This window comes from Papaver somniferum, chromosome 5 (genome assembly GCF_003573695.1).
Source record: "Papaver somniferum cultivar HN1 chromosome 5, ASM357369v1, whole genome shotgun sequence".
NCBI classification, from domain to species: domain Eukaryota; kingdom Viridiplantae; phylum Streptophyta; class Magnoliopsida; order Ranunculales; family Papaveraceae; genus Papaver; species Papaver somniferum.
Window position 1 is genome coordinate 182,518,312 of NC_039362.1, and position 72,089 is coordinate 182,590,400.

The 72,089-nt window shown below is 36.8% G+C and overlaps 2 protein-coding genes, 2 long non-coding RNA genes and 1 pseudogene across 8 annotated transcripts; 4 read left to right on the forward strand and 1 right to left on the reverse strand.

The window, feature by feature from the left end:
• Nucleotides 1-22,364: 22,364 nt before the first annotated feature.
• Nucleotides 22,365-27,347, forward strand: LOC113283868. 3 transcript variants are annotated; one of them, XR_003327784.1, is made up of 8 exons: nucleotides 22,365-22,631; nucleotides 23,429-23,587; nucleotides 23,974-24,085; nucleotides 24,217-24,336; nucleotides 24,872-25,029; nucleotides 26,102-26,578; nucleotides 26,727-26,810; nucleotides 26,918-27,347. It is a non-coding gene; the product is annotated as an uncharacterized LOC113283868 (long non-coding RNA). The 3 variants fall into 3 exon arrangements; XR_003327785.1 differs by having other exon boundaries at nucleotides 26,102-26,176; XR_003327783.1 differs by having other exon boundaries at nucleotides 26,102-26,810.
• Nucleotides 27,348-28,205: 858 nt separating this feature from the next.
• On the forward strand, nucleotides 28,206-31,922 carry LOC113283867. 3 transcript variants are annotated; one of them, XR_003327782.1, is made up of 6 exons: nucleotides 28,206-28,350; nucleotides 29,046-29,204; nucleotides 29,568-29,671; nucleotides 29,802-29,924; nucleotides 30,857-31,060; nucleotides 31,428-31,922. It is a non-coding gene; the product is annotated as an uncharacterized LOC113283867 (long non-coding RNA). The 3 variants fall into 3 exon arrangements; XR_003327780.1 differs by lacking the exon at nucleotides 30,857-31,060; XR_003327781.1 differs by lacking the exons at nucleotides 30,857-31,060; nucleotides 31,428-31,922 and adding an exon at nucleotides 30,333-30,850.
• Nucleotides 31,923-32,247: 325 nt separating this feature from the next.
• LOC113283866 (signal peptide peptidase-like 2) lies at nucleotides 32,248-33,574 on the forward strand. Its single transcript, XM_026533242.1, has 3 exons — nucleotides 32,248-32,378; nucleotides 32,477-32,632; nucleotides 33,196-33,574. The coding sequence occupies exons 1-3, from the start codon at nucleotides 32,323-32,325 to the stop codon at nucleotides 33,317-33,319; spliced, it is 336 nt and encodes a 111-aa protein (XP_026389027.1). The 5' UTR covers nucleotides 32,248-32,322; the 3' UTR covers nucleotides 33,320-33,574.
• A 167-nt stretch (nucleotides 33,575-33,741) lies between these two features.
• On the reverse strand, nucleotides 33,742-35,114 carry LOC113283869 (E3 ubiquitin-protein ligase RGLG5-like). Its single transcript, XM_026533243.1, has one exon. The coding sequence runs from the start codon at nucleotides 34,989-34,991 to the stop codon at nucleotides 34,041-34,043; it is 951 nt and encodes a 316-aa protein (XP_026389028.1). The 5' UTR covers nucleotides 34,992-35,114; the 3' UTR covers nucleotides 33,742-34,040.
• Nucleotides 35,115-36,097: 983 nt separating this feature from the next.
• LOC113278292 lies at nucleotides 36,098-38,325 on the forward strand (annotated as a pseudogene).
• The last annotated feature ends 33,764 nt before the right edge of the window (nucleotides 38,326-72,089 follow it).

The window sequence follows — 72,089 nt, forward strand, 5'->3', positions numbered from 1 at the left end:
AATTCCACATTCGCACTCCGCATAAATATATTACCATTAAACATAAGTTTAAAAGAACTCTCCTCCATTTATGTGATTCCCGAAATAACAACAATACGACCTTTACTTTAATCCCAAGAGAAAGATTTTCTTGGATTTTAAATTTATTCACCAGTTACGGACAAAATAAATTTGTACCCAATATTTTTCTCTCTTCTCGTTAGTCACGAAAAAATAAGTTAAAAATAACAATCTTAATGTTAGAGGCACTAAGGTACAACATTTTTGTGGGAAAAATCATTAACACAAACTATTCTCTACGTCAGTTACGAACAAGAGAATAATTAGTGCGATATGACTCAACAAAAGAATTACAACTTCTCTATCCATGTACGAACATAGTGATTAATGTTCAACACTTATTCTCTGGTGGCGACACAATCAAGGAAGTAAGTCGATCCGTAAAGAACATCTTACGTAATCCTATAGCAGTTTATTCACAAAAAGTGTAATTGTGGAGAGATTAAAAACTGTCATTCTCAAAATAGTTTACTCCTATTTTGCAAGAGTGAAAGAGCTTAACCTATGAGAAAATATGAGAAATATGTTCTAATCACCAAAGAATGATAGCAAAGAACGAATCTCACAAAATAAGCAAGACATATATATAACCATGAAGATCAGGTATTGCAAGTCATCTTCCAAAATAAAACTTAATCAATAAACTTTAACTATGCAAGATGATAATATTTGTATTAGCTAATGTAACACATAAAAACTACTACAAAAACTAGTGTTCCTCCTTAAACAATAAGAACAAAATTCCTACAAGGAGTTTACTAGTAAAAAGAAAAGAACTTAAGGAGAATAAGAAGTGTAGTCTTCAACTTCTCTATAAGATTCCAACTTAGAGTCAACCTTGACTCAATGATTTCAATCTTGTCTCCGATTATTTTGGAGGATGAATGTACATCTTCGCTCAAAGTTTGAAATTTGCTAAGCATCACATTCTTCTTTAAAGTAAACTCATTAAGTTGAGAGCTTAACAAATCAGACTTAGGTGTAGAAACACCTTTATTTTGACAAGAATCACTATCAGAAGATTCAAAATGAACTCTCTTAGAAGGAAACAGAACAGTCCAAATATCATCTTCTTTGTTGGAGGTAGGGGCAGAGCCAACCCCATGTAAGGGTATGCAATTGCACCCCCTTAATTTTTCAAATCTCCATTCATTGTTGTGTTTCAAATCCAAAAAAACTGAAAAGACCTTGTTTGCACCCCCTCAAAAGCCCAGACGGAAAGCAAATTTTGTTATTGTTAGATAACTTGGATTAGTAGAGATGTGTTCGTCTTCTTTCATAGTAGTCATTTTTATCTCTATCGATATTGTTCTTTCTTCTATTACATATATCATCATAGAATCAGTATAGTAATTTTTCGCTCGATCTATACAACATCTAAACTCTAACAAAGATTTTCACCCAGTCTTTGTACATCTGCTCTTCTGATTCGTTGTACTTCTAACTCAAAATTAAGGAATTTACTGATGTAAGAAGTGCAATTCTGAACTTATTTCAAAAATTTTAGTCTTTGCACACTAATACAACATACTTTATCAATCGCAATTATGAAAATCAATTACATTTGATTGTTATTTGCAATTATTTGTTTGATGGATGTTGAGAATGAAGTTGAAATTCACAAATTTACAAAGATGATGTTTGAAGAAATGACTTAATGAAGTTAGACATTTTAGTTATTTGGAAATTAATTATAGGCAGTGTTAGAGCACTGCTCGGTCGAACTCGCATACGTTGCTATCTCAAGCATGTTTGTCAATGTTAGTGATCAAAACTATAAGTCTTGATTTCTAGTCTACTTATAGCTAAGTCTCGGATTAGGATAAAAAATGTAGTTGAGCTCAAGACTCCATGGAGATCATCATACAAAGACGAAGAAATACTCAAGGAACTTGTGGAAATTCATCGACTAAAAGGTATGTGGAGACTTGAACTTATCTATCACTCAAAAGTCTATCTACTCTATCTCCTATCTTGAGAGGAAAGTCGTTTTGCTATATAGACTTTGAATTATACACATTTGCTATTTCGAGCCGAGTTTATCTCGCTTATCTATTTCTCGAAATATGTGTTGGCAAGCTTTCTCTTTGTCTAAGTTCATCTTTACTATTGACGAAAGTCATATTAAGTTTCAATTACTTGAAAATTGCTTTGACGAAAAATAGTGTGTGAACAACAACTATATAACGTCCTCTAAGAATGTTTCAATTATTGAAATGAGAGTTTATATTATATAACTATGGTTGGATATAAACATTATGTGGTAACTCATACGTGTATAAGTCCTTATTCCTTGAACCAAAGTATGCGTACTTTGCTGCTCAGGAAACCGGAACTAGAGTCCGCGTACTTTCGGAAGTTCACATCCCGTGAATTTCTGCTGGAGTTTGTGAACTGAAAAATAACTTATTCCGGGTACTTAAGTCCGCGTACCAGTGTGTGTACTTAAGTTGGTTATTTTCTAAAAACGATTATTCATGAACTTAAACTTATATAAACTAAGGAATGCAAGTTTTCAAACCGTGGCTATAAAGTTCATGAATCGATTCAAGTGAATCAAATCATTTTTTTTTGATTGTGTCTTATATACTTCTATAAGATCTAAGCAATTGAACAACTCTCTAACTAGTTCATTTGAGTCATTTGAACTAGTTATGGTAAAGAAGAATATGGTTGATATGAAAGTGCTCATATGGCTAACCATTTGGTTAACTAATGTTGAACCAACTAGATGTACATGTTTGGGTACGGTTACACAAACCTAAATAAACATGCATTCCATTTGTGTATAACAAGCTAAGTTTCGATCTAACGGTTGAAAGATATTAGCTTAAATCTAATCAGGTTTTCATCTAACGTTGAATATTGAATGCTTTGTTACTAAGCTAACATTGATTGCAAACCCTGATTTGAAAGACTATATAAAGGAGAACTCTAGCAACTGGGAAACCTAATCCCCACACCTCCTGTGTGATACTAGTTGTATTACCTAGAGTGGATTCTCCTTTAACCTTAGGTTTCTAACGAGACCCTGTAGGTTAACGACTTGAAGACTTCATTGGGATTGTGAAGCCAGTCCGATACTACTTTCTTGTAGTTGTGTGATCTGATCTTGTTGTTTCTATCGTACTAAGTACAATCGTAAGATTGGCTTGAGATTGATTTCTCTGATAGGCAAGATATAAAAGAAGACACAAACATCTTCGTCATCGTTTGGGATTCCAAAATATCTTCTTTCTCTAGTCGATTAAGATTATTGTAAGGTGATTGATAATACTGAGATGTTCTTTGGGAATATAAGTCTGGTTTATCAATTGGTTCCTATTCACCTTGATTTATCAAAAGACGGTACAAAAACTCGGAGGTATTTCTGTAGGAAACAGATTTATCTATTACCGTAGTCTTTTCTGTGTGATACAGATTTGTTTATTAAAGTCTTCGACTTTGGGTTGTAGCAACTCTTAGTTGTGGGTGAGATCAGCCAAGGGAATTAAGTGTGTAGTATCCTGCTGGGATCAGAGACGTAAGGAGCGCAACTGTACCTTGGATCAGTGTGAGATTGATTAGGGTTCAACTACAGTCCAGACCTAAGTTAGTTTATAGTAGGCCAGTGTCTGTAGCGGCTTAATACAATGTGTGTTCAATCTGGACTAGGTCCCGGGGTTTTTCTGCATTTGCGGTTTCCTCGTTAACAAAACTTCTGGTGTCTGTGTTATTTCTTTTCCGCTTTATATTTTTTTATATAATTGAAATATCAGAGGTTGTGCGTTGAATAGATCAATTGGGAAATTCAACCTTTGGTTGTTGTTTGAAATTGATTGATCCTTGAACATTGGTCTTTGGTACCGTTCAAGTGATTTCTATTGTATTCAATTAGACTCGCAGATTTTTATTTGCTTGAGTAAGTATTGAATCGAGAAAGTGAGATATAACTCTTTGATATACTTCTATTAAGATTGAGTTTGACTGTCTAGTTGATTCTCTTAAACGTATATTGGATTTAGTCCATACAGATTGTTAATCGAAGTATTGGGTGTGGTTGTTAGACCCCACGCTTTTTCAATTGGTATCAGAGCATGAAACATTTTTAAAGACCTTACAAGTCTGTGTTTATGGCAATCTGAGTCTGTTGAAAGAATCTCATCTCTGGCGTGTACGCATACCAAAATGTCTTCCAAAGCTTTTAACTATGCCAAGAGTCTTGGGATTACCTCAAAGGATTAATCCTTAGCTGATTCTTCCGAATCCCTAGGTAGAAAAGTTGTTCTATCAAATGTTGATATCATTCCCTCTAATGATACATTTGGCACTATCGCAAAAGGTGAAATGGAGCTCACCATAATCTCAAAAAATTCAACTGAGGCTATTGATTTTCATAATCATGGTCAGCTCATTGATGAATTTGAAAAGTCTCTTGGTCGAGAACGTGAACTCTATAATATCATTGAGTCCTTCTCTAACAATATCGAAAAACTTCTTCAAGAAACTACTCTACAGCGTGAAAAGATTAGTGTTCTTGAGGATATTGTCAAGGAAGATTCAATTAGATAAAAACGTTTGATCGAGACGCATTCATCAGATGTAAGCAACTATCGTGTTGAAAAAGAGAAACTTGTTGCATCTCTGCAACTTGCCCGAGAACATTGTAACGCCATGAAAAAGGAAAACTTTGTTTTGATGATTAATTCATCCTCTACACCTTCTCTTGATACTCACAAGGTTTTACCCCGTGTAAAGAAAAATTCCTACAAGGAAGTACCTACTAAGAATCACTTGCAAAATGTGCATGTGAAGATTGAAGGTTTGAATCAAGGCAATCATGTCTCAATTCCACGATGTTGTTCCTTATGTAGGAAAAAGAATCACTATGCTCTTCATTGTTTTATCAGAAGGAAACAGATTTCTAATCTTCATAATTTGCTTCTTTCTATTGTTAATGGAGTAAACCGTCTGACGACGTCTACACTGAGTTTCTTACCTACAGAAAACCAGAAATATTATAAGTCTGGTAGGTCTAGATCAAGAAAATGGAAATCTTCCAAATTCTCTTTTCTGGAACCGATTTTTAGAGGTCCTAGACTCAGTCCTCAGAAAAATCCTTCGGATGGACAATTAAAAAGGTTTACGAAAAATTCTTCTGGAATACGTTATGATCGATGGAAGGGAGATAACACACAAGTAAAAAAATCAAAAAAATTGTACAAACCTTCTCCCATGCTTTGTAGTGAGATCACTTCTCACTCCTTTATCTAACTCTAGGTAACACTATTCTTGAATTTATCTTGAGGGATACAAGGATGATGATTATTGGAGTCTCAAGAATTGTTGTATATTTTTATGTTGTTTTTGTCAATCAATCTGAGATATGAGACTGTCATAACTCAAGCTCTAATTTAAATATTATTGAGCTACATTGACAAACTTTGTTTTTTTTATTGGATTTCTTTTCCATCTCTCTCTTGTAAACGGTCCGTGAACATCCGTGTCCTACTCCTGTGAGTTCATAGGGTTTTGTTAATGAGAAGTGTCTTCTCTTAATACATATATATATATATATATATTATTATATTAATCCATCCCAAAAAATAATTATATGGAGAACTCTGCAAAATCTCAAGAGATTGTGCATCTTGATATGGAGGAAGACACTCAAGGACGTGAGTCAATTCAAGAGCTGGTTCTAAAGAAGATGTTTGCAAGAAAGGATCACAACTCCTGGATTGATGATTCTGTCAAGGATTTAACTCGTTTTCAAAACGATTCAAAGGTCGAGTTTGCAAATCTTCAACTGCAAATAAATCAACTCTTAGATGGTCAGGCCAGAATCCTTGCTAATTAGAATACTCTGATATGGAATCAAAAGAATCTCATCATGGACTGTGTCAAGGATAGACAGCTTGCTCGGGTTGTTGATCGTAAAGTTAGTGTTCTAACTCAGGAACATGGAGTGTCTACGGTCAAGAGAGTAAAGGAAATAAGTGGTACCTTCTTTGATGGATTCATTTAAAGGTAAGACTTTCTCAATGAACTTTGATTTTATTTTGCCTAGTAAATCTTCTGATGAGACTTTTAATTCTTGTTTTGTTTATAAGAATAACTAGAGTTTGGAATAGCCATTATTGTGATTACACATAGCTATGTCCAACGTTTTCATCTTCATTGTTTTTAGGTTTATTTTCTTAAATTATAAAATTTGTTTGGAAGATGATTTTTGCAGTATTAATCTTTATGGTTTCATATATTGCAATCTGTTATGGGATTTGTGTCTTTGCGTCTGTGAACTATGATTGTCCCATACCTTGTCAAAAGTTAAGTCCTTCATATATCGATATGCATGTATTGATAAAAGAATGAATGAATTTTTGACATTACAAAAGTTTTAAGCCTATTATATGTCATTATGCAAATATCGATGGAAGATAGGATGAGATTTTTTTCATGAGGATTATGTTTATTGTATGTCATTGTGAAAATAGTGATGGAAAATAGAATGAATCCTTGTCTATTCCGCAGTATTGATCTTCCCTGATCCATATTTTATGTATATATTGTGTGGCTCCGTAAGTTCTCTTATGTTGAGCATTTCCAATTAAATTAATCATGGGTTTTCTTGTGGTTAATTTATTCGAGTATTTTTGGATTCAAATTCATATTCGTATGTGATTTGTTATGTCCAAAGAAATCCTTCTTTTCTTATGAAAGTAAGGTCGCTCTTGTTGTACTTTCGGGATTGACGTTTTATGGGGGAGAGTTTTTAATTGAACTTGTGCTTAATTGCGAAATCTTTGTGGGGAGTGCGGCTGTGGAATATTATAGGGGTTATCTTGTATCTTTATAAACTCCTTGATGAAAGCATTTAGCTTCGGATATATGATTGCATCTAAAAATTTGATATGTGCTTTCTTTTGATCATGAAATGTCTATATGGAAATTTCATTAGGATCCCACTAGTTTTCGTACCTTTGCCAATTTTATTGACAAAAAGGGGGAGAATTAATGTGTAGTTCACACTACAAATACATATGGTTTTCGGATCATTATGTAAGGGGGAGTGGTCTCCATGTGAGATGGAGTATTGACTAAGAGGGAGTGATACATATCACCATAGTATTGTTGTCGAAGTTGTGATACAATTGAACTTTGATGCTGTGTAATAATACTATAACACTGTGTAACAATGATTGAGAATTCTTGTTTTCTCATTGTTATGGCTACGGATTTTCAACAACGATGATGCTAAACTTACAACCTTTGGGATCATTGGAGTACTTGGAAGTGACGAAGATTTCGAGTAATGTTGAAGAATCAAGAAGATCAGGCATGTGGAAGAGAAGCTACAAAGGTTTATTTATTTATTTTGTATTCCATATGTATTGATAGTTTTTTCACTAAAATTGACAAAGGGGGAAATTGTTAGAGCACTGCTCGGTCTAAATCGCATGCGTTGCTATCTCAAGCATGTTTGTCAATGATAGTGATCAAAACTACAAGTCTTGATTTCTAGTCTACTTATAGCTAAGACTCGGACTAGGATAGAAAGTGTAGTTGAGCTCAAGACTCCATGGAGATCATCATACAAATACGAAGAACTACTCAAGGAAATGGTGGAACTTCATGGACTAAAAGGTATGTGGATACTTGAACTTATCTATCACTCAAAAGTCTATCTAATATATCTCCTATCTTGAGACAAAAGTCGTTTTGCTATATAGACTGTCATTATACACATTTGCTATTTCGAGCCGAGTTTATCTCACTTATCTATTTCTCGAAATATGTGTTGGTAAGATTTCTCTTGGCCAAGTTCATCTTTACTAGTGACAAAAGTCATATTAAGTTTCAATTACTTGAAAATTGCTTTGACGAAAAATAGTGTGTGAAAAACAACTATATAACGTTCTCTAAGAATGTTTCAATTATTGAAATGAGAGTTTAGATTATATAACCATGGTTGGATATAAACATTGTGTGGTAACTCATACGTGTATAAGTCCTTATTTCTTGAACCAAAGTATGCGTACTTTGCTGCTCAGGAAAACCGGAACTAGAGTCCGCATACCAAGTCCGCATACTGTCGGAAGTTCACATCCCGTGAATTTCTGCTGGAATTTGTGAACTGAAAACTAACTTATTCCGGGTCCTTAAGTCCGCGTAACAGTATGCGTACTTAAGTTGGTTATTTTCTAAAAACGATTATTCGTCAACTTAAACTTATATAAACTTAAGGAATGCAAGTTGCAAACCGTGGCTATAAAGTTCATGAATCAATTCGAGTGAATCAAATCATTTTTTCTTCTATTGTGTCATATATACTTCTATAAGATCTAAGCAATTGAACAACTCTCTAACTAGTTCATTTGAGTCATTTGTACTAGTTTTGGTAAAGAAGAATATGGTTGATATGAAAGTGCTCTATGGCTAACCATTTGGTTAACTACTGTTGAACCAACTATATGTACATGTTTGGGTACGGTTACACAAACCTAAATAAACGTGCATTTCATTTTTGTATAACAAGCTAAGTTTCGATCTAACAGTTGAAAGATATGAGCTTGAATCTAATCAGGTTTTCATCTAACGGTGAATATTGAATGCTTTGTTACTAAGATAACATTGATTGCGAACCCTGATTCGAAAGACTATATAAAGGGGAACTCTAACAACTGGGAAACCTAATCCCCACACCTCATATGTGATACTAGTTGTATTAGCTAGAGTCGATTCTCCTTTAACCTTAGGTTTCTGCCGAGACCCTGTAGGTTAACGACTTGAAGACTTCATTGGGATTGTGAAGCCAAACCGATACTACTTTCTTGTAGTTGTGTGATTTGATCTTGTTGTTTCTATCGTACTAAGTACAATCGTAAGGTTATCTTGAGATTGATTTCTCCGATATGGAAGATATAAAAGAAGTCACAAACATCGTCGTCTCATCGTTTGTGATTCCGCAATATCTTATTTCGCTAGTCGATTAAGATTATTGTGAGGTGATTGATAATACTGAGCTGTTCTTCGGGAATATAAGTTTGGTTTATCAATTGGTTCCTATTCAGCTTGATTTATCAAAAGACGGAATAAAAACTCGGAGGTATTAAAGTCTTCGACTTTGGGGTCATAGCAACTCTTAGTTGTGGATGAGATCAGCTAAGGGAATCAAGTGTGTACTATCCTGTTGGGATCAGAGACGTAAGGAGCGCAACTGTAACTTGGATCAGTGTGAGATTGATTGGGGTTCAACTACAGTCCAGAACGAAGTTAGTTTGTAGTATGCTAGTGTCTGTAGCGGCTTAATACGGTGTGTATTCAATCTGGACTAGGTCCCGGGGTTTTTCTGCATTTGCGGTTTCCTCGTTAACAAAACTTCTGGTGTATGTGTTATTTCTTTTCCACATTATATTTTGTTATATAATTGAAATATCACAGGTTGTGCGTTGAATCGATCAATTGGTAAATCCAATCTTTGGTTGTTGATTCAAATTGATTGATCCTTGAACATTGGTCTTTGGTACTGTTCAAGTGATTTCTCTTGTATTCAATTAGACTCGCAGAAGTCTATTTGCTTGAGTAAGTATTGAATCGAGAAAGTGAGATATAACTCTTTGATATACTTTTATTAAGATTGAGTCTGACTGTCTAGTTGATTCTCTTAAAAGTATATTAGAGTTAGTCCATACAGATTGCTAATCAAAATATTGGGTGTGGTTGTTAGACCCCGCTTTTTCAGGCAGGCTTGGTCCCATTTCCTCCATTGACTTTGGCATTTGCCATTGAAGAAATTCTCTTCATCTTCCTTTATTTCCCTACTTTTCTAGATCTTCCTGTTTTAAAACATGAAGCCAAAGTTGAGAATCTTTTCATTTTTTGTAAGAAAGAACCTGAAGTATGTCCATTTTAGGTGACTGTAACATAATTTTTGATGTGCGTCGGAAAAAAATATTCTTGCACCCCCTCTCTAAAAAACCTGGCTCCGCCCCTGGTTGGAGGTTCAACTAGACGAAGAAGACTTAGTTCAAAATTTCTGTCATAAATTCTATGAAGGTGTGAGAAGTGATTTTCTCTATTTAAATACCTTCACGAGTTCGCGAATTTCTTTTCCTCTAAGATACATAACTGTGTAGCTTTAAAACATATGAAACCCACATTTGTCCTTAATTAATTGACCTTTCCCTAAACAAAAGTATAAACTGGTAGAAATATTGTCTTTTAAACTCATAAAAAAACCTTTTAATGAAATATATTTGCAATAGACACATAATTACTAAACCTATCCAGGAGCAAGGCTCAACCTTGTAGAGAAATTCTGAATTTTCAAGAATATTCTTTCACGAAAAGAAAACAGAGAGTTCTTTAAACAATCTTACCCTCTATATGTTATAGTTCTCACCCAAGGGACATATGAGAACAACCCAACAGATCAATGTGGTGAGAAATTCCTCCCATTTTATAACAAATTTGTGTGTTATTATAAGTAAGGTTATTTGAGAAATTATTGCCAGAAAATTGACACTTTTAAAATATCAAAAAAACTAATAAGATTTGACATACCTGAAGATTTTGATATCCTCTTTCTTAGTATGTTCCTCAATCCTTTGATAGATTGTCAAAGTTCAATAATAACCATTTCCTTTGACATAAATGGCTCTTTCAATTTCTGAGCTTTCTTCCTCTTCCAAGATTACAGAGTCTGAGAACAATGATATAAGAATTCCAACTCTAAAAACATATTTGTCATCTAAATGACCGCATTCTCTACAGAAGGAACACTGAGACAATGGTTTCATATCTTTGCAGATAATCTGGTATTCTTCACGACTTTTGATGAATGAATTTGGCCAGTGAATGTGTTTAGAGGAGATATATTGATTTTTCTTGTTAGAATTTCTCGATCTGCATCGATTCTTCTTTTTATGAACATTAACATCATGAATAAGCTTATTAGTTCTTATTTTTTCCTTTATCATTTGTTCAATCTCATATTCCATACTATCAATCCTTTTTTAACATGAGCTCTTTCAATTAAGAGACTAACTTGTTTTTCTGAAGGAAGAAAATTGCTTTGTATTAAACAATCAAAGTTATTGAAGTTTGGAACATGATCATCAACAATACAAGTATGAACCTCATCCTAAAGAGACATGTCATCATATTCTATATGATAGTCTAGAGTGGACATAAAGGCTTTGTCTTTCTTACAGTACTCCTTGTTAGGACACAAAAAACAGTGATGTTTGTGCCTAAGACATTTAACACAGACGTTGATGTTTCAAACATTATAGTGAATGAAACTTCTTGTTAGGAAGAAGCATCACGAGATCTTCTTTTTCTCCGTCTAAGAGTTTTCTTAATCTGTTGAACAAACAGTTACAGAGTTGAGTTTAAGATATTCACATCTTCTTTAACAAGTTGTTCAAGACGTAGAATAACAGAGTCTTCATCAACAGTGAGAGCAGAATTGCTTGTACTGTGAATGTTAACTTGGATTTTCTGTTCGAAATCAAAGATCTTCAACTTTCCAACAAGCATACTTCTGGTAAGTGTAGTAAGATCGTTTCCTTCCATGATGGCATGCTTCTTAGACTCGTATCGAGCTGGAAAAGATCTCAAAATTTTCATCATAATATCCCGTCGGGAATAGTCTTTCTTACGGAATAACAGACGTTCATAATTTTCGACAATTTGTAATTAAATTCTTCAAACGAATCTTCATCAGTCATATGAAGATTTTCCCAGTCAGAATTTAAGTTTGGAAGCATGGCTTCTTTCTCTACAAAATTCCCTTCAAATACGGTTTCCAAGATATCCAAAGCATATTTTGATCTAGTGCAAGTAGACACATGATTTTGAAGATCTTGTCTTATGGCGTGGATAATGGCGTTCAATCCATCAGATTTTCATTTAACATCTTTGATTTCTTCATCGTCATATGTTTTTATGCCTTTATGAATAATAACATCTCCTTCTCCAACTAGCGGAGCATTGGATCCTCTTACAATAAAAACCCGTGTCCGAAAGTTACGAGCTTGTAAGAAGGAATGCATAACAGTTTTCCACGACAAGTAATTTGTGACATCAAAAGCTTACGTTAATCGAGATTGCACTCTTGTCCATAATACAGATCGCTTCAAACACAGACTTATTAGGTCAACAGTGTTTGCTGACTCAGATACCAATTGAAAACGCAGGGGTTACCAAATACACCCACTTTTTAGTTCGGAAACCTATATAGACAAAACTTAATACAATATAAAGTAGACAAACTTAATGATCCTTGAAAATATGTATATAGAGTTATATCTCAAACTCTTCTCCATCAGTATGTATATAGACACAAGATCCGTGAACCTGATTGTTAGGCAGAGTACTTGGACGATCTCAAGAATCGATATCCAAGATCAATCTAGTCGTATCCAAATAATTTGATCGGAATTCTGCCAAGTGATTAAACTTTTTATCTATCTTTCAAGATACAAATTCTATAAGAAACTAGTTTCGTAATCAATTAAAATTAAACGGACGTATCTACTTAGATTGAATACGTACTAATCTGTGTAAATCCAATTATAAAGATAAACACAGTAATGCGGAAAAGGAAATACACTAGACACCAGAAATTTTGTTAACAAGGAAACTGCAATAACAGAAAAATCCCAGGACCTCGTTCAGATTGAACACCACACCGTATTAATCCATTATAGTCACTAGCCTACTATCAGACTTCGGACTGGAATGTAGTTGAGAACGAATCCACCCTCCAAGCGATTCAGTTACAGTGGCGCTCCTTACGTCTCATGAACCTCGCAAGGTTCTACGCAATTGATTTCCTTAGCTGACGTCCTTTACATCTCAGGAGTTGCTCCAGCCGAAGTGAAGATTTCTGATACCAATCTGCCTGTAACAGATAAGCCTATTTGATTTCCATTTAGATCAAAGATCAAGGTGTAAAAATATGTATGCAATTAACAAATCTAGTAAACCTCACAAATCCGGAACTTACGACTCCCGAAGAGCAGGCTAGATTCTTAAATACCTCTCAAGAACAATGCAACACCCAGTGTTTTTAGCATGGTGCGTGCTAAATGATGCACCATGGCCTGATATGAAGCTTCATTTAAAGATTCCAATGCTCGGTAAGAGGTATATTGGCTTAAGGCCAATATCGCGCCAAAATGGCGCATTATGCTTGGCATTTGACTAAGAACCAAATCTCGCATCATCATGATGCATTAGGCCAGTTCTGTAACACCCCGTATTTTTAGCACTTCGCATGCTAAAATATGCGCCATTTGCTTGTGATGAAGTATCATCCAAAGATTTCATTGCGTAGGAAAAGGAACATTGTCCCTTGGCCAAAGCGTTGAAAGTGTACAACCAACATGGCTGGACATCGAGTTGGATATGTAGAACCAACATGGCTGGACATCGGGTTGGCAGCGGACGACCAACATGGCTGGAGATCGGGTTGGTAATGTACAACCATCACGACTGGACATTGGTGTGTCCTATGGGCCAAAGTCGGAAAATGTTCAGCCATCCTGGCCGGACATAGGAACTGGGATGTGATCCAGAAATGAATGTACAACCATCTTGGCCGGTCATTCAGGAAAATATATGGCAACGACCATGGATAGTAAAACGAAGAGTGGATGAATGATTTTTGGTCCCCCAATTTGAGTTCTAAAAATGTCAAATTAACTTATATAGGGAGGGGTACTTGGTTGAAGGTGTATATGCGGACTATGCACCAAGTAAGATTCACGGCTTAGACGGAACGAAATGAATGATGCAAAAGCCTCATTCTTAGTTGTGTAGCCTTATGAATGGAGTATATGATGCTAAGGCATCACTATGTCATTCCACGGACTCGATGATGCATCACTTGGATGTATTTGACGGAACGACCTATACGTACTAGGCCATCGACACTGTTTCTTGGCCACGGCTTGGCAAACGAGTTGGTTTAAGTTGCTTGTCCCTTCGATGATTAACTACGGTATGTGCTTGATCCCTTTAGAGTAGGGAAGGGTGCGTAGGCATCCACAATGAGTTGCAACATTGTCGGTCCAGTACTTTGGCCCTTTATATCATCTAAGCTCGGTATCTCGATGCAAGAGATGATTGTGTCCAGACTTGATAAGGCTAGTTGCATGCCATAAATTGGATGCTCATACTTCCTATCAAGTTATACGGAGTTGGTAAGTGTGGTAAGGTAGGGAATTGGCAAATGCCTTAGAGCAGCCTACACCAAAGTCCAATGACTATGCCTGGACAAGACACGACAATATGACGGTTTCTCAGCTAGATAGGAAATTCAGTGATGAATTCCCTATGTAGTGACAAATCTAGTGATGCATGTAAAATGCATTGGCATTGGCTTTATGTCCGTAAACCCTTTTGCAGAACAAGGGTAGGTTGGAACGGTGAGGAAGCTTATTTAGATGCATCATGCTCTACGAGCATGCTTGCAAGGGCAATGAACGTGCATTTGCATATCTTGAATGTCCCGGATCGTAGCTTCATCATGGCGCACCGGGAGAGTTACGACCTGCGGGGAAACGCGCCAAAGGCGTAATTTTTCAGTCCGTTACAGTTGGTATCAGAGCAAGTTCCGAGAAAACTCTAGGAACTTGTGCGGAGTGGACTCGTCAAACGAGTATTTTTCCTTAAAAGGGAAATAAAGTTGGAGAGTAGACCAACTTTTGCGCAGAAAGATTTTGTGACTGCAATGCCAGTTGCTATGCGAATCGAGTTGAGCTTGTTCAAGTACTGTGAGTTTTCCTGGCCTAAGTGGCACCCCACTTAAGAGTGGATATCCGGAAGACCGTCTGGGACGGTGGGTAGAGAATGGGACTGATCATCCCCACACATTGGAAACTGGCTAATGGTGTGCTTGTCAGGCCCGACTAGCATCCCACTTACGAGTGGCAACCTGGATAACCGTCAGGGAAGGTGGGCAACTGGATACTAATCCACACAGTACTGCGTTAAGATTTTGCATGTCATTTCGATGAAATCTTTCAACTTGTGATCTTTAGGGACTTCTGAGTGCGTAGTATGGGATGCGCATCCAGGATACCTGGTCGATATATCCTCTTGGCACTGGTCAATTGCGATTCTTGGTATTGTTGTGGGCACTTTTGGATTCCTGGGCAGGTGGTATGGGATATGTGCTCAGAAGGTCTAAATTGTTGTTCATGACAACTTGAAGAAACCCGTGATTTCTGAGCATCTGGTATGGGACTTTTGCTCAGGAAATCCAAACCGGAGAGATTGTCCAAAATAGTTCTTGTTTTAAATTTCGAAGACGAAATTCTTTGAAGGGTGTGATAATGTAACACCCCGTGTTTTTAGCATGGCGCATGATAAAATATGCGCCATTTTCTTGTGATGAAGCTCCATCCAAAGCTTCCATTGCGTAGGAAAAGGAACATTGGCCCTTGTCCAAAGCGTTGAAAGTATACAACCAACATGGCTGGACACCGAGTTGGATATGTACATCCAACATGGCTAGACATCGGGTTGGCAGCGGACGGCCAACATGGCTGGAGATCGGGTTGGTAATGTACAACCGTCACGGCTGGACATTGGTGTGGCCAATGGGCCAAAGTCGGAAATACAACCATCACGGCCTTTCATCGGGTTTGGCTCAGGAACTGTTCAGCCATCCTGGACGGACATAGAAACTGGCATGTGAGCCAGAACTGAATGTACAACCATCTTGGCCGGTCATTCAGAAAAATATATGGCAACGACCATGAATAGTAAAACGAGGAGTGGATGAATGATTTTTGGTCCCCCAATTTGAGTTCTAAAAAATGTCAAATTAACTTATATAGGGAGGGGTACTTGGTTGAAGGTGCATATGCGGACTATGCACCAAGTAAGCTTCACGGCTTAGCCGAAATGGTATGAATGATGTAAAAGCCTCATTCTTAGTTGCCTAGCCTTATGAATGGAGTATATGATGCTAAGGCATCACTATGCCATTCCACGGACTCGATGATGCATCACTTGGATGTATTTGACGGAACGGCCTATATGGACTAGGCCATTGACACTGTTGCTTGGCCACGGCCTAGTAAATGAGTTGGTATAAGTTTCCTGTCCCTTCGATGATGAACTACAATCTGTGCTTGATCCCTTTATAGTAGGGAAGGGTACTTAGGCAGCCCCAATGAGTTACAACATTGCCGATCCAGCACTTTGGCCCCTCATATCATCTAAGCTCGGTTTCTCGATGCAAGAGATGATTGTGGACATACTTGATGAGGCTAGTTACATGCCATAAATTGGATGCTCATACTTCCTATCAAGTTAGAGCAGCCTACGCCAAAGTCCAATGCCTATGCCTAGACAAGACACGGCAATATGACTGTTTCTCAGCTAGATAGGAAATTCAGTGATGAATTCCCTATGTAGTGGAAAAGCCAGTGATGCATGTAAAATGCATTGGCATTGGCCTTATGGCCGTAAACCCTTTTCCGGAACAAGGGTAAGTTGGAACGGTGTGGAAGCTTATTTAGATGCATCATGCTCTACGAGCATGCTTTCAAGGGAAAATGAACGTGCATTTGCATATCATTAACGGCCCGGATCGTAGCTTCATCATGGCGCACCGGGAGAGTTACGGCCTGCGGGGAAACGCGCCAAAGGCGTAATTTTCCGGTCCTCCACAAGTTCGGTAGGTGGCTTTGAGATTGCAGTGTAATCATTGCGCATTATGAAGACTATTGGCTTAGATCCAATATCACATAATCATTGTTTAATACGGCAGAACGAGTGGTGCATAATCATTGTGCGTCAGGCTAGAGAGGGCTGGCCGAACGAATGTTGCGCAATCATTATGCACAATCATTGCACGCAATCATTATGCACAATCATTGCGATGAACAGTGAAGCAGGCATATCATTTTGGTCCCCTTTCCATACTTGTAGAAATTCCATTAAGACATATATAGGGAGGGGTACTTGGTTGAAGGTGCATATGCGGACTATGTACCAAGTAAGCTTCATAGCTTAGCCGGAAGAGTATAAATGATGCGTAGCCTTGCGAAGAGGGAATTTGATGTGAAGGCATCACTATGCCACGCCGCGGACCCGATGATGCATAATCATTATGCATCTTGACGTTATGGTCTATACATACCAGGCCATTACCATTATTGATGGGCAACATACTTGCAAACGCGTTTGGATTTAGTTGATGTCCTTTCGTGGATGAACTACAGTCTGTGCTTGATCCCTTTAGAGTAGGGAAGGTTACGTAGGCAGCCAAATGAGTTGCAGCATTGCCGGTCCAGCACGTTGGCCCCTCATATCATCTAAGATCGGTAGCTCGATGCAAGAGATGATTGCGGCCAGACTTGATGAGGCAAGTTGCATGCCAGCCAGTGGATGCTCATACTTCCTATCAAGCCGTTCGACTTAGGCACGTACCAATGACGCATTGGGCATGGCCTCGGAGGTAAGCTACATCGATATGCAAGTTAGTGGAGTTTTCATAAGCCTAAGGAAAGTACGACATGAGGCCTGCAATGGCCTATGCGTAAGTCCAAGGAATTCCTTATTCCTGGACAAGACTCGGCAGTATGATGGTTTCTCAGCTAGATAGGAAATTCAATGATGAAATTCCTACGTTGAGGCAAAGCCAGTGATGCATGCAATATGCATTGGCGTTATCCTTATGGCCTTACACCCTTTTGCAGAGAAGGGTAAGTTTGGAACGGTGTGGAAGCTAAGCTAGCTGCATCATACTCCACGAGCATGCTTGCAAATGAAGATGAACGTGCATTTGCCTAGGGATGAGGCCCGGATCGTAACTTCATCAATGACGCATCGAGGGAGTTACGGCCTGCGGGGCGACGCGCCAAAGGCGTAATTTCCCGGCCCGTCCCAAAAAATATTCAAAAGATCAATTAATATCAGTCTTTAGATATCTATCTCGAGGAATTGCAAAGTCCTAATCGCAAAGTCCAAGATGAAGAGGACTTTGCGATTACTATTTACCCTTCCTGAAAGAGATTACGAAAACCTCGATAACATAAAAGCAAGATTAGGATTCACGAACTATCAAGGTAAAGATAGTCGGACATGGATTCACGAATCCCCAAAGCGAAGTTTTTTAGTCGTAGACCTAATAACGTTTCACAGAGGAAACCTAGGCCAATAGAGGACGACTCTAGAATCAACTAGAACACAAAGTGTCACATATTGATTTTCCCAGTTGACAGAGATGCTTTATTTATAGTTTTCAAAGACCAGGGTTAGCTTAGAATTCAAGCTAAGATAACTTGAGAATCAATCAAACAATTTAGGTGTTCAAAATACAATAGAAGACTATACACACAGGTTCGATTATGGAACCGTGTATAATGACTGTTTGGTTTGGCAAGTTAGCCAAAGAACTGGTTCGCCAACCTACCCTGAGCAGAAATATCAGTAATTTCATATTTCTCTCTTATGATGTTTGAAACATTGCCAAGTGATATAATCATTTGCATTAGCAATTTTCAATTGATCCTCAAATTAATTCGCAGAACTAATATTGTTAAGGACCTTTGAACATCTAATTGCTAAATTATATTTCGAGATTTTTCACAAAACAAGCTCGACTCGAAACTTCTTCTTTGTAATTCTACTATAAGTCATACGACATAGTCTCAATAGATAAAACAATGGTATATTGAGTAAAATAAAATGGTTCAGTCTGCACATACCCGACACATAAATTCTCCGCAAGTCTTCGTCGATCTTCAGTCTTCAAGGGCGACCTCTAATACTCAAATACAATTCTAACCTATCTGAAACTTGACTTAGCATACTAGAAATCAAGATATAGTTTTGATCACCTAACATTGACAACAAGCTTGAGACAACAAAACTTGTGGGTTCAACCGAGCTATGCTCTAACACTAACAGATCTAGAAGTTTCTATCATATGCATCAAATACAGGACCTAAACATCCTTCTTGGTCATCAATTACTTACTATAGATTGGATCATCTTCATCGACATTTCTTTTATGGAAACAAACTTATGCATGGGTTGTTTTTTCATACTCTATTCGATCAACCAAAAATCCTTCATGTATCTTGCAGCGGGCTCCAAATGAGCTTCTTCAATGTTTTTTGCGGAAGACCTATCATTATATCAGGAAACCAATTGGGTGAAAGACAATCCGCTATCATTTGTCATTATAGTGACGGACTGCAAACATCTATTGGAGTCAGCAACAACAGTTGTAATGTACCCTTGAAAGCGGAAAGCACTATTTGTCAATATAGGTCTCTACCGGAACTGCTCCCTCAAGTGCAGTGTTGGTAAACATGAAACTGAACACAACGACGAACGCTTTGGCATAATCAGCTAGAATACGACGCCTCCAACATATGTCAGCACATATACAACAGCCAGTCCTCAGGCCCACAATCTTATGTAATACTTCCATAACAAGCACCAAATTGAAAACCTGATATATTTTATTTCCTGATTCATATATATAGCTCTTCGTTTCCATAAAGTAAAACGGAAGCAATCTTTATATAGTCGGGAATATTTTAGATATTTGGATTCCCATGATGAATTTGGCATTAGAGAAGTTTTTATAGAAAATAAAACAAAACTCTGGACGAAATTAGTATATTTTCCAAGAAGGAAGATGTTTTTTTTATGTTTTTCCTGAAGTAAAAACCCTTCAAATTGTAGAATAACGTTGAAAATCATGAATTAGGAAACACTCATATGTTAAAAGTTGCAAAACAGCAGAAAAAAACCATTTGTATTTGTTAATTACTTTACTCGAGTTTCAATTTGTGTTGTGGTGAATGTTGAATGATTGAATCAGAATTTATTGAAGTTATTGAATGAATCAGTATTAAAGTTATTTGTCCGTTTCCTGTAGAATATTTTCTTATTGGTTATAGTCAATTGCTTGCTGGTTATATTCAATTGCTTGCTGGTTATATTCAATATGTCAGTATGTTGTAACATTTTTATTTCATTTCGTTGCAGATTGGGAAGATTAAAAGGAAGTGAGTTTTATGTAGAGAAGGGAAGCACTTAAATACAGGCAAGTACTTATTGATAATGTCTTGGTTCAACTGGCAGTAATTTCTTATGTGGTTGTGTAATGCCATTATTTGTCAGAGACTTACCACTTCATAATTCTTTCATCTACTTATTGTTTTCAGAAAAAATGAAGATCTTACTATCTCAGCTACTAGCTTTATGTTTGTTAGTGAAGCAACTTAAAAAGGCTAAGCAGCGTGTAAGCCCGAAGTATAAGAAGTCAATTTTAACGGGAAAGGCTTTCACCAAGATCTGTTAGAAGGAAATCCGAGGAATATGTACAACCTATTGAGAATGAGTAAGGCTCATTTTATTCAATTATGCAATGAATTCCGAGCCAAAGGACTTTTAGAGGATAACAAGTATATTGAAGTAGAGGAGAAGATGGCAATGTTTTTATACACAATCGGGCACAATTTTAGGAATCGTGTAATTTTATATCACTTTCAACATTCAGGCGAAACAGTTAGTAAGTATTTTCATGACGTGTTGGTTGCTATGAAGACTTGGTCTGCTGAAGTCTTAGTTCCTCCACCTAATGTATTTGGCAATCCAGCTATAACTAAAAGGCATAAACGCCTTAAAGAAGGTGCTTTTAAAGGTGTCGTTGGTGCATTGGATGACACTCTAATTAGTGCGAGCATTCCAGTCGAGAAGCAAACACTGTATAGAGGAAGGGGAAGAGGAGAATGTTCCCAAAATGTGCTTGCGATATGTGATTGGGATATGTACTATTATATGTAGTGGTTGGATGGGAAGACACTTCTCATGACTCGAGAGTGTTGACCGAGGCAGTGCGTGATCCATCTTTCAAGTTTCCTTTACCTCCTCCAGGTAATATCACTATTTTAAGTCTCAATTTCTTGCCATTTGTTTGTTAGTTTCTACTTGTTATCTGCATAAAAAGTTAATACTCAATGTTAGGCCATGAATTAGATAAATACATGAGATTTCATCCACTTGTTTGTTTGCCTAGAAAATTTCCCAAAGCTGAAATCAAGTGAAGTCTTTATGAATTACGTTTTACAGGGCTCGATAAAGTCTCATGTATGACGTTGTTATTCATTCTTCCCTTTATCTTTTGCCACATAATATTGCTCAATGTAGTTGACAAGGATTCTTTTTTGACATTTTGTTCATTTGCATTAAACCTTTCAGTTTCATTTTTCTTTCCTTACCTTGGATTAGTATATATGTTTCCTCTTGATGCAGTTTAATTAGCATGACTTCTTAATATTTTTGTTGAACGTTAACAGACAAATACTATCTATGTGATGCTGCGTACTCCCAAACAAAGAGGTTTATGTGTCCATATCGCAACATAAGGTATTGGTTAGGTGATTACCGAAGAGTATCTGCAGCAACAAAAGAAGAGAAGTTCAATCAAGCCCATGCTCGACTGAGGAATGTAATTGAGAGAACATTCGGGGTATTGAAAGCAAGATTTCCAGTCTTAAGTAAAATGCCTTCTTACTCATTTGAGATGCAAAGATATATCGTCATTGCTTGCATGTTAATACATAACTTTCTACGCCGCAATGCATTAGATGATTGGTTGTTTAAACAATATGAGAACGAGGCATTTGAGATGAATGAAATACAGGTAGAAGGGGAAGCCGAAACGGAAGAAAACGCACCTCATCTCTTTGGAAGACAAGAGCAATTATATTTGAACAATTTACGCGATGAGATAGCTAGTCTCCTTTAGATTTTTATTGTTTCTTTTATGTTTTTAAGACTTCAATCTTTGGATTTTATTATTTTATGATGCATAACATGTTTAATTGCATCAAAAGAAGGTTAATGAATACAATGGAACAACTTGTGATGTTTGTGTAGTAGTAAACGTTTATGATTAAAAATGTGCAAAAGGGAAGTTTTGTCCAAAAAAGTTCAGTCAGCTGAGTCAGGTCTGACTCACAAAACAAACATATTTTTTGAATCAGACCTTAGTGACTTAGATCCAGATAACTCAGGTGATTTCAGTCAGGTCTAGATGACTCAGACCCGACTCAGATGAGTTTGCACACAAACAAGATGCAAGTCTATGACCTCAAAGTTGTGACGTGAGTGTCTTGGCCGTGTTGAGCAGCAGACATAGTTGAGCACCTGAGTTGAGAATCTTGAGATGGCCGATTTCCAAAAGTATAGAAAAGTGGCCCCCATAAACCGATTCGAAATGCGAAAGTTGAGGAAAGAAAACGAAAAAAAGTAATAAAACAAACAAATTGGCTGAGAAAGTTCAGGTCATCAGTGTGATTCATTCAGTCAGTCAACACGCGAAAAACACCATAATAATGGCTTCTTCTTCTCTGCTTTCGTTTTACTCTTAGCGTGCAAAGGAGGAAACCTAGGTCACACCGATAATGGCTTCTTCTTCTTCTTCTGCAATTCTTCTAGTCTTTCTTCATCTCCTTGTCATTTCCTGTTTAACATCATCTGCTCATGAAATTTCCGGTGAAAAAATCGGTAACAAATCAGCTTCATGTAATAACGTTGTTCAGCTGGTATGATTTCCAATTTTCCATCACTACTATTACTAGTAGTTAGTAGTCTTGTTGATTTTGTTACTCAGTTTGAGTTTCTTTTTTCTATTTTTTTTCTTCCTGATATTTTGTTGTTAAATCTTGTAATTCTAGGGTTTTAATTCATAAATTTTCTTTTTAGATAGAATAATTTGAATTAAAATCACTTGAAAGTTTATTGATATATTTCCTGAAATGTGTAGAGCATGAATGAGGATGTAATAAGTAGAATTATTGCTATTTGAATCGGTAGTGAAGTGCAGTGGTTATACATAATAACCAGGACATAACGTTTGAGTTTTAAATCTCTGAACGATTCGGATCTTCGGGATAAGACCGATAAGGTTATTTGTTGGGAGGAAATGTATAACTTATTTAAGGAATCTAAGTGCTGTAAGTGTTGAAGCAAAGCAATATATGTCAGTTTTTTTTAATGCTATATGGTTTGAGGATTTATTGAGCTGTCTGATATACAAGCAAATATTACACTTCCTCTCCAACTTATAAGCAATAGAATGTTCGTCTTCGTCCCTAGCATGTGCATTTCAGTTTCTGTTTCAACGCTTCTTTTTGTGTAGTGTGTTTCCTTGCAATGTGAGTGTATTTTGGATCCGGGAAGATGTTATTTTAAATCGTATAGGTCATTTTACACCGAAAATGATGTACTTATATTTTCGTATCTGAGCTATATATGTGTTTCTTAATCTGTTCCTTTCCCCTTACATTTAGCCGTTGCACCTTAGTTGATCTGAAGTATTTTTTTGTTATTTCATTTTCAGGTAAAGTTGATGATGTGGGTAAATAGTACCAAAGTTGAAAGTGTAGTTGGTTTAAGTGCTGCCTTTGGTGTTCCCTTGCCAAGACATGCAGAAAATGCTTTTCGATATCCTGCCGCTTTCGCAAACCCCTCAAATTGCTGCTCAAGTTCAACCTCAAATGTAATTCTTTCTCTGATGTTTTTACCCCGAGCTTCTGAAATCATGTTGCACATGGGATGAGATGTTAATACATTAGTTTGAACTGCGTGATAATTTGTTAACGGTATAGTGGAAGCATTTAGGTAGTATCTGAGTGGACTCAAGCTTTACAAAGGTAGATTAGAGTTGCGTGATATTACTTATTATTCTTGACAGACACTTTTCTGCTGATTCTAAAACTTTCGCACTTGGTAGTCTTCACTCTGTGGCCTGTCTGGATTATGGGGGATATGGACGTGTTTTATGTTATACTATCCCCATTATAAAATTAGCATGGTTACTCTTTTTGCTTTCTTTTGAAATGTTCAATTGTTGTTGTAGATCATGTTTTGTTCAACCTGTTTCAGTTATCGAATTCTATTGCACTGTCTACAAGCGGAGATTGAGTCTTTAAGAAGAAAGCAGAAGCCACTGAATCAGGTGGTGCATCTGGGTTATTGGTGATCAATAGCAATGAAGGTATTCCTCACCTGATGGCCCAATCAGTTAGTTATTCAAAGTTGTTTATCTTTTGAATGCTCTATGATCATTCCTTTTGCCCTGTGTTGATTAGATCCCTTATATGTTTCCCACATATATTTTTCTGGCAGAGCTTTTCAAAATGGTGTGTCAAGAAAATGATACTTCCATAAACATAACAATTCCTGTTGTCATGATCACGAAGTCGACAGGAGAGACTATGAAAAAATTAATGTTAGCCGGAGGACAGGGTAAGTTTTTTTTGTAACCTTTTGGTTTAATGTCAATTTAAAATCGATGCATGGAATTTGTTGTTCGCAAGATTACTGGAAGGCTACTTACTTTTCGGTGCAGGTTATGAGTTTCACTTATATTCTTGGATAAGATAATGAATGGTATTCTATTCTTTTATTTCCGTGCCACTAAAAAGTGTTGCTTTGTCAGTAATTGTTAGATGCAAAACGTGGCTTGAAAATGTCCTCGGATCGTAGGGGAATCCTTTTAATTCTTACATATAGAGAAGTCAGGTCAGCTAGAATCCGTATGTAATCAATAGCACGTCTTTAAGATGGGAAAGCAAGGAATAACAACACAGTAGTACAGAACAGAGGTCCTTGGATCTGTAATGTTGTTAATTTAGGCCTTTCTGTTATATTTTTTGTTTCTTGAACCATTGGATATACAGATACACCATCTTGGTCATCATTCTAATATTGTAACATGTGTTACCTTTCTCCTTTTAATTCATATAACATTCCGGCTAATTTGAATATGGTTGCAATGTAGTGGAGCTTCTATTGTACTCTCCAAACCTCGCACTAGTAGACGTTTCAGATATATTTTTATGGATGATGGCTGTTGGCACTATTGTCTGTGCGTCTCTTTGGTCCGAGTTTATTGCTTCTAAGCAAGGTCACGAGAGTAATGATCAGCTGACACCAAAGGTTTGTTCTTTTCTTAATTGATCCTTCAGTTTCGTGCAAAGCATTAGTTATATTACGAGGACAAAAGTTGTTAACCACACATGCTGGGCTTATTTCATACGCTGGTACCTCCTCTCTTAGTCTGAAACTTGCATTAAGGTCTGAGCTCTGATAATTGCCTCCATGCATTGAAAGACCTTTTTTCCGGGAATGTAGTAATCAATTTTAGTTAAGATGAAAAGATAAAAGGAAACAAGGAGATATGGATTATCCATATTACGAGTTGGTCTCTGCAGACAGTTTTTTTGCTTTCACAGTTAGACATGCTTATCTATGATTTTATATATCCCTTGGAATTTGGAGCTTGCAATTTATTACTGTTTTAACATATGCTTTCAAGTCATGCTCAGCCCTTCCAAGTTGAGATATATTTTTGTTGTTTATTTGTTCTGCCCCATCTGAATCGCTTTGTTAACAGTTCATCTGAAGTTGAGATCATATGAGACTTCTGGTTCAGAATTGGAGTTTCTTTTTTTTCTTTTTTTCTTATTGGATCTTTCTATAACCATATTTAGCTTTTGAAGTACCATGTTTATATGCTTGTAAGGGCTCATACATTAGGCCAGTGACAAGTGCAAGACGTCCATCCACGGACTGTAATACTAACATATGTGCACTTCCAACCACATATCTCCAGGTGCTTTGTATATACCATTGTTTAGTAACGCATAATAAAGATCAGTGCAGCTTATTACCATGTTAAATCTTATGTTCCTGGTTAAGTTCCATTGAAATGGTAGTGGTGACTAGAATCTTAAGATAGGAGATTGCTTCAAACTGGACCGTGGTAATCAATCAGGTGATTCCATGTTTTGATGAAAAGAAATTAAAAGAGATCAATGCCTTCTGAAGGAAAACTAAGTGGCTTCTGAGCAGAGTTAGCTTCATAGATCTAATACTTGCCTGAATTTATTTATTTATTCATGTTTCAGTAGGATTCTTGTGATCCAAAATTTATCTTCTTCTTTGTTGCTCTGGAAATGTGTCTGGGAGATGTAATTTCTGAAACCTGTTTTGTTTCTTGGTTCTTCAGGTCTCTTCTGCTGCTGAGACTGTCAGAAATGACTCTTCTAAGGAGATTATTCATATCAATGTCGGGGCTGCTGTGGTATTTGTTATTGTAGCATCAGTCTTGCTGATGCTACTGTGCTTCTTTATGTCTGCTTGGTTCATTTGGCTGCTGATTGTACTATTTTGCCTCAGTGGAACTGAGGCACAGAGTTTTTTGGAATTTCCTCCTTACTTTTTTGTTTGATTGTTTCCTCAAAACTTGATTAATTGGTTGCATCCATCATTGTGTATCAATTGTAAAGGTTTGCTTCATGATCATGACTGAGACATTGGTGTCATAAGTATAAGACCTTCTTACTATGTCTACTTGGAATATTTATTTTTCCATTTAATGTTTGGAGAGGTGCAGTTAGTAATGATTAGTGCCTAATGTGCACAACAGACCAGAAGAAACGAGATAACGTTTGTGATTTTTCATCTTTTGCTGAACACATCATTAGTATGTCCTTTGCTTCATTTTTCCTACTACTTAGTCTTGCTGCTCTATTTCCATTTCATCTTACTTTTAAAATGCTCACTCTACTGGTACACTAGAATAACAACCCTCATGGATATCTTGTTGACGATGGATATTCTCTTGATTGCAGGTCTCGTCCTCACAGATGTTGGGTTATACTTAATGGATGGGAATGGTCAACCAGCACTCCTATATCTTGTTCCTTGTACTTTGGGTACATTTTAAAACTTGCCTCAAATGAAGATATGGTATTTAACCAGTTTAAAGCGTTCTTATTTGCGAACATACCAATTTCCTGATATATTTTACTTTTTTGTTCAGGGCTTATAGTTATTCTAGGCTGGGTTAGAGGTGAGCTGAAACACCTCTGGAACTATGGGTCCTCTGCACCAGTATCTAGAGATCCTTTAGGCGAAGTCTGAGTATATTAGGGTTAGTTGTATCTAGAGATGAAAGTATAGATAACAGGCAGCGGCAGACTCCATAGATCGATCTGTTGAAGCTACCTGCATACAAGATAGTGATTAAGCTTGTTGATATTCAGCAAAGATCTGTTGGACCAATTTTGATAAGATCTGTTTTAGCATTAACTCGACTACACCAAATCAAATTGTGCAGGAACTAATGTTGACCCAAGGTAAAGTGGGAAGAAATCTAGACAAATCTATATGTAGTAGCTTAATTAATTTTGTGCATACGCTATCTTGCCCTCTCCAGTGTAAGAACTAATATCATTGCATTTTAGTCTCCATTCTCTGTCACTGAATGTCTTATGTTTTGTCTTCCTCTCATTGGCCCACGTGTGTGGTTGTCATTGTGCCTGTCTGTCGGAGTGGTGCTTTTTCTATTTCTCTTTCTGTGGCATGAATAGAGCTGCCGTCTCTATTTCTGTAACACATTCCCCTCATTAGAAGTTGGGAGGATTCTAGGCAAACTCTAATTCCAGGGAAACGGAATGGGAAGTGGTACACCTACCGAGGGAGCAGGATACTCCCATTGAAACAGATTTTTAGTGAGTCCACGTGAGGGAGTCCACACCATTTTCTGTTTCAGTCGGGATTATTTCTCCGTATAATCCCTTGGTAAACATCTCATTTCCGAATCAGAATGATACCTTGTCACCAACTTGAAAAGAATAATCCCTCCGTGGCGATCTTTTTATGTTGGCATTTTATTTTTACTGTTTCTTTGTTCTTGATGGTTGGGTGGGCCCTGTTACCGTTTCTTTGTTCTTGATGTTTGATATATCTCTTCTGTGTCGGGTTTGTGCGTGGATTTCAGTTGCCCTCATTGATTTTTATCGGGGATTTGCAATTGTTGTTCGCTAAAGCTTTTACGGTACGTGGTGTCATTAGTCCGGTACGTCAGTTTTTATTTGGGGTCTGTGCTTGCTCTTTAGAGCTTTTTACAGTGAATAACTTGTTAAAAAATTTAAAAAAAAAATCAATGAATCCCCTGTTAAACTTTGTTAAAAAATCGTCGAAAGAAAAGCGGGCCAATAAACCGGTTCAATTTCCGTTACAGCACTTCCCTCCGAAATGGGAATGTTATTTGAGAAAAAAACGGAAACACTGAAAAAAAAACGCTTTTAAATTAACAGATCTTTCCTCTTCTTTCGTTTCACTCTTGGCGTGGTGGTCAAAAGAGAGGAAATCTAGGTCACACCGACAGTGGCTTCTTCTGCTGCTGCAATTGTTCCTCAAGGTGATCGAATCGCTCATAAATCGGCTCCATGCAGCAACAATTTCCAGATGGTATTCCAGTCACTACGAATACTAGTAATATTGTTAATTTTGTCGCTTAATCTGAGTTTTTTTTCTCTCCTGATAATTCGTATTAAATGTTGTAATTTTAGGGTTTCAATTTGTGATTGTGCTTTTTGAAGAGAAAATTTTGAACTAAAGTAAAACACTTGAAATACTAGATTGATATATATATTTTCTGAAATGCGTAGAGCGTAAATTAGGATAGGTAGATTAGTTGAGTTTTAATCTTTTAAAGATTCGGATCTCTGGGATTAGACCGCTAAGGTCATTAGTTGGGAGGAATTGTATGACTGATTTAGGGAATCTAAGTGCTGTAAGGGTTGAAGTGCAGTCAAGTAATATATAACGCTGTATGGTTTGGAAATTTATTGAGCCGTGTTATGTACAAACAAATTATATACCCCCTCTCTAACTTGTAAGCAATAGAATGTTCGTCCCTAGCATGTGCATATTCAGTTTCTGTTTCAGTGCTTCTATTCATGTAGTGGATTTCCTTGCAATGTGAGTGTGTTTTGGATCTATTTTAAATCATATAAGTTATTTTACACAGAAAAGTGATGTATGTGTGTTTTCGCGTCTAAGCTATGTAGTCAATATATACGTTTCTTAATCTGTTCCTTTCCCCTTACATTTAGCAGTTGCAACTAAGTTGATCTGAGGTATTTCCCTTCTTTCATTTTCAGGTAAAGCTGATGACATGGGTAAATAATACTGAAGTTGAAAGAGTAGTTGGTTTAGGTGCTGTCTTTAGTGCTCTCTTTCCAGCACATGCAGACAATGCTCTTCGACATCCTGCCGCTTTTGCAAATCCCTCAAATTGCTGCTCAAGTTCAACCTCAAATGTAATTCTTGCTCTGATATTTTTATACCGAGCTTCTAAAATTTTGTTGCACACAGCATGAGATGTTAATATGTTAGCAGGAACTTTATAATAGCGGAAACATTTAGGTTGTATATGGGTGGAATCAAGCTTTACAAAGGTTGATCAAAGTTACGTGATATTACTTAGACATTTTTTCTGCTGATTCTAGAACTTTCTCACTTGGTACTCTTTACTCTTTGGTGTGTCTGGAATGGATTATGGGGATAATTGACGCGTTCTATGTTATACTATCCACATTACAAATTTAGCATGGCTACTCTATTATTTTCTTTTGAAATGATCAATTGTTGTTGTAGATCATGTTTTGTTCAACCTGTTTCAGTTATCAACTTCTAATGCACTGTCTACACGCGGAGATTCTGCCTTTACGATGAATTGCTGAATCAGGTGGTGCATCTGGCTTATTGGTGATCAATGACAGTGAAGGTATTCCTTACCTGATGCCCAATCAAATTAGTCATGTGAAGTTGTTTATCTTTTGAATGCTCTAGGATCATTCATTTTGCTGTGTTTATTAGATCCCTTATATGTTTTTCTCCATACATTTTTCTGGCAGATCTTTACAAATTGGCGTGTTATGAAAATCATACTTCCATAAACATTACGTTCCAATTCATGTTGCCATGATCGCGAAGTTGACAGGAGAGACTTGAAAGTATTAAGTTAGCCGGATGTCGGGGTAAGTTTTTGTTGTGATCTTTTGGTTTGATTTCAATTTGAGTTGATGCATGTAATATGTTGTTCGGAAGATTAAGCAAAGACTACTTACTTTTCGGGGTTGGTTATGAATGGTATTCTATTCTTTTACTGCCATGCCAATAAAGTCTTGCTTTGTCAATAATTATTAGATGCAAAAGGTGGTTGAAAGCGACCTTGGACCATGGGCGAATCCTTTTGATTCTTACATATAAAGAAATAAGTTAGCTAGAATCCGTATGTAATCAATAGCACGTCTTTAAGATTGAAAAGCAAGAAATATCAACAGTCTTCATTCAACCCATCTACTCCTATTATTTGTAACATTTGTTACCTTTCTCCTTTTAATTCATATAACATGCTGTCTAATTCGAATATGGTTGCAATGTAGTGGAGCTTCTAGTTTACTCTCCAAACCGCCCGCTTGTGGACATTTCAGTGACATTTCTATTTCTGATGGCCATTGGGACTATTGTCTGTGCGTCTCTTTGGTCGGAGTTTATTGCTTCTGAGCAAGGGATTTTTGCCTCCACATTGCATCGAAAGACCTTTTTCTGGGAGTGTAATAATCAATTTTAGTTAAGATGAAAAGATAAAAAGAAATGTGATAAAATATAAAATATCCATATCGTGTGTTGGTATCTGCAGACAGTTTTTGCATTCGCAGTTAGACATGCTTATCTATGATTCTATATATCCCTTGGAAGTCGGAGCTGGCATTTTGTAACTGTTTTAACTTTTAACATATGCGTTCAAGTCATGCTCAGCTCTTCCAAGTTGAGACATATTTTTGTTGTTCATTAGTTCTGTTCCATCTGAATCGCTTTAGTCCAATTCATGTTATTCAATAATTTCTTGCTGGGAAAATAGATGGAAAATCCTTTTAACCGTAACCATGTGATACTTCTGGTCCAGAACCGCAGTTCTCTTTTTATAAAGAGACTTAGCTTTAGAAGTACCATGTCTATATGCTTGTAAGGTGTACCATGTCTATATGCTTGTAAGGTCTCATACATTAGGCCAGTGACAAGTGCAAGTCGTTCATCCACGGGGCGTAATACTAACATCTGTACACTTTCAACCACACATCTCCAGATGCTTTGTATATGCCACTGTTTGGTAAGCAAATATTCGTGCAGCTTATGTCCTTGTTAAATCTTATGTTCCTGGTTAAGTTCCATTGAAATGGTAATGGTGACTAGAATCTTAAAATTGGAGATTGCTTCAAACTGGACTATAGTACAATCCTCATGATGTTTTTAACTACTGAGGTGATTTCATGTTTGGGTGAAAAGAAACTGAAACAAACCAATGACTTCTGAAGGAAAACCAAGTGACTTCTCAGTAGAGTTAGCTTCATAGATCTAATACTTGCCTGCCTGAATTTTATTTATTTATGTTTAAATTTTCTCTTGTTCTCTGTTGCTCTGGAAATGAGTCGGGAAGATGCAATTTCTAAATCCTGTTTTGTTTCTTGATTCGACAGGTCTCTTCCGCTGCTGAGACTAAGGATGTTTTTGATATCAATGCCAGGGGTGCTGTGGTTGTCATTGTAGCATCAGTCTTTCTGATGCCACTGTACTTCTTTATGTCGGCGTGGTTCATTTGGCTGCTGATCGTACTATTTTGCATTGGTGGAACTGAGTTACTGAGCTACATAGATTTTTTTTAGAATTTCCTCCGTACTTTTTTTTCCCATCGAAACTTGACTATATGGGCATCAATTGTAAAGGTTTGCTTCATGACCGAGGTATTGGTGTTCCACGTATAAGACCTTCTTACTTTGTTTACTTAAGATATTCATTTTTGTATTTAATGTTTGGAGAGGTGCTGTTAGTAATAATCAGTAACTAATATGCACAGCAGACCAGAAGAACGAGATAGAAACATTTGTGCTTCTTGATCTTTTGCTGAACACCTCATTGTTTTTTGTATACTTCGCCACACAGTGCAAATATTACAAGCAGGAAACTTTAACTAACACATCAGCGTCAAACTTTATTATTCACCACCTGTGTTTCTTTTTCGTGTATTGTTACGAATTTGCAAGTCTTTGTACTCTGAAAAAGTTTTGAATCAAATTACGCATTACGCATTCATGGAAGGTTAGGAAAAAATGTTGTATTTCCTATGCTTTTCATCCCATTATATGTGGACTTCATGTACTAATATTGTCTTTACTCATAGTTGCATCAAACCCCGTTAGGTATAATGAACGGACATGCCTCCCAGACTTTTTTTTGGAATTTGAACTTTTCCCCTCAGTCCCTGCAAAAGGAAAGTAAACCTTGACCAGTGGACAGCGTCATTGATATTTGTGTAAATAGTAATTAACCAGATTGTGTAAATAGTAATTAACCAGATTGCTGAACTTTACTCTGATGTTTTTCTTTTCTTTTCAGGGAATGCACGCTTGCCTAGTTAAGGTGACCTTAAGGTAGATGCACGATGATCCAGATTTTAGCAACTACTTTGACATGCCATTGTATAGCTTTTTTTTTCTTCTCATCTTAGTATTGTGCATCTCTCTTTCAGGATATTCAATAATTCTGGGAATAAGAAAGTAAACCTTCCTTGTCTTGGGGAGATAACAGTTCTTTCTATGGGGGTGTTGCCATTCTGTCTAGCATTTGCCATCTTTTGGGCTGCCAATCAGCATGTATCATATGCATGGGTTGCCAAGATGTTCTTGTAAGCTTCTTGCTTCTTCATTTTCAGTTTGCTTTTAGTTCAGTCTTATTCTTATTTCGCTGTACTTGGTTAATAAACACTTGATATATATTGGAGCATACATATAACTTGTTTCCAAGCTAGAAATGGTGCATGTACGTAACTCGCGTTGGTTTTTGGTTCGTCAAAACTCAAAAGCTTTTTTATTGTCTGGTGTTGATATCTTCGTTCTTTGAAAATTATATAATCACCTAGGTCCTGGGAATCACGATTTACAGGAGGTTCAGTTCTGATGCATCAATAGCTACCTTTTGTATTTACTTCTATTTTGGGAATTTTTGTATGCATGAACCTCAATAGTCAATACTGGATAGTAAAATATAACACGATCATATGGGGTGTATGCACGTCGGTTGCTTTGTTCAAGAAAGCGATAAAATAGGACAACTGTCATACTTTCCATTGCACAAATTCTCTTTATTTTGTTCATTTCATCTTACTTTCAAAGTGCTCACTCTACTGATACTCTAGAATAACAACCCTCATGGATATCTTGTTGACGAAATCTATTGTCTTGATTGCAGGTCTCATCCTTACCTATATTGGGTTGTACTTAATGGATGGGCATGGTCAACCTGCACGACTGTATCTTGTCCCTTGTACTTTGGGTACATTTTAAACTTGCCTCGAATGAAGATGTTAAACTAGTGTAACGGTCGTTCTTGTTTGCTGTCATACAATATCCTGATATTTTTTTATATTAGGCTGGTTTGGAGGTGAACTGAAACACCTCTGAAACTATGGGCCCTCTGCACCAGTATCTAGAGATCCTTCAGGCGAAGCCTGAGCATATTAGGTTGCTTGTATCTTTAGAGGTGGAAGGATAGATAACAGGCAGCAGCTGACCCCATTGATAGATCTCCTGAAAAGCTAAGAAATCTCGAAAATCTGTATGTAATTGAATTCTTCAACTAATAAAATTAACAAAATTATATCATATCTGTGTCTTATCGCAATTGTAATATACAGTACCTTCTGTACTTAAAGTTGGTATGAGGATTTCTTAATTGAATGAAAACATGCTACAGAAGAAAAAGACTTACCATCTAGAGATTCGTACACAAGGGCCATTTCACAAGAATGAAAACAATGACATATTCAAAGAGGAATCAGAAACAGCAAACTTAAAAGAACACCAATATCAATCTTGTACTGTTGTTAGTTGAACCAGATGAATTCTTTTGTGTTATCTTGAACAAACACTACCTAAAATTAAATGAAAATCAGAACTAATAGACTAACAAAAAACAGAAACTAAGTACTTGGAGGCTAGAGGCGTTAATCCTCATCAGGCTAATGAAAACTCACGCAATCGCGACAGAAATCCTCCTGCTGTCTACTGCTGCACTCTAAAGAGGGAAAGGTCATTTTAGAAAGGTGGAGGAAGAGCAACCTTTTCAACAGTCTTGTTATTTCTAGAACTCAACAATCCAAGTTCTACAGTAGCCTTATACTGAGAAGGGATTTCCATCAAAGCCGAAAGAGCGAATTCCGTCTCTCTTTTAGTCTCCGGCAAATCTTTTGACGTAATCTCAGTAAAATTAACAAACTGAAAGTTATCAAAAGCACGATGAGGGATATTATCATCAAATTTCTTCATCAATTCCCAAGGCCCATCTCCAACTCCAACCAAAACAATCGACAACGGATACTCGCTGGCTCTCACAATCGCGTTAATAGTCTCTTGCTCCTGTTCCTTCTGAACCTGTCCATCAGCAATAATCAACAACACATGGTACTGACCGCCACTTTGATGAACAATTGTACTCGCCATATCAATGATCGGAGCAAACGACGTCGGTCCTGAGAGGCATACATGCGGTACCAAATCTCTATACCTGGATAACACCTCTTCAAATCCATTACAGACTTTATCCTTGTAAAAACTGAACACATGTTTATCATTCGTCTTCACATCACCAAATCCGAAACATGGAATTAGGTTATCTTCATCGAACGCCGATAATGTTCTTCCGATTATGGAGATTGCCTGTTCGTAAGGGTTTCGGGAGGTTTTGTTGATGGAATGTAAGCACTTGTTGTTGAATGATTTTTGACCACTCCATTCATTGCTTTTTGTGAAATCGATACCGACGATCAGATTTGAAGATTCTAGACCTGCTTGTGCTAATGCTGTTGTAACTTCGTCTAAAGAATTGTAATTATCTGCAATTCTTGAGTATTTTGATTCTGAAAACGACGACTGAAATCCTCTTGAAATTGACGAATTCCCCATCTGAGACTGAGAAGATGAGTTCTGGAGATAATTCGACGATGAAGATCCTCTTGAAAGTGACGATTTAGTGCTTTTATTCCCCATCTGAGAAGAAATCTGTAGAGAATTTCGTAAACCCTAGTTCGAAGAAAAGAATGGGAGACTGACAGAAAATTTAGGGGAGGTCGGTTTAATAGAGTTACGGCGGTCCAAGATAAGGAAATACGGAGCTCGATGAGAATGGGATTTTTTTATTTTTTTGTTTGCTTCTGTTTTTATAAAAAGGAATCTTGAAACCGAGTGCGAACACGAACTCCGCTTTCTAAACCTGACGGCTGACGTCGGCAATCTCAAGGTCAGGTGTAAACCTAAGCTGAGTTTGTTTGGTTGATGGAGCATGTCTATGGGAAATAAGTTGATTTTCCAAGGGAACTTGACTGAATGGGTTGATGATGTTAACTTTTGCCCATTTTTTGTGTTCCATAGGTAACAAGAATTTGATTATCTTAGTGTCTAGCAGATGTGACTAGTGACCTGAGTTTTGAAACTTGCCGGCATCAAATTTTTTACTGATCACAAAAATAAAAAATAGTAAAAAACTTGCACGACACGTCTAATGAGCCAAGTCCTCGGACTAAAATGAGAATGTTGAAGATCGGAAGAAAACCGTGACAACAAAATGAAGCATTACAATATCTCAAAGTTTATGAAAACTTGGACCTCTTGAGGAGCATACGAAACTGCAACAGTAAAAAAGAAATTTGTCATCTTTGCATTATCTAGCGCATTCATGTTTTAAACGCTGCTAATATTTTAGGTTGATTCAATGAAACCGACAAAATACACTGTCATTCTTCTGCCAGTTTTAACTAACCTATTTATCACATGTGCGAATGCATAACAACACGATGAGCATGCTGCTTATAGGCAAACGTTATAGCACTGGTCCTATATATTGAAATGCTTTTCGTATATCCATAAAAGTTGGGGTAAAAATATCCATATTTGTATCGTTTACCAATTGATTCTCCATTGTATAGAGTTTAAATGCATTTTGGAACCTAACAAATAAAGGAAAATTAATCTGTGACACCTGGTCTTGCTAGTTTATGAAGTTTGGCCTAATTCCAGGAACCTCTTATCTCAGCATTAATTACACACCATATAAAAAATAACTATTCACAAACCAAATGACACAAACTTGATCTCATTCTTCATCAGCAGTTATCTCTTCTTCTTCTGCTGCTATTCACTCAACTTCAGCATTTTTGGTGTCTGAAACTGAAAGCACTCTTGGGTCTCCCTCTAAACTCTCATGGTAATTTTAACATAATTATTTTTATTTTTATTTTACTTTTTACTCATTTTGAAACTTCATATGAAAATAATTTAAGTGCTCGTGTTTTGAAAAGCAGGCACATGATATTACAGAAGAGAACGATGAATTTGTTGATTGGAAAGGAAGACAAGTACAAGAAGCCAAGCATCAGGGAATCAAGAGTGCTGCAATTGTTTGTGGTAAGAAACCATTTTTTTTTTTTTTTTTTTGTTAATTTTGATCAATATTATGGTTTAAAGGAGTATCTTGCCAAATAACATCAGGTGAGCAAAATAAATAAATAAAAATTATTCTCTCATATCTTGTGCGTTTAATTACATGCAGCTGTTGAGGTCCTGGAGAATTTGGTGTTTTTATCAAATGCAACCAATTTTGTGAGTTATTTCCGGTCATCAATGCATTATACAAGTGCTGAAGCTGCAAATATGGTCACTAATTTTATGGCCACTTCTTTCTTACTTACTGTTGTGGGAGGTTTCATTAGTGATTCTTTTTTCACACGGTTTAAGACATTTCTTCTCTCTGGCTCCATTGAGTTATTGGTAAGTATTATTCACATAATCACTGATTAATAATCTAATTGAATCTTTATAATCTAAAATTATGGTATAGACGAAATATCGATCAAAAAATTAGCATTTGGTACACCCCAAATAAATTGGTAACCCCTATTAGCAATCTTGAATTTTTTGGGATTCATGCGATTCAAATGTTAGCTCTAAATAGAGCTTTAACATTTTATAATGCAGGGATTAATCATGCTGACAATCCAAGCAAACAACGCCAGACTACGGCCAACCACAGGAAAGCCGCCATCTCAGTCGCAAGCTGCACTTCTTTATGTCGGACTTTATGCCATGGCCATAGGCATTGGAGGGATAAAATCATCATTGCCTGCACACGGTGCTGACCAACTTGCTCATAGTAACAAGAGACTTATATCAAGTTTCTTTAATTGGTTCTTTTTCTCTCTTTGCACCGGTGGACTTTTATCATGTACCATTATGGTTTGGATTGAAGAAAATAAAGGTTGGCAATGGAGTTTCAGTATCTCTGCCGCAGTTCTCAGTCTTGCAATCCTTTTGTTCTCCTCTGGATACCCTATTTACAGATATAGACTTCCTAGTGGAAGTCCAATAACAAGGATTTTCAGGGTGTTTTTCTATGCAGCTCGGAATCGGAAAGCACAACAACCAGCTGTGATGAATCAGAATGAACTTGATAGCGGAAGTTCATATGCCAAGTTCAGGTAAGTTTAATATTAAACTGCTTGATCATCGACATTTTCGATTTAGTAATTATTAGTCTATAATTTCTCTTGCACTAATTTTTTTTAACAGGTTCCTGAACAAGGCACTAACCAATGATTCAATAAGTTTAAGTCAAGTCCAAGAAACCAAGACATTTCTTGGTCTCCTACCGATCTTCGCAAGTACGATTATGATGAATTGTTGTTTAGCACAGCTTCAGACCTTCTCAGTTCATCAAGGAGTGGTTATGAACCGAAAAATTACACGTAGTTTCGAATTACCACCACCATCTTTGTTGGTATTTCCACTGGTTTTCATGCTTCTTTCAATTCCTGTATATGAACATTTAGTTCTTTAGCTAGTCAAGAAAAAGAGCTCATCAACATACCCACAGAAAACCAGTATTTTTCCACCCCTCAAACGAATCGGTCTGGGTTTGGCCTTGGCGTCAGCATCCATGGCCGTTGCAGCGGTAGTAGAAGTTAAAAGACGGAATTACTCCGTCAATGACCATGTGAAGTTATCGATTTTTTGGCTGGGATTTCAGTTTTTACTGCTTGGTGTGTCAGATATGTGTACACTAGGAGGAATGCTGGAGTTCTTTTATTCTGAAGCACCTGAAAGTATGAGAAGTATGTGTACTGCCTTGGCTTGGTGTTCTACTTCAATGGGATACTTCATTAGCTCCATACTCGTTTCCATTACTAACTCGGCGAGTCGACACGCTGGTAATGAGTGGTTGGGTGGAAGTAACTTGGATGAGAACCGATTGGATCTTTTTTATACTGTTCTTTGTGTTCTCAATTTTCTGAATTTGCTCAATTACATGTATTGGGCTAAAAGGTATTAAGGTTTGGTTCATGTATTAATTTTTTTGATGGATATTATTTCTTGTAGTTACTTGCAAAATATTACTTCTAGTTTTACAAAATAATCATAAAAATCTACGGCCAAGAATTTCCTTAGTGATGATTTTTCGTTAATCACAAAATTGTTAGTTTCTCCATTTTTGTTGGTGTGCTGTCATAATATGTTTAGTGAATTTAAAAATTGAACATTCCTTTAATTAGTTCCGAATCCAAGTTTTTCATTAATTTATGATAATTTCTCCTCGTGTTTATTATTCAGCGCCCCATAATTTTTTTACACAAAAGGATATGTAAGTAGACGGTGTTACCCAACTAAGGGTAAAGCCGTAAAGTAAAATTGACCCTGCTTGAGAAAAATTTACTGGCGTTAGTGAGGATCATTTTTGGGGACTAATGTCATTTTGGGTGTGCCGAATCTCACTAGGACTCCCTTAGCCTGGTGGAATGGGTAATGCTTTGCAACCCTGAGGTTGGGGGATCAAGTCTTGGTACTGGTGGTGGTGGTACTGGTTGTTGTAGTCATACCGAGGTATTCTAAAATACCATTTTTTAGTACTTTTTTTTTTTTTTTAACAAAGCCATGTTACCAAAGCCATTTCTGGTATGCCGAGTTAGCCTTAGAAGAAAACATTGCAAGTTGCGGTCAGAAGAATGTTTGGGCACAATGAGTTTGAATACATAATTCATTTTTCAATTGGAAAATACAAATTTACCATGTTTAAGTGGTAGTCACGTTTACTTCAAAGTAGTAGGAGCAGTATATAAATCCTTGACCACTAGTCATAATAGTTTCACCAGAATTAGCATCCCCTCGTAACAAAATTGGTGTCACATTAGCAGACGTGCACATAGGTTGGTTCATGTCATCATTATCATGGAATGACGGACTTCAGCAGGCGGACGTATCATTTCATTGTTTTGTGGCTTACTATCATAGGACGGATCTTCTTTATTTATTTGTAGCGCTTGATTGTCGCCTTGTCTCCGTCGGAATGGTTTGTTATTTATATTAACAATTTTGTTGGTCTTCCTTCAAATCTCTCAACAAATTGTCATCCAAACTAGGTTACAACCTTTCACAGAAAAGTGTACTAACGGCTCAATTCCTAATGTCAGATAATAAAATTAAATCTGTGTGGATTGTATGTGTGAGTCCTCAGTGTAACTGTGTGAAGTGCATGTGTGAGTAACTGTCAGGTGTCAATTAATGATTGGTGAGTGATTGTTAGTTTTGCATTGGTTACCTGCTAAACCAGTCAATTAAATTCAGGTGTTTAAAAGTGAGAGATCTGTATTGAGTCTGTAAGAGAACAATGATTTTGAATCAATGAAAAACCAGTGGAGATTGTCTAACGACATTATATCTTCCAACATGGTATCAGATTTAATTTCATAACCCTAAATTCTTCTCCAATTTCAATTACTAATTCACCTTCGATTTTCGTTTTCAATGGCTAATTCTTTCTAACATATCCCATTAACATTCAAACCTCCATTGAAATTATCTGCAAACAACTACCCTCTCTGGAAATCTCAAATCACTCCGTTATTACGAAGCTATGATCTCTTTCAATTTGTTGATGGCTCGTTTCACTGTCCTGTGAAATATGTTCGGAAACATCTCCTGCTGGTGTCAAAATCGTCTCTGCTTCAGACTTCATCGACATTGATCCTGATAATGATTTTTTTTTTCAAATCTGGCTTATGCTTATTGGGTAAATCAAGACTCTTCTCTTTTATCTTGGTTATTTTCTGCTTGTACTGAAGAAATTCATTCTCAAGTCATTGATTGCACTTTCTCTCATGAGATCTGGAATCGTTTGGAACAAAACTATAATTCCTCTACTAAATCTCGTCTGTTACATCTTAAAACTGATTTGATTGGCTTAACGAAGAGTTCAGACTCGATTTTAGTTTATTTCAACAAAGCTCGTTCCATTTCACATCAATTAGCTCAAATTGGTAGATCGATTTCTGATGAAGATTTGGTAATTCATATCCTTTACGGTTTGTCGTGTGAGTATAATGCTTTCAAAACCTCTGTGTGCACTCAATAACTTAAAAATGATAACCTCATCACTTCATCAGAACTTTTAGGCTTATTGTTGTCTGAAGAAGCCAGAATTACTTCTGATTCCAAATTGGATCTCATTGCTGCCTCTGCCAATGTGACACACCAACACAAAGCTTCACCACCATCATCTCAACTTGATCACCATTACCATAACTCTAATGCATATCCACACAACACTACTGCACACAATGATTATCCACATCAATCTGGTGCACCTTTCTTTGGTAATTAATCTTGGTATAACTCTTCTCAGCCACCTAATTTTGGAAGATCTAGATCTACTTTTAGAGGAAATTTTAGAGGAAATGGTGGTAGATTCAGAGGAAATTTCAAAGGTGGAAGGAATGGTGGAAGAAATTTTAGCTCTCAAGGCTCTTACAACAATTTTTTTCCTCCTCCAAGACACAACAAATTTATAGAGTGTCAACTTTACAAGAAACCTGGTCATCTAGCTCCACAGTGTAGGTACAGATATGCACCTAGTGACAACAACATGATGCAAGCTCACTATACTTATCCTGACTCATATGGTGATGATTATGATGATTCTTGGTATCCTGAACCTGAAGCATTTGCTGCATATCATGATGAATCTGGTGCTTCTTCTTCCTCTTCTGGTTGGATTCCTGATTCAGGAGCTACACATCATATCACTTCAGACTTGTCCAATCTTAATCTGCATTATGAATACCAAGGTTCCGATCAAGTGAGAGTTGGCAATGGCTCAGGTTTGACCATAACTCATGTTCGCTCTTCTATCTTGCATAATGACTCTGCTAAATTCGCTATCTCTAATGTTCATCATGTACCCTCAATTACCAAGAATTTGATCTCTGTACTTAAATTTACTAAGGAGAACAATTGTTATTTTGAGTTTTATTCTGACAAATTTCTTATCAAGGATTTGGTCACCAACAATATACTTCTTCATGGTCCTGTTAAAGATGGCTTATATCATATGGAGTTCACACCTGCTCAGCTCAAGCAAGCTTTTTCCTCTGGCTTATCTTCATCAGCAAATTGGCATAATAAACTTGGTCATCCAGCCTACCAGACTCTCAAGCATGTGTTGTCATCAGTCAATGAGGTTATTGATTCTCATTTATCTTCCACACTTTGTCCTTCTTGTCAGTCAGCTAAGAGTGATGCTCTTCCCTATCCTACTAGTTTATCCAATAATGTAACTGGTCCTCTAGACTTAGTTTACTCAGATGTTTGGGTCTCCCCATTATGTTCTGTGAATGGGTACAAATATTATGTGTCCTTTATTAACTCTTTTAGCAGATTTACATGGTTGTATCCCCTTGCTTATAAATCTGAAGTTCTCCCAACTTTTATTAAATTCAAGAATCTTGTTGAAAATCAGCTTACTAGAAAGATCAAATTTTTTCAATCAGATTGGGGAGGAGAATACAGAAACGTATCTACTTATCTTGATTCTTGTGGCATAGGACATATAGTTTCTTGTCCTCATGCTCATGCTCAAAATGGCACATCTGAGAGAAAACACAAACATATAGTTGAAACTGGTTTGTCTCTACTTTATCATGCATCTTTACCCTTATCCTTTTGGTTCTATGCATTTGAAACTGCTAACTTTCTAATCAACAAATTACCCACACCCAAACTTGATCACTTATCCCCATTAGGATGTCTGTTTCATCTCAAACCAGATTACTTATTTTTACACACATTTGGTTGTGCATGTTATCCCTGTTTGAGAAACTTTAATCATCATAAATTGGAACCTAGATCAGTTCAATGTATATTCTTTGGATACAACCACCTGCACAAAGGATATAGGAGGTGGCTCTCTAAAAGAGTCACAGAAATGATACCTGCAAGTGCACAGGGTCTGTTGTAGTGAGTGTGCAAGGCAGGGTCGAACCACAGAGACTAGGGTGTATAGTTGAAGTAATGAAGCAAGTGACAGTTAACAAGAAAAATCAGTGGCAGTGAATAAGAACAGTGAAACAAAGACAAACAAACCAAGGCTGTTAGCCAAGGGAAGTGATAAAGAAACAAAGGCAGGTCTTCCAACTATGTTCTTGTCCCTTGTTAGTTATCAGTCAGCTTCTAGGCTTTCTGAATAACTAGATGACATTTGCGGTTCAAAGACGGTTGTTCATCTAAGGGTTGGTGATGTATTTTCAAATGTTGTTGTAGATAGTGGTAAAAACTGGGTTCTTTTCGAACTTGTGAAGGTAACTCTTTTTTTTAAGATTTAAACAAATAAATAAATGAAGAAAATTAATAGTAATGTCAAGATTTAGAAGGATTAAGGCTCAGGATTCACTACCACTCCAAGTTGATTGGTTATAAATAATATTTCATAAATTATTATTAAGCTCTTTTTCTTATTAAATCACTTTTTAATTTAAAAGGTGTCCAAATATTAAGTTGTAATCCTTAAGCATGATTTATCAAAGAATTATTCTAAGCATAAAACATCAAACTGATTCACAACTAATTAAGAAAACCATTTTATCCTCTTTTTTTATATTTATCCAAGTGAATTAAATAAAGTAAATAATTAAAGAAATTATAAATAAAAATATTACCAATCAAACATGAGTGAATAGATCCTCCATTGCCTCAATCACCAAGAATTTAGCCGCTCATCATGTTGGAAAACCACTCAAAATATTTCATTGATGCTCAAAAGTGTTTTACAATGAGAAAAAGACAAGAAAATGATGTAAAACAGGATTCTGCGACCCACAGAAGGCGTCCAGAATCAACGACAAAGCTGAAGTGCTGTTGTCGTTGAAGAACTACGACCCACGGGAGACAGTCGATGTTACTGTTGATAAACGACTGTCCGGGAGAGTCTGTTCTTCACGTTCTTCCTCCTCGCAGCAGCAGCAGAACCAGAATCTCTGCAACTTGGATTTTCTTGCTCTGTAGTACTCTAAACCTCTCCCAATTCTCCCTAAACTTGACTAGCCCCTTCTGCTCGACACTAGGGACCTATTTATACACAACAGGTCACTCCAATCCTTGTAATAACTCCAAGAATATCCAGCCATAAAAGAATATTTTCCGATATTTTTTTTCTTTATTTCTCTGATTCGTTACGGATTGTTTCCTGGTTTATCTCTTTCACGCATCATCTCTGAGTTGTAGGAGAAGTTTACAGCCAATAGAGTTAACCCATGCACGTCTCTTCCATCCAACAATTCCAAAAATAGAATATCTTCCCTATTTGAGAATATCTTCCCTGTTTTGATTCCCACCGATTATCTAACCAAATTTGACCGAATCCAACACCCATACAAGCTCTGTCTAGGCCCTAGTAACAAACCCATTTAATTTGGGCCATTGAATCTCACTGGAACACCTTCAAATCATCAACCCTAGTCACGGAAGTTCAAGACAATTTTTTTCCGCCAAAACTGTTCTTGATGTTTTCATCACCTGGTGATTATCCAGCCAAATCCGATCGAATTCTATGCCCAAAATGTGTTTCTTAAGCTATATCACATCTTCCTACCAAAATTCAGCCATTGAATCGACCTACCACTACTTCATTTCTTCGATCGAAAATTCTCCTGTATGTGAACATTTTTCCCGCCAATTTTGAGAATTTGAATTGTTGAAGAAGGTGCCCCTTATCCTGGACTGGGGTGCGAATAGCAGATGCCTTGGGGTGACCTGGGGGTGCCCCTTAGTAATTAGGTTACCCCTTATCCAAACTTCAGAGTCCGAATAACACGTGTCCTCCGGGTGCCAAAATCAACTTTTCGAGCCGAATTTTCCAAAAATATTTATTTCCAAAAAATACCTACAAATACATAAAATAACAAAATTAGTACAAAATCGAGTGCCAACAATATATAGTATTGAGATCAAATTAGACACAAAAATGTGTCTATCAGTTGGTCTAGAAAGGAGGCTAAAGGCACTAAGATGAATTCTAAACCTTGTGGTAGTTGGGGCTCTCACACTGCAACTACCCGCAAAGAAGCTTGCTTAGTGTTTTAACAATCTATAAGGATATTCAATCCTAGAAAATTCAAGCACAACAAGATCAGAGCATGGATAGGATAAAAACAATTGAAGTTTACAACATCATTTAAAATAAAAACTAACCCTTGAGGCACTGGCTATTCCAGTCCTCTTGGGTGAAGCACTGGCTAGTCCAGGCATGACTTCTAACACACACCCATCATCCCTATTTATACACAAACCAACTTTCCCCAAAACAGGAACACATCAGTCCAATTAGGGTTTGGTGAAAATACAAATTAAATCAAAAAAAATCCTACCTAACTCTGATAACAACCCTAATATACTAACCCATACTTCAATTAAACATGTAATCGATTCCCCCAAAAAATCCCCAATGTCAGAAAAATTAGGGTTTTAAAAATTGAAATTAAAATTTTACCTAATCTCTGAATCCAATCAAACTTCGATCCATGCTTGTAATTGGTCCTCTCTTGCTTCCCATACCGCCAATTTGACTCTAGCTCGACCTCATTTACCCACTTCACACCTAGGGTTTCGGAGAAGGATATGTGTGAAATAGGTAGAATAGATGGACTAGGGAGAGGGGAACAATGATGGGTTATCATTGTTTGACGCTGTGGTGATTATGGTGGTGATGGCGGAGCAGTTGGGAGAGCAGGTGGAGGAGCAGGTGGTGGAGATGGTGGTGGTATGGTGTCTGTAGAGGAATGGAGAAGATGGAGTCGATGGTTTTGGGAAGAAAGGTGCGTTTGGTTGGGTTAATAGATTTTGGTTCTTGGGTGTTGAGCGGGTTTAGCAATTGTTGATGCACAGCGAGGATGAGACGTTGGATGCGAAGATGATGGATCGATCTAACGGCGAGATGGAAGGAAGCGGGGAGCGACCGTTGGATGCCCGATACAACGAAACTGACGGCTCAAGATGGAATTAGGTGCTGTAGTGTCAGACAGAAGATTCAGACTTTGATGTACTGGCGATGCTGCGACCGTAGGATGCTGAGATGATCCAATCTGACGGCTAGAAAGGGAAACGGGTATGGATATAGGAAATGGATTTGAATGAGGGTTTTGGGACTTGGGTATGCCAAGCCCATATCTTCTTTAAGAACAATTCTTCCTCTTCAAGCCCACTTCTAGCCTTTTGGTCTTGTGCACAACATTCTTCGCGGCTTCCTTGTGTGATTCCTCTTGGCTTCCACCACTTTTCTGCTCTTTTTGCTCCGTAATTCATCCAAGCTTTATTTAGTACCTAAAAATACAAAATTAATTAATAAAAATATTTATTCTTGAAAACAATGAAAATACAGAATATGGGATAAAATGTAGAATTAATGCACAAAAGATGAGTTAAATGCCAAGAAAAATATATAGAAATATGCACTTTTTAGCACTCATCAAATACCCCCAAACCTGAATTTTACTTGTCCTCAGGTAAAACAAAACTAAGGAAATCCTACCTATACCACTGTCGCTGGTCTCTCGAATGCATTTAGCGGATGCACTAAGCCTTTTAAACCACTAAGTGTCCCTAGTGGACGAGTGAAGTCTCGTGAAGGTTTGCTTAGAACGTACCTACAAAGTTCTAGGACAAAATATAAGCTCATATTCCATCAAATGTGACATGCGCAAGACAGTTTAAGCTCACAGCAAAATGGAGATGTCAATCTAGCTATCAAAGGCACAATCCTAGCACTGATAACAAATAAAGACATGTGATAAGAGTGTAAAGTGTATCTACACATGTGTAAAGAAAGATCGGATGTTATGACTACTAATCACCAAGAGATAGTTTCTCAGGATAAGAACCAAGGTCGAAATCTAGCTAGCTGTCCGGACTTTACGAGAATTGTGAATGAGTTGGAGGTATTTCACAATTACTCGCGTTGTACATCAATGACATACACCCTTCCTTGCTTATTACAATAAAACACAAAAGATGACTCTTTACATGACTCTTATTTACATTGACTACTCTCTTTTATTTTTGGAACAAGAGAGGATGGAATTGATAAATACTTGATTGATTTTTTCATTATTTTCATTCTTTTTTTTTGATTTTTTTTTTTCTGAATATATACATCATTTTTTTTTTTAACAAGCAATACTTTTGATACATATACAAAAGGAAACAAAAAAATTACATGACTCTTAGCAAAAGGTAGCCCTTTTTGATGCACCCAGTTAAATTCGATGGTTGTTTTCTTAATGTAACCTCCACCTTCTATCCCAACCAACCAAAGAACAAGCTAGTCAAGTTTCGTTCAGTATTCTAAAGTGATTGGCAACTAAAACTTCCGATAGAACACCTCAAGGATGAGGCTATACATGTATTGGTAGATCGTGCGCGTGCAAATTTCTTATCACTATGTGAATTGTGCTTGAATCAGGGTGCCTAAATATCTAGACTAAGACTCCTAAAAATTACATATTTGCACAAGAGTCAACATTTCAAGGTAAATGAGCTCCATTTTTATGTTTTTTATCATTTTTTAATTTTTTTTTGGAATTTTTAAATTTTTTTTCGAAAAAAAGGAGTTCTTGTTTTCAATTATGGCATATTATCAAAGTATCTACTTTTCACCCCCAAACCTAAACTAAACATTGTCCTCAATGTTTCAAAATATGAACAAAATTATAATACAACATATGAAGAGGATCATGTTGAGTAGAGAAAAAGGAAAGAGAATACCCGATTTCGGCGAAAGCAAGATTAGAACTCCGTTATTCAAGGCAAGAATCCAACATATGTCAGCCGAGATCATATTGGATTAGCAAAATATATACAAAAGGAACAAAAGGATTTTTAAAATTTTTATCTACTGGATTATATACAAAAAATTCACCATACACTAACAATCTAAAGAGTTGAGGATCAACCCAAAAGACAAAGTGTAGAGGTTTCAACAGCTTCACACAATAATAATATGATAGGCATGCAAGTGAAGCTGTGAAACAAAATGAGCTACCCCCAAACCTGGATTTTTCAACAGATAAAATTTTGGATACAAAATCTCGCAGTTTTTGGGGTTCATCATGCACAAGGTCTAATTCGAAATGAACTTTGCTAGGGACGGGTACACATGCTAATTCCAACTGTGGTTCCTCAAAGATATTATACTTAGATGCAAAATATTCCAAAAGGACTTGGGAAGCACACAGTTCCAAACCTAGATTAGGGACTCTCAGAAAAATTGGTTTGACAATATGGGTACAAGCCAACTCTAGGTAGGGTGGAAGGCTATCAGATTGTGACTTAGGCAAGAAAGTGACATCTAAGTGTCTCACATGCATGAGATCAAGAGTATCAATATTATCAGTCACATCAGCATTATCTAAGTCACACTCAAGATGTGTAGCATGCTCATCATCACAAAAAATTTGCACAAGTCCTAATTCAGAGTCGTGGTTATCCGATATATTCAAATTATCATCAACAGAAGCAATATATTGTGGCTTAAGTATGGAATCAGACACATCAACTATGTTTTCCTGCATAGGATCATTAGTGTCAACAGAAGATTTACCTAAGTCATGCTCTTCACAGGATAATTGCACAATATCAAAATCAGTATCAACATCACATGCATATGGAATATTAGAAGAAATATCATTCATGAAGGTCGGGGCAGAAAAGCCTATTGTATTTGAAACCAAAGGTTCCACAACATTTTCAGCATAAACATGTTCTTCTAACATAACATTATCATCATCATAGTAATATGCATACTTGTCCCTATTAGCAGTTGTGGTGTCATTAGTCAACTCATGTTCCTCTAGATTAGGTTCATATTCAATATCATACACATGAGAAGGACTAGACATGCTATTTTCAAAGTTCAATTCATTACCACCTATATCATGTGATAGTGTCTCAGTTTCCCTAATGGATTCCCATTGACGGGTCTCAGCTAAAAATTTCCATGCATCATCCACAGTTTTATCAAGAAATTCACCATTACACATACACTCAACCATGGCTCGAGATTTAAAGTCTAGTCCCTCATAGAGGATAGCGACAAGTATCCACTTCTCAAATCCATGGTGTGGACATTCGCTCAACAAATCATTAAAACGTTCAAAATAGTCAAAAACAGTTTCCTCATCCAATTGGACAAAACAATTGATACTTTGACGAATAGCGATGGTCCTATGATGTGGAAAGAATTTTTTGAAAAATAGATCTGTGAGTTGGTCCCAAGTGTTGATTGATTGTGGTCTCAAACCGTAAAACCATGTTTTGGCCCTTTCCTTTAGAGAAAATGTAAATAAACGCAATTTCAGAGAGTCTTCGGACATATGATCAGGTTGCATAGTCCGACAAGTTTGTTTAAACTCTCTTACATGAGTATAGGGGTTCTCAGAATCGAACCCTCGAAATATAGGAAGTATTTGTATCATGCTTGCATTTATTTTAAAAGGGTTATTGGTTTGAGGTAAGACAATACATGATAATGGAATTTTTATTGTGGGATACATGTATTCATGGAGAGCACGAGGTTGGCCCATATCGAAAAGACACAGCGCCCACTATTTGGTTTTAAAGGGTTTTCAAAAATTTGGTTTTTTATGGGAAAATTTTGGTTTTTATGGGTTTTGAAAACTTTGGTTTTTATGGGATTAAAAATTTGGTTTTTGAAATTAGTAGCAATTTTTTTTTTGTTGGGTTTTGAAGCCCAAATTTTAGTTTAAAAGAAACTACAAGCCTAACAAACAACTAAATTACAAGCCCAAATAAAGAAAGAAATAAAAATAAAACTAATTATTACAAACCCACAAAAAAAAAGAAAATAAAAATAAAACTAAAATTATTACAATCCCAAATAAAAAAAAAATAAAAGAAATAAAATTAAAATAATTATTACATGCCCAAAAAGATAATTACAATTACAATCCCAAAAGAGAATAACAATACAAACCAAAAAAGTTACAAGCCCAAAAAATTTGGGTTTGGGTTTAGGCTTACCTTTTTGGAGGGAAGCCCAGTTGGGCTTTTATCCCTTTTCTTAAGTTGCACAAGCCCAGTTGGGCTTTGGATCTTCCTAAACTTTTGTTGGAGAGGCCCAGTTGGGCTTTGGCTCTCAGCAACAAGCTCAGACTAGCAACTCAACAATAGCAGAAGGAAAACAACAGCAGCACCAGAGGCTGGCTGTAGCAATGGCCCAAGCACCAGCAACAGCAGGAAGAAGTAGCAGCAGCAGCAGGGAGAAGAAGAAAGTAGCAGCACAGCTGCAGCAACAACATCAAGAGCACCAGAGGCTCAGCACCAATTAGTAGCAGCACCAGCAGCAGCACAGGTTCAGCAGTACCTGTCACTCAACCAAGTTCTTAGTTCCAGAAGTTTCAATAACTTGAGAGCAAGATATGCAACTGCTACAAGATAAACATGGCCAGAGATGCTTGCACCACATAGCAGGTTACAGAGCTACTAAGATGAAAGAAAACAGATGATGCAGGATGAATATGCAAATGCAAGATGAAAATGCTCCTAAGTTATGCAAATTATGCAATGATATGCAAGTATGACATGACAGTATGCAATGCAGCTAAGTTACACTAAGTTACACTACACAACAGCTAAGTTACACAAAAAAAAAAACAAAACATCAAAGTAAGATAAAAAGAACAACAACCACACAACGCCAAGTCCCCGGCAACGGCGCCAAAAACTTGGTAGGCTCTCTAAAAGAGTCACAGAAATGATACCTGCAAGTGCACATGGTCTGTTGTAGTGAGTGTGCAAGGCAGGGTCGAACCACAGAGACTAGGGTGTATAGTTGAAGTAATGAAGCAAGTGACAGTTAACAAGAAAAATCAGTGGAAGTGAATAAGAACAGTGAAACAAAGACAAACAAACCAAGGCTGTTAGCCAAGGGCAGTGATAAAGAAACAAAGGTAGGTCTTCCAACTATGTTCTTGTCCCATGTTAGTTATCAGTCAGCTTCTAGGCTTTCTGAATAACTAGATGACAGTTGCGGTTCAAAGCCGGCTGTTCATCTAAGGGTTGGTCTAGAAAGGAGGTTAAAGGCACTAAGATGAATTCTAAACCTTGTGGTAGTTGGGGTCTCACACTGCAACTACCCGCAGAGAAGCTTGCTTAGTGTTTTAACAACCTATAAGGATATTCAATCCTAGACAATTCAAGCACAACAAGATCAGAGCATGGATAGGATAAAAACAATTGAAGTTTACAACATCATTTAAAATAAAAACTAACCCTTGAGTCACTGGCTATTCCAGTCCTCTTGGGTGAAGCACTGACTAGTCCAGGCATGACTTCTAACACACACCCATCATCCCTATTTATACACAAACCAACTTTCCCCAAAACAGGACCACATTAGTCCAATTAGCGTTTACAAATTAAATAAAAAAAAAATCCTACCTAACTCTGATAACAACCCTAATATACTAACCCATACTTCAATTAAACATGTAATCGATTCCCCCAAAAAATCCCCAATGTCAGAAAAATTAGGGTTTTAAAAATTGAAATTAAAATTTTACCTAATCTCTGAATCCAATCAAACTTCGATCCATGCTTGTAATTGGTCCTCTCTTGCTTCCCATACCGCCAATTTGACTCTAGCTCGACCTAATTTACCCACTTCACACCTAGGGTTTCGGAGAAGGATATGTGTGAAATAGGTAGAATAGATGGACTAGAGAGAGGGGAACAATGATGGGTTATCATTGTTTGACGTTGTGGTGATTATGGTGGTGATGGCGGAGCAGTTGGGAGAGCAGGTGGTGGAGATGGTGGTGGTATGGTGTCTGTAGAGGAATGGAGAAGATGGAGTCGATGGTTTTGGGAAGAAAGGTGCGTTTGGTTGGGTTAATAGATTTTGGTTCTTGGGTGTTGAGCGGGTTTATCAATTGTTGATGAACAGTGAGGATGAGACGTTGGATGCGAAGATGATGGATCGATCTAAGGACGAGATGGAAGGAAGCGGGGAGCGACCGTTGGATGCCCGATACAACGAAACTGACGGCTCAAGATGGAGTTAGGTGCTGTAGTGTTAGACAGATGCTTCAGACTTTGATGTACTGGCAATGCTGCGACCGTAGGATGCTGAGATGATCCAATCTGACGGCTAGAAAGGGAAACGGGTATGGATATAGGAAATGGATTTGGATGAGGGTTTTGGGACTTGGGGTATGCCAAGACCATATCTTCTTTAAGAACAATTCTTCCTCTTCAAGCCCACTTCTAGCCTTTTGGTCTTGTGCACAACATTCTTCGCGGCTTCCTTGTGTGATTCCTCTTGGCTTCCACCACTTTTCTGCTCTTTTTGCTCCGTAATTCATCCAAGCTTTATTTAGTACCTAAAAATACAAAATTAATTAATAAAAATATTTATTCTTGAAAACAATGACAATACAGAATATGGGATAAAATGTAGAATTAATGCACAAAAGATGAGTTAAATGCCAAGAAAAATATAGAGAAATATGCACTTTTTAGCACTCATCAATAGGTTCTTCAATCCTAACACCAACAAGATTATAATTTCAAGATATGTTAGGTTTGATGAACGAAAATTTTCATATGCTTCTTTTTTCACTAATGAGCCAACTGGTGCTACACTACCAACTATGTCTGTTACTTCTGCACCTACATCTGCACATGACTTATCCTATGCTAGCTTGCCTGCTATTTCAAATGAAGATATTGTGCCACCATCCACTTCAGACACTACTTCAATAACTCCTTCTACATCTGCTCCACCTGTTTCTGAGGTCATTAATGCACATCTAATGGCAACAAGAGGCAAAATGGGAATTGTCAAACCCAAAGCAAGAATATATGCATCTGAGGTTCAATCAGTTTGTGAAGATATAACTGTTCCAACATGCTACACTGAAGCCTGTAAAGATCCCAACTGGAGAGATGCTATGGATGAAGAAATCAATGCACTACTTCAAAATGGCACTTGGAAATTAGTTGCTAATGCTACAAGATATAATGTTGTAGGATGCAAATGGATTTTTAGGATCAAAAGAAGAGCTGATGGATCCATTGAAAGGTACAAAGCCAGACTTGTTGCCAAGGGCTATAATCAAGTGGAGGGTATTGACTATCAGGACACATTTAGTCCTGTAGTTAAGCCAACAACTGTAAGAATCATTCTGTCTATCTCTCTTCACAAGCATTGGCAGATTCGACAGTTGGATGTCAAGAATGCTTTTTTGCATGGTCACTTGTCTGAGGATGTTTATATGGTCCAACCACCAAGATATGCTGATAAACTTCTTCCTCATCATGTATGTCAGCTCAAGAAATCCCTCTATGAACTGAAACAAGCTCCTAGAGCTTGGTTTGAGAGGTTGAGTACCTTTCTCTTCAACAATGGATTTTCTTCTTCTAAGACTGATACTTCTCTCTTTTTCAGAGTAACATCTTCTTCAGTCATTTATATCCTGATATATGTTGATGATATCTTAGTAACAGGGAGTTCTCCAACTGCTATAAATTCTTTGATTGCTGCACTGAGCAAGGAATTTGCAATCAAAGATTTGGGGGAGTTACATTTTTTCTTAGGCATTCAGGCTTTCAAGAATCCTGCAGGTGCGTTGTTATCTCAACAGCAGTATATCACAAATTTTCTTGTCAAAACCAAGATGACCAATGCCAAAAGCTCTGCCACACCATTTCATACTTCCACTGATGTCGCTTCAGCTGCATTTGAAGATCCTGTTCTCTACAGAAGCACAGTTGGTGCACTTCAGTATGCCACCATCACAAGATCAGATATTGCCTTTGTTGTTAACAAGGCTTGTCAAAATATGCAACATCCTTCTATTACAGACTGGACAGCTGTTAAGAGAATTTTGAGATACCTACTTGGTACACTATCTTATGGCTTACAGTTTAAAAGAGCTACTTCTCTGCAGTTGCAGGCCTACTCTGGTGCTGATTGGGCAGGTGACATCACTGACAGAAGATCTACCAGTGGTTTAACAATCTTTCTTGGACCTAATCTAATTTCATGGTGTTCTAGAAAATAAAAGACAGTCTCCAGATCAAGTACTGAGGAAGAATATCGTGCCTTAGCTTATGCCACCTCAGAGTTAGTATGGATTCAATCTCTTCTTGGTGAATTACATTTTCCTTCTCCAAGAGTTCATGTATTATGGTGTGACAACATGGGGGCTACTTACTTGACAGCTAACCCGATGTTTCATAATAGAATGAAACACATTGAAATAACTTTTCACTCTGTGAGAGAATTGGTAGCTTCCAAAGCTCTAGTTGTGAGGTTTCTTTATACACAGGATCAGTTGGCAGATATCTTCACCAAAGGTCTTTCTACTAATCGTTTTTCAGCTCTAATACTCAAGCTCAGTGTCTCTGCTCCTGCATAGACTCTGCATTTGCGGAGGGTGTTAGATAATAGAATTAAATCCGTGTGGATTGTATGTGTGAGTCCTCAGTGTAAATGTGTGAAGTGCGTGTGTGAGTAACTGTCAGGTGTCAATTAATGTTTGGTGAGTGACTGTTAGTTTTGCATTGGTTACCTGCTAAATCAATTAAATTCAGGTGTTTAAAAGTGAGAGATCTGTATTGAGTCTGTAAGAGAACAATGATTTTGAATCAATGAAAAACCAGTGGAGATTGTCTAACGACATTATATCTTCCAACACCTAATCATTAAGGTCCATTTCATATTTGGTAGGCTTCATGATGTTGAATCTTCTTAAAGTCAATCAAACATATTTCTTTAGTTGGAGGCGGCAGAATGAGTTAAATAAGATGGATAATATGATCATCCAACCTTGTCGCAACCTCTTTTAGCATCTCTAAATATCAAAAATGGAGGTTAATACGACTAGGTTGCTATTGATCATCTACGTTATCCTTGTTCTATCAGCTATCACTTCCGGAAATGACATGGACCGTTTTGCTTTACTTGCATTTAAAGATAGAATTACAAGTGATCCGTTCAAAATACTAAGCTCATGAAACGATTCTTTGCATCATTGCAGTTGGACAGGAATCACTTGTAGTCGTCGGCATCAAACCAGAGTCATCATCTTGGATCTGTTTCGCAAGGTTTGGTAGGTTCTATATCTCCACACATTGGAAATCTTACTTTCTTAAAAAAAGTCGACCTGGATGTCAATGAATTTTGTAACTACTGGAAATCCAGTAGTACACCCAAATGGAAAGTAAATCAAGATCTCAAGACATCACCACGAGTTGCATAAGAAATTCCTTTATTAATCAATCAACCAAGAACAGATTACAAGTTTCAGATCTATTATACATGGGAACCAATCATATATTCGGTAGCATTCCAACTGGAATTGAAAAGCTTGTCATCCTGAACGGATTAGCCATGGAGCATAACATGCTTACATGAAGTATTCCTGACTCAATAGGTAGGCTTTCCAATTTAGTAATTGTTTCAGTGAGTGATAATCAACTCTCTGGAACAATTCCATAAAACATATGCAACTCTAGTAGTCAACTAGAACAAATTCATTTTGGAGATAACAAACTGCACGGTCAAATTCCATGCAGTTGCTGTAAACTGCAAATATTAAGGCTCCAAGGAAATCAACTAGTAGGTGCTATTCCAAAACAAGTCATGAATCTTTCTTTACTATCAAATTCTATGGACTTGTCTTGGAATCTGTTGTACCTTCTGAGGCCATTACCTTGGAAAAGATTGTCAGCCGAGAATCAATTATCTGGCGAAATTCCAAGCTCTCTAGATAATTTTCTTGGTTTACAAACCCTTAATCTACAAGGTAACTTCTTTGAAGGGATTATACCTCCAGCGTTAAGAAGTTTGAAGGGTATCCAAAACTTAGACCTGTCACGCAATCTCTTTTCTGGTCGAATTACTGAGTTCCTCGAGTCATTTGCCGACCTCAAGTATCTAAACTTGTCTTCCAATGAATTGGAAGGAGAAGTACCAAAACATGGCATCTTTAAGAATATAAGTGCATTTTCAATCCTTGGAAACAGTAAGCTATGTGGAGGAATTCCATTGTTAAATTTATCGAGTTGCCCGGTGTTACGAGATATTCCTGCGATATCTCCCTTTCCAGATATACCTACTGTATATCTGTCATATATCTGTTGTATTTGTACATTACTTGTCGTCTAAGCCAAGTTACCTCCTGTTATATCTCTGGTTCTTGTATATAAGACCAGATACATGTAATTCATCTGTATAGCTTTTTACTTAATCCAATATACCATGACAAATTCTGTCATGGTATCAGAGCCAGTTTCCTCACAACTCTAAATCAAATCGTGTTTCCCCTGCAACAAACAACAACCAATAATCAGTACTTGAACCATAAAAATCAAACCCTAGTATCACATATCTTCTTTCATTATCACTTAACATGTCGCGTGAAGACTATCAACCCATTACTGTGAAGTTCGATGGAACCAACTACAATAATTGGTCCTTCTTAATGAGGAGTTTTCTCAAGGGAAAAGCCATGTGGAGATATATTGATGGAAGAGCCAAAAATCCTGCAACTAGTGTCGTTATAACTGAGAAAGGAAAAGAAGCTGGAGAAGAAACTGCTGAAAGCTGGGAGGTCAACAATCACAAGATATTAACCTGGATAAGCAACACAGTTGTAACTTCCATAAGCATGCAGCTTACAGGTTTTGAAACTGCCAAAGATGCATGGGACTTTCTTTCGAAAAGGTATACCCAAATTAATTTTGCTCAACGTTACAAGCTAGAACAGGATATCCAATCTATGAAACAACAAATAGAACAATCTGTTTCAGACTTCCACTCTGAGATGTCAATTATATGGAACTAGTTAGCACTTATGGAACCCAACTGGAAAGATGACATAGAGTTATGGCAGAAATACAGGGAAGAATCACGACTAGTCCAGCTCTTAATGGCATTAAAAGATGATTTCGAGACTGTAAGAGCCTCAATACTGCATCGATCACCTCTTCCATATGTAGAGGCTTCTTTGTCAGAACTCATCACTGAAGAAACTTGAAAAAGAATCAAGCCGGATATACCAGCCGTGTTTGCAGCTCTTTCACGCGCAAACCTCAACAATCACTTCAATACACAGAAGACAGCTCGTGATTTCTCACAAACTCAATGCTACAACTGTAAGAAATCAGGTCACTTAGCCAAGAACTGCACTGTGACACCAGTGCAGAGTGGACCTCACACTTCAGTTTCTCAAAGAATCCAACAAGAATCAAGTTCTCCACTTCAGTGCAACTACTGCAAGGAACCAGGACATACAGTAGCAAACTGCACCTCACCATCTTCCAGAAACATGAGAGAACGAAGAAGGTTTCATGGAACTGGATATGTACCTGCACCATCCACTCATGCAACACCTGCATATATACCAAATAACCTAGCTAACATACAAGAAATGCTCCAACAGGCACTTTCAATGAGCAACAATAACTCTACAGCAGCATCTGCACTATCTACTTCCACATGTAGCTTTTCAAATGGTTGGTTTCTTGACTCAGGTGCCTCTAACCATATGACATTTGATTCTAGCATATTTGAGCATAAAAAGTCCTATTACTATACCTACAATCCAAACTGCAAATGGATCTGAACTAGCTGCCAGTCATATTGGTCAGATTAAAATCTCTGACAAGATACATATATCTATCAATTGGACAATTATGTAATCAGGGATTTAACATTTACTTCTTCTTTTCTGGCTGTGTGATACAGGATCCCAAGACATAGAAGCTTGTTGGGATAGGCCGTAGAGTAGGAAGATTGTACCTTCTCGAAAGATTGGTTTCTCCTAGACTGTCAAAGAGTGAGCTTGCTGCAACTGCAACTGCAAATTCCTTTTCTCCGTCTGTGTCTCCTTTTATGTCATGGCATTCTAAGTTAGGACATGTGTCCTTCTCTCGTCTCACTCATATGATAAATAATGGATTATTAGGAACTATTCAGGTTGATAACGAACCTTATTGCATCTCCTGCAAGTTAGGAAAACAAACTGCTCTTCCTTTCAATAATAGTATAACTCATTCTGTCAAACCTTTTGATCTCATCCACTCAGATGTATGGGGAAAATCTCCTATTATCTCTAAGGGAGGAGCACTATATTATGTTATTTTCATTGATGATTTCTCTCGTTTCACATGGATATATCTTTTCAGTTCTAGATCAGATTTTTTAAAAATTTACACAACCTTTTCTAGAATGATCAAGACCCAATTCGGAAAAACCATCAAGACATTCAGAGATGATCAAGGAGGAGAGTATATATCAACTCCTTTCAGAGAATTCCTTGCAACAGAAGGTACCCTTCTCCAATTATCTTGCACTGAAACTCCACAGCAAAATGGTATTGCAGAGAGAAAACACCGCCATATCATAGAGACAGCTAGAACACAACTTTTGTCAGCGTCAGTTCCATCTAACTTTTGGGGTGAGTCAGTCATGACTGCAGTCTACACCATAAACCATATTCCATCCATAGTTACAGAAGGAACGTCTCCATATGAACGGTTATACAACAAGAAACCGGATTACTCTGAGCTTCGTGTTTTTGGGTCAACCTGCTTCGTTCTTCTTACCGAGAGAGAAAGAACCAAACTTAGCAAAAAGAATGCTATATGTGTATTCCTAGGCTATGGCATAGAACAAAAAGGTTATCGCTGCTATGATCCTGAGAGTCAAAGACTACGTGTTTCCAGACATGTTACATTCTGGGAGAATATACCCTTTTGGTCTCTCCCCACTAGTAAATCTCCCAACTTAGAACATTTCTCCTATCTAGATCCCTTTGAGGATATGTCTCAGTCCATTTATCCATCAACATCCATTCAGTTTCCCTCCACATATATTACTCCTCTTGAAAATAGGGAAGGTATACAAGATCACTCTATGGTTAATCGTGACGCAACTTCTCCAGAAGGGGATCCTATATCTGACAATGTTACTTTACCAACACGAAATCGTCGACCACCAGTCAGGTTTGCAGACTATCATTGTTCATTATCATCGATTTTGTATGTGCATGCACCAACTTCTTACAGGGAAGCATCTGTACTACCAGTCTGGCAACACTCTATGGACGAAGAATTAGTTGCACACAAAGAAGATCATACTTGGGATATGGTTGTGCTACCTCCAGGAAAGTCTGTTATTGGAAGTAAATGGGTATAAAAAGTTAAAACTGACTCAGACGGCAAGATAGTTAGATACAAATCCCGTCTAGTTGCTCAAGGATACACTCAGGAGTATGGTATCGACTATGAAGAAACATTTTCCCATGTTGCTCGTATGACTACAGTTCGTACTCTTCTTGCTGTTGCTGTTGCTCGAAAATGGAATCTACATCAAATGGATGTGAAAAATGCCTTTCTTCATGGGGATCTTCAAGAAGAAGTGTATATGCGACCTCCACCTGGAATGTCTCACTCTCCTAATCAAGTATGTAAGCTTCGTAAACCTCTCTATGGACTCAAACAAGCACCTCGTGCTTGGTTTGAAAAGTTTTCCAATGATGTTCTACGATTCGGGTTCACTCAAAGTGCATATGATTCAGCCATGTTTACTCGTTCCACTACAAGGGGTATGGTTATTCTACTCCTCTACGTAGATGATATGGTCATTACAGGAGATGACATGAAAGGCATTGATGCTCTTAAAACTCATCTTAGTTCATGTTTTGAAATGAAGGATCTAGGCTCCTTACGTTACTTTCTTGGTTTAGAAGTTGATCACTCATCTGATGATTGTTTCATCTCTCAAGTAAAATATGCATCAGATATTCTTCAACGTGCGCTGGATTAACGGATAATAAAACTTCAGCCACACCTCTTGAATTGAATAGTAAGCTTAGTCCTTCTGATGGAAAACTCCTTTCTAATCATACCTTGTATCGTCAGCTTGTGGGAAGTCTAAACTACTTAACTATTACTCGACCAGACATCAGTCATGCTGTGCATATAGTTAGTCAGTTCATGGCATCTCCGCGATCCACTCACTATGCATCTGTACTCAGAATATTACGTTATATCAAAGGGACATTGTATCAAGGAGTTACGTTTTCATCCACTTCTGATCTCTGCCTTCGTGCATATTCAGATTGGGCAGGAGATATTACAGATAGACGCTCAACTACAGGCTATTGTATATTTCTGGGTAGTTCATTGATATCTTGGCGCAGTAAGAAGCAAAACGTAGTTTCCCGATCTAGTGCTGAAGCAGAGTATAGAGCTCTTGCACACTCAACCTCAGAAATTGTTTGGCTGCGATGGCTTCTAGGGGATATGGGAGTTAGTCTGTCAGAACCAACTCCACTGTACTGTGACAACAAGGCTGCTATTCACATTGCTCACAATGATGTTTTTCATGAACGTACCAATCATATCGAAATTGACTGTCATTTTGTACGTCATCAGTACAAGAAACGGATCACCAACTTATCCTTTGTTTCTTCTGAGCTGCAACCTGCTGATCTTTTTACTAAGGCACTGTCTTATGCGCGTCTCAAGCTCTTAATTTCCAAACTCAACATGTGCTCTATCCCATGTTGAGTTTGAGGGGGGGTGTTACGAGATATTCCTGCGATATCTCCCTTTCCAGATATACCTACTGTATATCTGTCATATATCTGCTGTATTTGTACATTACTTGTCGTGTAAGCCAAGTAACCTCATGTTATATCTCTGGTTCTTGTATATAAGACCAGATACATGTAATTCATCTGTATACCTTTTTACTTAATCCAATATACCATGACAAATTCTGTCACCCGGGACCTGGCTCTAAGAAACAAAGGCAAGTACATTTTCCTGCATCTAAGTGCTTCACACTCGGCCATGAATTCAAAGCTCCTCGTCTTTCAAGGTTAAGCACACTCTGGTGAAGATAGTGACTTCTTGTTCTAGTGTTGATTTTAAGGGAAACGAATTCAAAGCTCTAGTCTTCGAATTCATGCCTAATGGGAGTCTGGAGGACTGGTTGCATCCAACGACAAATAACAATCAGCTTCAGAGGTCGTTGAGTTTTACGGAGAGATTAAATATAGCCACTGATATAGCTTGTGCGTTAGAATATCTTCATCACCATTGTCAGACACCACTAGTTCATTGTGATTTACTTGATGATGAAATGAATGCTCATGTCAGCGATTTTGGACTAGCAAAGTTTCTTGGTGGAGTCATCATCAACGACGAATCTAAATATCATACCAGTAGTACTTCAGTGGGTGTAAGGGGCTCAGTTGGATATGCTGCTCCAGGTAAGAAAATAAATCTCTTTCACTCCACCAGTAAGCTCGTACAAATTGTCTAGAGTACTGCTAATTAATTTTATAACTGAATCTCAGAATACGGATTGGGCAGTAAAGTATCAACGAGCGGAGACGTTTATAGCTACGGAATCCTGCTGCTAGAGATGTTTACGGGAAAGAGACCTACAGATGACATGTTTGAGGATGGATTTAACCTCCATAGCTACAGTAACATGGCTCTTGTTACTGATCGAGTTTTACAGATGGTAGATCCTACGATACTTGTTTCTCTAAACAACCTAGATGAAATTGAAGCTAAGACGTCCTAGTCTTTGACAAGGATCGTGAAACTTGGTGTTGAATGTTCAAGCAACTCACCCGAAGACAGGATGGAAATGTTACGGGTCGTGAAAGAGTTGCAGTCAGTCAAGAATATGTATCTCTTGGATTTGGATATGGAACTATAGAAGGGAAAAGTATAGACTAACTCCCGGATTATAGGTTAGGAGTTTGATTCTCTAACTAAAATAAAAAAAAAAGAAACAAAAAAACTTGGACGAGAACTGGTTGGATCTGTTTTACTGTTCTTTGTGTTGAGATAAAAAGTATTGTTAAGGTTTGGGTCATGATCTTTTTTTACTGTTCTTTGTGAAAAATTACTTCCGATCTTGCAAATAATCATAAAAATCTGGTATTTATTGGACGATGAACGAATTCTTTAGTGATGTTTTTTTAGTTTCTTAATTTTTTACATTTTGCTGTCATCCATGTTCACTGGGACCCCTTCAGCCTGGTAGAATGGGCAATACTTTGCATCCCTGAGGTGGAGGGATCAAGTCTCCTGGTACACGGTGGTGGTGATGGCCTGTATGGTGGAGGAATACCAAGGTATTCTAAAATACCTATATTTTTGTTTTAAAAACATATATTTTATATTTCTTTTTCAAATACCTATTTTTTTAAGTACATTTTTCTTATTTTTCTTTTTTCATGAATGTTGTGATTTTTAACAGCAAGCTAGAGTGAATTTTTTTTTTTTTTAAATACGTATTTCATTTTTTCTTTTCTCATGAATGTTGTGATTTCTACCGGCATAATAGAATGAAAAATATAAAAAAATTCACCGCATAACGAATTTTTAAAACTTTAACGCTTAGCATAATAGAATGAAAAATATAAAAAATTTCCCGGCATAACGAATTTTTAAAACTTTAACGCTTAATATTCAAATTTGTCTAAATTTAACGATTCCTTAAACCAAATTGTTTAACTGAAAAACAAAAAGGAACAGAGTATAGTTAAATCATTAATTAAATGTCATTAGAAAATGGATCGGAGAGATTTTACTTAATCACTCGAATTTGTTACTAATGCTGGATTATGTCAGACGTCAGGAATTTTTCTTTGAAGCATAGACGCCAGGAATTAATTAGGAGATAAGTTACCTTTTCATTTCTTAATAGAGAAAAAAGTGTGGCGCTCGTCTATGCACCACGAAGTTGTCGAAACACAATCTGAAACGGAAAAACTCATTGAAGCAGGCGAACAAACGAGTTCTTTAGTAATCATATTTTAGTTTCTTAAATTTTTTTTTTACAGTTTGTTGTCTTAGTGTCATAAGTATGTTCGCTGAGTTTTGGAATTTGAATTTCATTTAAACTAGTTCAGGGTCTCCCTTGATTTTGGTACTAAGAGCATTTCCTATGGAATCAACAAACTTCAAGTTTGTTGATTTTGATCCCACTATGGACTCAACAAACATGAAAAATGGATGTTCAAACCAACAAATTTGTTGGTTTGTTCATTGAGTTGGAGGATGTAGCGTGCGCTTGATGATAGGCCGGGAGATCGTGCCACAATCGCTGGAGTTGGAAGGAAGAACTCCAGTGTTTGAAGGAAAAACGCTCCCTTATTTTCTCTCTCCCAAACCCGGTTATTATATTTAGGGTTTATTTATTTTTATTTTTTTATTAGTTAAATGTTCTGTAGGACCAAACTTTTATCTATCTTACAAAAACAAATGTATTTTGCGCAATCCGACGGTCTTGAATTGGACTTTTTAAGAGATCAACAGTTCATATTTCTTTCAAAATGCCTAAAAGTGCTAAACACAAATCTCGGCTGTTAATACACCCACGTTTTAAGCCATCATCAGACTTCCTTAAATCTCCAAATTCAATGGTATTAATATCACCGCTATTTCTCATTCATGGGTATTAGCGCTCGCTAATTAATCCCTTACGTTTTCAATCTTTTTCCTATTAATTTCTTATCAGAATTGATTAGTAGATGTGCGCATTCTTCTGAGCATGTAGAGAACCAACCAGAAGACAAATCGGTGCCAAAACGTAAGGTCATTTTTCTAACTCGCTTTCTCCCATTGTTTAATCTCATCCATATTTTTCTTTGTTTTTGGTTGAAGTTAGATGGTTATGTTGCTTACGATGGTGTTATGGTGATGGTGGGCTAATCGGGGGTTGGGGGTGCTCACTGTTAATATTTCAGTGTGATTGCTCACAGGGTTAGTTATTTAGTTTGAAAATATTATTTAGTATTTGTGTGATTGTTAAATTTATATCACAATTTTTAATTAGTAAAAAGAAGGGAATACTTTTTATATCCATAATCCAGGAATCAGTTTTATAGATTACCAAGGTATATATGTCGATTCACGCTTTCACCTACTGAGTTGATTGATGATCGTTTGTATTTTTGTTTAATTTTGAATGTTCTTTTTGTTTTTTTTCCTATGGTACAGAGAGAAAAAGAAATTGAAAATGATGGAGATTTATATAACAGAAGTGACGATAATACTAATGCAGGCATAAAGAATGCATTATTATGGCATTTCCAGTTTCCCTCGGGGTTTCTTCTGATTATTTATTCTTTAATTGGAATTATTTGGTTCTACTGTTAGTATAAAATAGATGCATGGATTGGTTAAATCTTTTATTAGGTCTGCAATTTATCAGATTTCTTCATTGTATATGATAGACATAAGGGACGCGAACTGTTTGCATTCCTTAGTAGTAGTGCATTTATGAGATTTTAAGAATCGGGCAATATGCATGTCTATAGTATAATGGTAGATTCTTTTTTTTGATAAGAAAAGAAATTCATTTCATTAAATCGTAGAACAAAGGTCTTTTTCTAGATTTTCTAGAATGTAATTTGGAGGAGTAGTGTACCAAACATTCATAGACTGATTTCTTGCAGTTTTTGCAATTTTATCTGCCACACTATTAGCATCTCGCTTAACATGAGTGCATTTCCAATTGACAAAACTGCTAAGTAAGCTACGACAGTCCTGGATAACACTATTTGTTGTCCAGTTTATTCTCCCTAAAGCACCATTTATTGACTCAATGACATTCAAGTTATCTCCTTCCAGGTGAAAATCTTGGATTCCTCTCTGAAGAGCCCACTTTACAGCTTCTAATGCAGCAATTGCTTCTCCTTGTTCCTCATCTGATCCCAAGGTCTGCATTCCTTTGGATTCAATGAATTGACCTGCACCATTTCTCATTATCAGTCCAATTCCAATGGATTGCAATTTATTAACAAAAATGACATCAAAATTAATTTTTATGCTGGGTTCAGTTGGAGGTTCCCGAACTGTAGTAATTGTTTTTGTATCAATCATCGCTGGTCTATTATATATAGCTGCGGTTTCTACTTCTGTGATAAATTTTTTAACAGATACAATGAATTCAGCTGGCCTGAACTGCATGTTATCAAACACTATACAACATCTACTTTTCCAGAGGTACCATAGAGTGCAACTTATTGCTCTCAGATTTTCCTGCACAGTCTCATCATAGAAATTGTTAGAGCTAAAGATGTTTGTTAGCCAATCAATGAGACTATTATTACTTAACATACCAGTGATAGAGTGATTGAGGGCAAACCAGATTCTATGAACCACAGAACAGTTAACTAAGAGGTGTTGCATAGATTCTGTTTCAATACCACACTTGGGACAGCTTGTATCAAAATCTTGACCATACTTGACAAACTTATCTTTAGTAGGTAAGCAGTCTTGAATACATCTCCACAGAAAGTGTAAAACTTTTGGTGGAAGTTGGACACTCTAAAACCTTTTCCAGGGAAAATTAACAGACGATGAAGTCATATTCTGCTGAGATTCATCAAGAAAAATATTATAAGCAGACTTGACAGAGAACAAACCATTCCTAGTTCTTGTCCATCTAATTTGGTCTCTTCCAATAGCAGGAATTCTAATTTTGTTTATGTGTTCTACAACATCAGGTGGAAACAAGCTATTAAGCATATATAAGTTCCAGTTTTTAGTATCCTTATCAATTAGTTGACTAACTTTCATGACAGATGAGGAAAACATATCACTAGGTACACGTTTACCTAAACTAGGAACCCAAACATCCTTCCATATGTTAATTTGCTTACCAGTAGCTAGCTCCCAACAATAGTTTTTCCTAATAATGGCTAATCCCTTATCAATACCCCTCCAGATCCAGCTACCTTTGCTACAAACCACATCAGAGAGTAGATTACAGGTAGGGAAATATTTGAACTTTAAGATTTGGTGCCAAAGAGCATCTTCATCCTGCAGAAGTCTCCAAGCTAATTTAGTTAACAAGGCAAGATTAAAAATAGCAGCCTGCCTAATATTTAACCCACCTCTATGTTTAAAATCAGCTACATTAGTCCATTTCTTAAGGTAAATGCCTTTAGTGTTGTTATCTTTATGCCAGAAAAATTTTCTCTGAATAGAGTCTATTCTATCAGTAACTTTTTTTTGGCATGGGGAAAACAGACATCTGATGCGTAGAGAGGGACCCTAGGACAGTCTGACAAAGAACAGTTCTAGCTGGTTGGTTGAAATGTTTAGATTTCCAGACTGATAGTCTATCCTCATATATTTCAATCATGCCAGTAAAAGAATTGGTCTTATTGGTTTGTAACAGGAGATGGACTCCAAGATATTTATCTTGAAGTCCTATTTTCTTAATTTTCAGGATATTTGTTATAGCTGTGATGTCATTATGACAAGTTTTAGGACTAAAATCTAGTCCTGACTTGTCAAAATTAATGGCTTGTCCAGAAGCCTTGCTAAAACTTTCTACAATAAAGTTAAGATGTCTTACCTCCTTAGGATTGGCTTTGGTGAAGATCAGAATATCATCTGCAAAAAACAGGTGAGAAACAGAAGGACAGGAAGGATTGTTTTTAGCAACCTTAATGCCTTTAATAAGATTATTATTCTCAGCTTGGGTAAGAGCTCTACTGAGGACATCCATACAAATAATAAAGAGGTATGGAGACAAGGGGTCACCTTGTCTCAAACCTCTACTAGGATGGAAGACCTTACCTGGTAAACCATTAAGCATGATTGAAGTGGATACTGTTGATACACACTGCATTATTAAGTGAGAAAAGACATCATTGAAACCCATAGACTTTAAGCATACAAGAATTACCACTCAATCCTATCTAAAGCTTTACTCATATCTAGTTTAATAGCCATTAGACCTTTTTTCGATTTATGCTTTTTCATAGAGTCAACTACTTCATGTGCAATTACAATATTGTCTGTCATCATTCTATTTTGAACAAAAGCAGCTTGATATGGACTGATGATTTTGCTTAAGAGGGGTTTAAGCCTATTTGCTAGTATTTTTGAGATCACTTAATAAGATGTGTTACACAGACTTATGGGTCTAAAATCACTAGCATTTTTAGGGCAATTTACCTTGGGGATCAAGGACAGAAAATTATGATTGTTCTCTTTTAGCAAAAACTTACTACTGAAGAAGGACTGCACCATTTCCACTGTATCTTTACCAACAATGTTCCACATTTGTTGGTAGCATCCAGGTGGAAAGCCATCAAGACCAGGGGATGTCCATGGTTTCATTTTGAAGACAACATCCTTTATTTCATCATGAGTAGGAATTTGCACAAGAAATTGATTATCAAGATAAGAAATACTGGGTTTTATATTCTCAAAAATATGTATGTCTCTAGCAGGGTTACTAGTTCTAGCCATAGAAGCAAAATAATGCAAGAGAGTATCAGCAATGCCATTTTTATCCGTAATCCACGTACCTGTTGGGTCTTGTAAGGCTTCAATCTGAGTTATTCTTTTCCTGTAATTAGCTCTAGTATGGAAATATGCTGTATTCCTATCATCAAATTGTATTTTATCATCTTTTGCTCTTTGTTTCCAGAATTCCTCTTCTAGATTTTTCCAGTATTCTAGGTTTTTAGTTAGATCACTAATCCTTGAATCACTGTTATCTAGAATGCCCTGAGCATAAAGATGATCTAATTGATTACTTATATTTTTAATCTTAGTTTGAATATGTCCAAATGAGTTACTGTTCCAATTTCTAAGAGAAATTTTTACATTTTTCATATTTTGTTTATGCTTAAAAGCCTTCGAGCCTTGAACATTCATTTTCCAATTAGCAACGACTATCTCCTTACAACCAGGGTCTCTCAACCAGCACTTATTGAATTTAGTTGGTCTTTTAATGGGGTTCTCATCTCTAGAAGTAGTAAAGATAATGGGACTGTGGTCACTAGATATAGGTGCTAAATGATATGAATGGGTGTTTTCAAATATGTTAAACCATCTATCATTTCCTAAAACTCTATCCAGTCGTTCCTGAATAAGATCAGGACCATATCTCCTATTAGACTAAGTATACATATTTCCAGTAAAGGAAATTGATTGAAGCCCTAGGTAGCCCAAGAAATCATTCGCCAGATTTATATTAGTTTGAGATACAATATTGCCTCCAGACTTTTCAGAATTGTGTATAATGAAGTTTAGATCACCTCCTAGTATCCAGGGATTATTAATATCTCTACTGAATTGTCTAATATAGTTCTACTGGTCAGTTCTATTACCATTTGGTAAATCACCATACATACAAGTTAAGATTACTCGAGTTCTAGCATCTATACTTAGTTTATAGTTGATGACATTGTGGTTGACACTGAGAATTTTGAGATCAAAACCGTCTTTCCAAAGAAGGCATAACCCTCCAGCTAGTCCTATAGGATTAACTATTCTAGAATTTGGATAATTCAGGGGTCTAATCAAATAGGTCATTTTTTTAAATTGAGACTTGGTTTCCGAGAGAAAGATGATAGCCGGATCATTCATATTAACAAGGGTTCTTAGATGGGATCTAGTATCTTTGTTCCCATAACCTTGCACATTCCATAAAAGGAATCTCATATTAATATGATATGAATTATCAGGGAGAAAGGAACAACCAAAGGAGAAACTGTAATAGTGATAACTGAGGGAATGATTTTCTCTTGAAATGCAATTATCAGTAGACAAGACAAAACAGTATCATAAGTAATTGAATCTAGAAATCGAAACAATTAGCCTAAATATACTATAGAAATAATAATTTAGGATCCTGTAACCGCAATCGAATATCACAAAGGGAACCCTAGAAAAACAATCACAATCCAAACTGCAATCAACACTGAAATTTGTAAAATTAAAACACTTAGGGAAAATAAAATCTTCAAATATTGGTTGGTGACTAACCTCGATTGTAGCCGACTGTATAACTCCAGAAGCTGGGTAGCAAACCGACGATCCACCGTATTTTTCCTCTTCCTCCACTCCTTCCATGATTAAATCTCGACATATCTGAGAATCATTGTTATCCACAGTATGATAATCTTTACCCTCTAGATAGATTTGAGAAACTATTTGGCCAGAAAACTTGGATTGATACAGTGGATTTTCATAGTCAGTTGTAATTTCACGAGTAGAAGAAGAGAGATTTGTCGGTTCATCCGGTCTAGATCGTTTAAACCTTCTTGAGTCTTCTTCAACTTCTTCAGAGTTATTAGGCACACCACTAAGAATAAGCCCAATACCATTTCTCTCTTCCATTCCAGTTATTTTTTCTCCGAGGTTTTCTTCCACTCCTTCAATTAGATGTTTATGTTCTGCATAGTATCGATTTCATTCCTCTGTTGTCATTCTCAGTATTCTATGTTGTTCTGCATATTCTTCACAAAGCGCATCATTATGCTGGATAACAAAGCATTTGGGGCATATCCTTCTTGGTTGTTTCTCATAATGATAAACCACCCAACATTCTTCTAGTGATGCTGTAAGGAGTCAGGTACCCCTTTTCAGTGGTTGAGTAATATCAACCTCAACGTTAGCCTTCCGGAGTTTACTCACTTTAGGTTTAGTAATCCCTGTTTATACACCTATTCTCTTTCCAATTTCATCACACATTTAGTTTATCATTCCATCTTCAAGATGCTCTAGTTTTAGTTCTCTAAATTGCACACCGAATATTTGATGAGTGAAATCATACTTCGTAATATCCTTTGTGGAATCATAGTCTCGGAGAATCATTAGATAGCCCAGAACATTCCAAGGTGCCTCTTTCAAAACTTCAGCTGCATCACCTTCTTTAGAAAACTTGAAAACGAATACATTTATTTCCATTGATTTCATTTCCCACTTTTTAAACATTCTCCAGGCTACATTCAGCTCTTTTTTGATTTTTTAAGATCCAATTGATCCTTTTCAATTATTTTCTCAATAAGGCTATTACCCCAGTTAGTTGCTGCTACTTTGATTTCTTCCACTGTGTTAAGAGTTCTTCTTGGTGGCATGGAAATTTTTTTGCTGATTGTTGTTCCTTCCATTTTTTTTTTGGTAATAGTAGATAGTTGTGATTGAGAGCTTGAATCCATGAGGCTGTGAGAATTCTTGTATACTGCTTCCTGACTTTGCTTTGATTCAGATATCTTGGTAGGAAATATAGCTTCAAAGATGTAGCCAAATAAATCACCAGAGATATTCTTAACTAAAAAAACCTGGACATATCTATTTTGAGTTATTGTGGTTGACTTTTTTGTATAGACTTTCCTTAGAACAAGTATACCCTTTCTTTGGAACGGTTCAGAAGATCTCGGCTTAAAATAAGGCTATGATTTTTGCTTGATAGATTCAATCCTATTGGAATGCATTAAATGCACGTTATGAGTTCCAGGAATTCGAAAAGAACTTGCATCTTCTTGCCATGATTTTGGAGCTTTGTAGATTCTTCTTGTTGAGTAATTAAAGGACTGAGGACACAAATTGAACGAGTTTGATGTAGATAAGGTAAAGTTTATCATACTGACTAAGATAGTTACTGAAAGCACGACTGCTGCGACTACAATGATTCTCTCCATCTTACCCATTGTATTCATGGAATTTTGGAGAAGACACGACTGTCTGAAGAGGAAAAGGAAAGTGAACAATTGCTACAAAATCACAACTGATTATACTTCTCATGGAGATCACAGAGGCTACAAAACAAACAAAGTTAGTTATCCATAAACCAATAACTGAAATTTTTAAAAAGAAAATTGGATCTTTAGAAAGAAAATTGGGTTTTTGATTAAATTGGGTTTTTGTTGGTGCTTAATCAAAAACCCGACTGTTTAACTCCAGTAGATTCACTCATTGGAATTGGAGACGGTTTCATTTGAAATATGTATGTTATCAATGGTATAATGGAATTTTTAATGCAGTGCCATGTAATTTATGGCTCAGATTTTATAAAAGGTCTGCAAAATTTGCTTGACGAAGATGACTTAGTGGTCCTTCTTGCTGCACCATTGAGTTCATCTATCAGCGCCTTCAATTGTTATATTCGAGGAGTCAAAGCGCACAGTCTTAAAATTTCTATGCGATGATTCTTTTACTATTTTAATTGTTATATTCGAGGAGTCAAAGCGCACGGTCTTAAAATTTCTATGCGATGATTCTTTTACTATTTTCTTTTTTTTTGCAAGATTTGCTATTTGTTTTGGTTATATTTTAGATAAAAATTAGTATTCTCATTTTTTTCTACATCTTCAAGATTAATTACTTAGATTGTTTCAGAAAATAGAGGGTTCTCCATTTCATTCTTCACCATACTCTCTCAACACTGCAAGGCCACTACTCTCTTAGTTTAGTTTGATTTTTTTTCTTCTTAATTTAGGCGGGTTGTACTTTTGCAGATATTTGTTGCGTGAAAATCACTACCATCCATCTTAGGTAAATCATTAAGAATCATTACCCATCTTATGTCGTTGCCTTTTCCAGTTTTAAATTGCCAGTCTGGAAATTATCGATTGTTTTAAATTTGTGTAAGTCAAAAAAGTTTGATTGAAAGTTTGGATTCTCCTGCAACATGTACAACTCTTAAGTATGTCATTTGGAGATAGAGATGATAACCGTATCTTGCTTATTTTGTAACTTTTTTGATCTCCTAAATAGTTAGTAGATGCAATGTTGTTTCTTGGGAACTTTGCACTAATTCTGTGTTGGCAGGTCTTCTCTATGATTGGTGGCAGATCTTCTCTCGGATTATATAGCCTTTATGGTGGAAGATAAAACTGATATCAAATATTCCTTAACCTCTCTCATATGCGTTAACAAAAGATTTCATTACTTTCTCTCCCGTTTAGCTCTTCCCAGATTTTAACACCATTTATTCAGTCTGCTTCTAATGATGCAGTTGCCGATTTTGATAAGGTAACCTTTTCCATTTGTAGTTTTATCATAGTTTAGATGGTAATAAATATCGGTAAGTTGAAACTCCGATTTTAGATATCACAATTGTTTATGAAAAATCAACTTTAGATGAGTAATAGTTTATCTTTGGAAGCTGAGGGTGTGATGAATTTGGGTTGAACTATTAATCCCTTTGTTGTTGTGAAGAATCCATATAGTTGTAACGTTAACAAAAGTGATATGGTTGACACATTTATATGAAATGAGAATTAATATGGTTTTCTGAATCAACTAACGTTAAGTTTTCTTGGACCTATTTTGTTCATCTCCCATGCAAGTATTAGAAAGTGTCGACCAATATATCTATATTAATTATGTAAAGTGATAGGTGATAGTATGATACATCTCACTAATTAACTTTGCAAACAGCTTTTTTGGAGGAGTCGTTGATGCAATAATTTTCTCCAATTACCACCAGCTCCATCTTCGGAAGCCAATAGCTTTAGTAGTTATTAACAAGTGGTACGTCGTTTGGAACATGGTGATGTTTCTCATCAACTTCTTGAAGTTGTAGTTACTACAAGTGGAGCTTCTACGCTTAGACGAGACATGCTCACATCTTCTGTTGGTGTATCTTATAAAATTACCCACAGAAAAATATCCTTGAAAATTTTTCGGAGATTCTGGTGGTGAAGGCAAGATTGAGATTACATCATAACTTCTAAGGCAAAGTCTTGGATTATAAAGAAACAGATTTCATGGCCATGGAGGGGAAATAAACCAGAAGATGATTTTGAATAGTAAAGTAAGCTGCACATCTAATACGGTAGCAAGCCTCTTTGTAAGTTGGATAGAAAAACAGATTCGTTGTATCATGACATATTCCTTTTTTGAGAAGAAAAGGTAATACTATTCATTATGACATCTTGAATTCTTGACAGGGCAATACACAGATTT

Excerpts from the sequence above, each read along its gene's own strand:
- LOC113283866 (XM_026533242.1), top strand. The coding sequence starts at position 32,323 with ATGTTTTTCTTTTCTTTTCAGGGAATGCACGCTTGCCTAGTTAAGGTG. Across the intron at positions 32,379-32,476 it reads CTAGTTAAGGTGACCTTAAG|GATATTCAATAATTCTGGGA; the intron begins GTAGATGCACGA and ends TCTCTCTTTCAG. Across the intron at positions 32,633-33,195 it reads TGGGTTGCCAAGATGTTCTT|GTCTCATCCTTACCTATATT; the intron begins GTAAGCTTCTTG and ends TCTTGATTGCAG.
- LOC113283869 (XM_026533243.1), bottom strand. The coding sequence starts at position 34,991 with ATGGGGAATAAAAGCACTAAATCGTCACTTTCAAGAGGATCTTCATCG.